The sequence below is a fragment of the Canis lupus genome, chromosome 5 (assembly GCF_003254725.2).
Source record: "Canis lupus dingo isolate Sandy chromosome 5, ASM325472v2, whole genome shotgun sequence".
Classification (NCBI taxonomy): Eukaryota; Metazoa; Chordata; class Mammalia; order Carnivora; family Canidae; genus Canis; species Canis lupus.
The window spans coordinates 5,107,829-5,179,917 of record NC_064247.1 but is presented as its reverse complement, the minus strand read 5'-3'; the positions used below and the strand labels follow the sequence as shown (position 1 = coordinate 5,179,917).

The window sequence follows — 72,089 nt, the reverse complement described above, 5'->3', positions numbered from 1 at the left end:
TTCGGTTGTAGGCCATTTGGAGGACTAGCGCTCCATGAAATACCTTGGGAAATCATAACCAAGGTCTAGAATGGGAGCAAAGGAATCTGGAAAAGACGTCCAAGGTGAGAAGTGATGAGCAGGACATTTGAGGAAGGAGTAAAACTAAAGGACCAGAAGAAAGGAGACATGGATGATAGTGTGCATTGGAGCCACCTGGACCCCACCTTGAGGTCTGAGTGTCCAGTATAATCCCAGCTTCTGGGGAGTGTTTATTCTCATGAACTCATTTTGGTTTTTGTTGTTGTTGTTGTTTTGTTTTGTTTTTTTGTTTTTAAGATTTTATTTATTTATTCATGAGAGACCCAGAGAGAGAGGCAGAGACACAGGCAGAGGGAGAAGCAGGCTCCATGCAGGGAGCCTGACATGGTACTTGATCCCGGGTCTCCAGGATCACACCCTGGGCCAAAGGCAGCACTAAACTGCTGAGCCACCCGGGCTGCCCTCATGAACTCATTCTGAATCTCAACACAAACCTTTGAGAGAGCTAGGCCCAGTTCTCTCCATTTTACAGATGACCACAGTCAGGCACCGACAGGTTAAGCTACTGGCCCAGGACCACATAACTAGCAGGTGGTACATCTGGGATGTAAGCCCAGTTGCCCTACTGTCAAGTTCTGGACTTTTCTGCATAAGACAAAGGAAGGTTGGTTTAGATTCTAGCATGCACATCATTCAAACTCCAGCTAGCCTGAGGTGCTTCAATTATTAAGATCAATTCTGGTTTATTTTTTACTTGAGATGTCACCTAATTGTTTTTATTCATTGCCTCTCTCCAACATTTCAAACACTATAAAAATTTGCTTTCTTGAGAAACACTAGTTGGAATCTTCCCCCCAAAATTTTAAATGCCTTCTAGAATTTGTTGAAACAAATCCCCTCTTCCTGCCTCTCTTTTCTCTCTAGCCCCAGCCCTATGTTTAAAGCCCAGTGGCCTTGTGCGCAGTCTCCCAGACTCAGGTAACCTCACCACAGAGATTGCTGAAGCGCCTATGACCTCACCACAGAGATTGCTGAAGTCAGCCTGTTCCCTTCAGTCCTTTGGGATAAGGAAAAATCCCAGGGGCCTGTAAATAGTGCAAGAAACGCACCCCACCCAGTGCTCTATTTAGCTTGGACGAAAAATGTACGCGGTGACAATGCAAAGTGCCCTGGGCAGCAACAGGACCCAGCGATGGGTCCTCATCACTCGTTGATTAACGCCGAGGCTATATATAGAGTTGCGTCAGTTGTGGAGTCAAAGGTGGTGCTGTGTGTGCAAGGAGGTGGCTGTTCTCTTTCTCCTGCTGTGCTTGCTGAGCTAGAGAACCCTCCCTGCCAAGGGATAAGAGGGATGAGCAGTAAACATTCCCGCCAGGTGGTAGTGATCAATTAGGGACAGAGTGGGAGTTTGTCTGTCACACCCAAGCTTCTCAAGCCAGCTCTAGGCACCTGGGAAAGCATGTGGAGAAAGGCCTTTCTCTCCTCTCTGTTTTGATGACTGGCTTTTGTTGTTTGTTGTTTGTTTTTTGTTTTTTTTGTTTTTTTTTTTTTACTGTGAAACTAAATTCAAACAAAACCAAAAGGCTAGCTCTTAAGTACAAGACCCTGAGAACAGGGACTCTTTCTCTCACTCAGGCATTCAAAAAATCAGCGATTAAGGTTGTACCATGTGTGAAATCTCTGGAAGAAACTGAGGTACTATGGCTGCCCACCAGGAGCTCACAGGCCAGTTGAAGTGACAAGATCTTCAGACCAAGTCGAGGGAAAAAGTCAAGATAGGATAATATGCTAGGAGGCTGTAGCGGACATTTGTCATTTTTGCCAGCTTTTGGGGGAGCCATCCTTCCATCATGCCCGCGGTCCCTGTGGCCCAGCTTCTACTAGAAGAGTAAATGAGTGAGCTAAGTCCCTTTTCTACTGAGGATGTGTGTTTTGAGTGGGGACACAGAAGGACACAGAAAATGTCTGATGTCCCCAAGGTTGCTGTGTGGTAGAGCAGAGGCTCTGAGCCCACATTCTTTTCCACAATGTCGCTATCTCCTCCAGGAAATGAAGGAGACAAGAAATAAAGAAGTGGAACCCAGAGCTTACCATGGCAAACTTTCTCTGTGGAACCACCAATGCCAAAGAGGAACTGGAAATATGTGGTCATGAAACTTAGAAGGCAGAGAAATCCTTTGAAAAGAAGGACCCACCGCCCTGGGCTCCTGCTAACAGGCAGTAGACTGAGGTTAGAAACTGTGCCATATTCCTCTTTTCTCTCAGTGCCTAGCATGTGTTTATTAAACAGCCTCAGGCCGTGCTACCATTTCCCTGCAACAGCAAGGGACAATCCTAATTAAAAGCACAGGCTTTCCCAGGTGGATAGATCTGGATTTAAGTCCTCCCTTCCCTGGAAAAAGGTAGTTTTTTTTTAACTTGGAAATAATTCAAAATAGATCGCTGTCTCACACCATTGTAAATCAATACCAAATGGATTAAGAATACAAAGCAAAATTGGAAAACTTTCAGAAGACGTACATAGGTGAATGTCTTTATGACCTTGGGAGAGGTACCGATTTCTTAATCTGAACATCAACATTGCTAACTATAAAAGAGAAGACACATAAATATGACTACAGTAAAACTAAGAATTCCTGTTTGTCAGCAAAGTCTCCAAACAAACTTGAAGGCAGTATTGGAAATACATATAACCAACAAAAGATTAGTTTCAAAAATATGTAAATTACTCCTACAAATAAGAAAAAACAACTCAATTAAAAAATGGGCAATAACCATAAAGAAGGATTTAACAAAACAAGAAACACACAAAACAAGGAACCAATCAGTGCAGATTGTGTCTATGGAGGACTTAATGAGATGAAAATAAAGGAACTGCTTTGGATTTGCTTCAAGTTTGTTTTTTTTTTTTTTTTAAGATTTTATTTATTTATTCATGAGAGACACAGAGAGAGGCAGAGACACAGGCAGAGGGAGAAGCAGGCTCCATGCAGGGAGCCTGATGTGGGACTCGATCCGGCGACCCTGGGGTCATGCCCCGGGCAGAAGACAGACGCTCAACCGCTGAGCCATCCGGGCATCCCATGATTTGCTTCAAGTTTTAAGTAAAAATTGAGTTTCATATTGTTTTTTGAGAAATACACAAAACTATAAAGAGATGCTCACCTCACCTGTCATCAGGAAGAGACAGATCACACTTCATCACCATGAAACGCCAGCTTCCACCCATCTAATTGACAAAGCTAAGAAGTCTAACAATACCAAATGTTGGATATCAACAGGGTTTCATACATGTTATTGGTGGGAAATTGGAAAACCATTTAGCATTATCTTGTAAAGTTGAATGTTCTCACACTCGACACATTTATTATGTATTATGCACAGATCCAAATTCCATAAGTACATACCCAAGAGAAAATTCAGCACATGTATACCAAGAGACCCATACACAAAAAAACTATCACGGTTGAACTCATCAAAACAGCAGAAATACTGGAAATAACTAAATACTCATTGAAAGAAGAGTGCATAAATAAATTGTTATTTATTTACATGCTCATAAATAATTTCCATCCTTATAAAATGGAATGTTCTGTAGCATGAAAATAAAAGAGCTGCAGGGGTACTCTTTCACGTGGACGAATCTAAATAGCATCATGCTAAATACATTTAAAAAATGTAAGTCCCAGAAGACCACGTACAACATGACAGACTTGTTATAAAGTTTGGAAACTATTCAAAATTAAGAGAAAACTAAGCCAAGCTAAATAATACCCCATTTAGGTACCCATTTTGCTGTGAAAAAAAAAAAAAAAACTTTTAAAAAGAGGTAAGGAAACACTAAACCCAATATTCGGGGTAGTGCTTATCTCTTGGAAGGAGACAGGGAGTAGGATAAAAGGAACATAACAGGAACTATTGGTAATATTCTAGCCTTGGTTTGGGCAGTGGGTCCAGAATTATTTATGATATTACTTAGTGTGTATAAATACCTAAAATAAGGTAAAATAAAAGATAGCCTTCGAGGGACAAATGGGGATAATGAACAAATGATTATGATTAATTCAATTCTGTGAACCTAAGATCCCATCAGTCAATCAATAAAGAGGAAATCCTGGACCGATCACATGCTAATTATATAGGCCAGATGTTGCTTACCGTATCTTAATCTCATTTTTCTTGACTCTGGGGAACTAAAAACCATGGGCTATTATAAGGATTAACCTAACAACAGGGGGAGCTAATATATTTTTATAGCAGCTTTATTGAGATATAATTCACATCCCATACAATTCACCCACTTAAAGTCTACAATTCAGCAGTTTTTAGTATATTTAGGGTTGAACAACCATCACCACAATCAGTTTTAGAACATTTTTATCACTCTAGAAAGAAACTCTGTTTCCATTAGCAGTCACTCCCCAGAGCCCCCCATAACGCACTATCCAGCCCTAGGCAACCACTAATCTCCTCTCTGTCTCTACGGATTTGTCTGTTCTGGATCGTTCATATAAGTGGAATCATACAACACATGGTCTTTTGTGATGGGAGCTAGTATTTTTATCTTTGCCTACAGCGGAAATTCTTCAGGTATAGCTGTGTGGATCCTATTGGCCTGTAAATCTAGCTTGGCTGCCCATGTAAGTGTTCGCTGTCATCATGACCATCAGAATAACTTTCTTCTAAATGACTGAGCACTATGTGTCATGTAGCCACTGCACGATGTTGTCTTATTCAACACAAGTCTAACAATGTCCTGTGTAGAAGGAGGGGTGGAGAAGCCAAGTCTCTCAGTCAAGGTCCCATGAGTAGTTACTGATTCAAAGCAAGAAGCCGTATCCCAGCCTGGCTCCAGGACCTTCACTACCCAGGAATGTCTGTGTATATGACAGCGTGTTGTGGGGAGGATGGTGTAATTAGATTAATTTTTATACAACGACGTTTTTGTTCTACTGAAGCTAATCTGCAGCTCCCGTTAGAATAAGTTGGGTCAACGGCTTGAGGTACTCTTGACTAAAATTATCCAATATTGGACTTCTTTTTTTCTTTTTTTCTAGAAAAACTCACTTGTGGGAAGAGCAGTGATTATCACCCGAGAGAAAATGTACCAATGTATGAGTCATAGACTGTGACTTAAGGGTTGGTAAAACATAAAGAGCCCGCTAAGTCCTTAATTATCGGGGCTCAGTTAAGGATGCATTTCCTGTTCTGCTGTTCCTGTGAACATCAAGTCAGAGAAACAGAAGCTGCCCTGCTATGGGCATTGGGACAGATTTTCTCTGAGTGTCTAGCAGCAACCAGTGCATATTGGAAATAAATAACAGATAACAAAGAAAGGAGATGGGGGAAACCAGTTAAACCCAATTTGATTTAATACATATATTTAGGGGTGCCCGGGTGGCTCAGTGGTTGAGCATCTGCCTTCGGCTCAGGACATGATCCCAGGGTCCTGGGATCAAGTCCCGCATTGGGCTTCCAGCCAGAAACCTGCTTCTCCCTCTGCCTGTGTCTCTGTCTGTCTCTGTGTGCCTCATGAATAAATAAATAAAATCTTAAAAAAAAAAAACCACATATATTTAAACTACTGTGTATATTGTTACTCTGCTAGGCCACAGAGATCCTCAAATATCTGTGAAGAAGGGATCGGTATTTTTGTTGGAAGGGGATACTCAGGAGGGTATTTTTGCACTCATTTTATAAAGCAGAGAACCTTTTTATCTCTGGTTACACATTTCTTTGGAGGAAGGGCTGTTGCTTTTGGAAATTGTACGTTCTCACAGAAAGACACAAAATTCACCGCCCCTTCTTCTTTATTTTGCCTCAAGGGAGCTTAGCAGAGCCTGATTAAGCAAGGAAAGTCATCAAACTTTCTTCGACAGCTCAGAAATCCCTGGGGTTGAGTTGAGTTCTAGGTGAAGGGTTCATAGTGGTGTCAAACGCGTTCCCGCCATCTCATCACTGTCCACCCTTGACAGGACAACCGTTACCCTACATTCACACGACAGCCAGAAGACAAGTGTTCATGCTTGAGATTTGAAGAAAGAAACACCTGGCTCTGATTACCTGCAACTACAGTTTTTTTTTTTAAATACAGTTAATTTTTTTTTAAGATTTATTTATTTGAGTGAAAGAGAGAGCATGCACATGTGAGCAGGGACAGAAGGAGAGGGAGAAAGAGAGAGAGTATCTCCAGTAGACTCCCTCCTGAGCTCAGAGCCCCACCTGGGGCTCCATCCCATGACCCTGGCTTGGATCATGACCTGAGCCGAAATCAAGAGTCAGACATTCAACTGACTGAGTCACCCAGGCCCCTGAATACGGTTGATATTTTAATTAAATTATTTCATGATCTATTTCCAGGAGAGTGGGGACTCCAGAAGTTTTTTTTTTTTCTTTTCCCCAAAGTCACTAATGCATAAGCCCCATGAGGACAGAGATCATGTCGCTTGGAACTTAGCGCTTAATAAAAAAATTATTGAATGAATGCATGAACCCAATATGGACCAATGATAAGTGTTGTCAAAAAAACCTGTTCCCATCTACCAACAGAATTTAAAGCAAGGAGAGAAGGCTAGAGGTCAGTTCCTCCCACTTCAAACCTTTAGGAAGACTATCGCATCTGTCGCTACCACTTCCTCCACTACCGTACTAGCACTGCTAACTATACTAATTGCTATTATTGTCTATTCCATGCCAGATATCATACCAGGTAGTTTAATTTAGATTGAGCTTCACTTACCCATGAGGTAGGTTATTATATTCCCATTTTACAGTCAAGGAAGATAAAACATTTTACAGAAGTAACTCGTTCACAGTCTGTTCACAATTCACAATTAGCAAAATAGGGATTATAATGTCATCTGACTGACCTCGAAGCTCACTATATTTTTCTAAATTACCAAGACATCAAGGGGAGAACAGTGTGTATTTCTGTATTGTTACTAAGTGGTTCTAAAAGGAAACCATGTGCCTTGCTATGAGAAAAAAAATCAGCCCCAATCAACTCCAACATGAGTCAACCATCTCCATTCTAACATTATTTATGGTATTGATGTTGTGGGTTTCTATTGCATTCTTCTTGAATTCATCTCAAGTATGTTAAACACGACCAGACATTTGCATGTGTTCTCACTAATGTATATGTCGGGTTAGCCACTGTGTATATATCACAGAAAGATCAAGAATCTGGCACTCATCTCTAGAGACCTGAAGAATATTTAAATAGTTCCTTGATGCAACGTCCTTATTGACAGATCACCGTAAGAGATTATGACCCATACCGTGCCTATCCTGTAGGTGGTAAGTCATTTCACCAGATAAAGTCTTGGAGTTGACCTAACTGCTCTTCCTTCTTGGCTTAGGAGCCCCCAGTGGAGGAGCAGAGGTTGAGGTGTGGGGCGGAGCGGGGAGGAAGGGTAGAGAGAAGGGAGGAGCCCTCACATAAATCCAGTAGGTTCGTTACACCGGAAAGGTGGGTCTGGGAAAGCCATGTTTGGCAGGTAACGGGCCTTGCCTGTGTGACTCAGCAGCCTCCAGCATGGCAGCCAAGCTGAGTCGGTCCAAGGAAGCACAGCAACTCAAGGCTTGATGAGTGAGGTTATAAAGAGCTCACTGAAATGCATTTCCAAGCCATCCACTCTCCCAGCAAGATGCTTCAGAACCGGGCTCAGAACTAATCCAAAAAGAGGGTGTCTCGATCCAAATTCACAATGCATGTGAACCGGTCACCCAGGATCTGCCAGAAGGCCTCGGTTCCATGCAAACTGGGAAATTAAAGTTCAGTAGAGTGTGCCACCCATTAGTAAAGGGCCACTGGCTCCCAAAGGCTCTGGGATTTAGATACTCAGCCTCCACAATGAGGCTGCTTCATGCTCCTCTGGCTTCTTCCACTGAAGCATCCCAAAGTGCTTTCCCAGGGTGGATTATTTATCCCATGGGGGTGGATAAGGCTCAGAGAAGCCAAATCTTGCCCGAAGCCAACCAGCAAGTCAGTTCCTGAGGTAGGAATTGAGATCCAGAGCTCCCAGCCTTATTGGGGCCATTGGAAGGCACCCTCTGAGGGACTCCAGAGGACAGCAGAGGCCACAGGGGAGGCCCTCTTGCATGGAAACTGTGGCAGACTAAAGGAACAGGCCGGTACGCAGGGGGAGCCCCGCAGATCCAACAGCACAGCAGGAAATGACACAGAACACGCGGCCTCTACCTGAGGTGTATCAGTGGCATTTTCTTTGTAAATAAGGACCTCGGTGTTGAGATTAGTGGGTGTATAATCATAAAATATTGGAGTTGAAAGAAGCACTGAGAGAGCATCAATCCAATTTCTTCTATTTCCTGGTGAGAAGATGGAGATCCAGAAAGCCCAGCTCGCTGCTCAAGGGCACAGAGTTGGCCCAGGCCAGAGCGAGGCCTGGAGCCCATGTATCTTGAGCCTTGACCCTGTGTTCTTTCTAAATGCCCGAAGTTCTTACAATAATCACCTGCTCTTTGACAGCACCCGACAAACCAAGTAAATCACCGCCACAAACAGGAGCTAGTCTCCCCCTGCGCTTTCCTGCTCTCTGAACTGAAATGGCACAGAGAAACCAGAGGCGAAGGGGGGCTGTGCACTGCCCAGACCCACAATCTAAGACATAGAACCTTCCTGAATGAATCTTCTACTCATTTAGTCTTGGAGAAAATGAACTGAGCCCTGGCAAGAAATGGTGGTACGTTCAGAGAGGCTCTCGGAGCTGGTGAAGCTTCTCGCTGGTGAGGTCAGGCCCACTCTGAGGCATGTATCAGAAAAGCACCCAAAAAACAAACAACAACAAAACACCACGTGTCTGGAACAGCGTTCTCAGGCTCCTTGCCTTGGCCTCGCGGGCCACTGAGTGACCCTCGGAGCTCGGCAGAGGTGGCCACGCCGCGGAGGCTCTCCCATCGCTCACCCACCACGTATGCTTCCCAGTGACCACATCCACTTGGCAGGGAGGGCCCCATCCAGGGCGCTGGGAGGGCAAAGAGGTGCAGCTCCCTCCCCTTTACGGCCCAGGTGTCAACAGATGGGATATGGATCTGCCCTTCCCTTAACAAACAAATAGGATTTTTATAAGCTGAGTAATCCCACAGGGGTTAAGCCAGACCATCACTTATCCCAGGTTTTCCAGCCAGGGTCTACCCTCCCCCCCACCCCCCATCCCCCTACCCCAGTGCTGGGTCCCAGAGCCCCTCACGATTTCTGCAAGGAGCGATGTTTCTAGAATGCTGGCCATGCCCTGGGCAGCAGCAGTGAGGCTGCCCCCTTGAGCTCTGGGGAGCCGAGTCTTCCCGGGAGCTTCCACTCATCCTTTAAATCCACCCCCCTCCCCGTTTGGCAAACGTCCGGCTCCAGCTTCGTCTTCACGCTCATGTTCTGTGCAGGTGCAGTGGATCCCTCCCGTTCGGCCCTGAGAGACAGGCGTGGGATTGCTGAGGAGATGGACTTAAGGAAGGAAAACATTTCCTCGCGGAGAATGGCATCAGCCTCAACCTCGTCGTGCTCCTCACCACTGCCCGACTTCAGCCAGAGACCAGGAGACGGGCTCCTGGGCCATTCTCCTCTTTCTTTTAAAATTTTTATTTATTTATTCATGAGAGACACATAGAGAGAGGCAGAGACAAAGGCAGAGGGAGAAGCAGGCTCCCTGCGGGGAGCCCGATGTGGGACTCGATCCCAGGACCCCAGGATCACAACGAGAGGCAAAAGCAGAGGCTCAACCACTGAGCCCCCCAGATGTTCCCATTCTCTTCTTTCTTTTGATTGCCTTCCAAAGCCAGGCCTCTGAGCCAGAGGGACGGTCTGGCTGGGTCCTGACAAGTGAAAGGGGACACTGCCAGGGAGGCCAAGACCAGGTCAGAAGCCAAGTCCTTGAGTTCCACGGTGCCTGCCTTCCTGCCACCTACAAGGGCAAGAGCTCGTGGAGGGAACGTGGAAAGAGCCTTAGGAATCAGAAGTCCGGGGGTCGGATACCTGATAGGGGTCTGTGAATCTTCCTACACCTGGGAGCTCTTCACCTGCAAAATGGGGAAAGTAATAGCTCTCCTCCTCGCTTCACGTAATTGTGAAAATTAAGTGAGTTAGGATAAATGAAAGCTTCGGAATCGCTGACGGGTATTGTGAGTCCTCATTGTGCTCCCTTTGAGCAGTCGTGACGTCGCACCCTGGCTGGGCGAGCCACTCCCAGCTGTGGCTCAGTTCCCCAGGTGGCTTCCCACCCAAGGGAGGGTAAGGTTGGTGAACCCTGGGGTTCTCGTTTGCCTCCCTCCTTCCTAGAAATATTCTACGAGCCCTGTGCCCATACTGCTCAGAGAAACAAATGGACAAAACCCCTAATTCCAAGGAAGGGCAGGAGAACCCACCCTCTAGTCCTAGGCCATGGTCTGATCCAGGATCCAGGAGGGACTCAACTTTGATCGGGACAATCCAAGCTTACAAGCTGCCTCAGCCTTCAACAGGCACCTCATTGATGAGTGCCAATAATGCTAAGAGATCTTTCTGGACCTTTCAGGCCTGCACACCAGCTGAGAACCTGGGGACACCGGCCATCCAACCCACCATGAGCAGTCACCCACCTTCCATCCTCTGACCTGTCAGAGGCACTGGAGCCTTTGACTCACAGGGGCCTACTTTTGAACCTGGGGTCACCTTAGGGTCAGCTGTCAATCCCTAATGCTAGAAAAGCTCGCCTCCGACTTAGTCACGATCTCCAGGGTTTTTATCTGCAAGCAATGAATTGGCACTTTCCACCCAAGGAATGACGATTGGGCCCTTTAGAGCCTCATTAAGCCCCATGACTTAATGACTCTCCTGGTTAATGGAAGCAAAAGCCCTGTAAGTGGTCACAGCTGCCAGGAACTTTGGTGAACGAGCGAGACTTTCCGAGCAGGTCAGGGAGTAGCAGCCCTAATCCCCGAGCCGCCCCCCTCCCTAACCACCCCACCACCCCCCGCCCTTATCTCAGGCTTGTTTTGACAGCTCACAGAGCCGGGTCCCACGAGAAGAACACATCAATATTGCTCCTTTCTCTTTTGGCGGCCTTCGCTCCAACCCATCGTTTGCCGCAGGGGGAAGGAAGAAACAATCAAGCATTGTCTTGTTCTGGCCCCGTGTGTCAGGGCCTCATGGAATAAATATTATTTGCCTGGGAGGGGAACTGGCTGGCAGACAGCTCACAGTGTCAAGTGAGGGCTGGGTAGGACAGGGAGGGCGGTGATGTTTGGGTTTGGTTTTATTATGAGTTTAATCTTTTTCTCCCTTGGTTCTGTGGGTTTGGTTCCCCGGGACAGGCCATTAAGCATGAAGCCAGGGTTGTACGGGGCCTCTGCCAAGAAGAAACAAAGAGATTCTTGGCAGCCTGTGCCTCTGGTCACTCCCTCCCTGTCCAGCTCCGGGTGAGCCAGGGCTGTGCGTTCTGGGGACTCTCGTAGGCTACGAGGAACACGCCCCTCGGTGTCCCAGAGGTCTTACCCGAGGCCCTTTATGGCTCTTTTCTTGACCTCTTCAGGCAACCGTGGGCAGGGCAGCGGCCCCCAGTGTGCGTGTGGGGAGACAGGGGCCCCAGCCATCCCAGTCGGTCCGCACTGATTGAATTCCTACTGTGCGCAGTTCAGTAGATGCTCTGGGGTGCGTCTTTCCATTTTCCTTTGTGCCTCTTGCCTGAAGGAAGTTTCTATTCTCTCTGGAATAGAAACTGAGGCTCAATCATCCACTAAGAGACAGACATTTGAGGGACTGCTCCAGAAAGGCTCTCAGGAGGAGGAGGAGGTACGAGACACCAAGGGCCTTGCTGCCTCGGGACAGCCACGGAGCAGCGGGGGTAGTCAAGGGGTGTCTCCGGGCTGTGCCACCAAACGTCCCCCACCCCTCCTCACCACAATCCTTTCCTTCATCCCTAAGATCCATTTTTGAGCACAAGCCACCTACCCAACCGCCGTAATAATAGCTACTAATGATCGAGAACTTACTGTATGCTGGACGTCGTGCTAGTGCTTTTGCACATACCATCTCACTTAACAGAATGGTATCCCCACCTGTCCAATCCCATAGACGAGAAACTGAACCTTGGAGAGGCTAAGGAGCCTGTCCAGGGTTGCACAGCTCGGAAGGCGGCTTCACATCCACCTCGACCTGCCTCTGCAGTCTTAGCCTCCCAGAAGCACTTCTCACGAGGGGGATGCATCCGTGAAGACCCTCCTGCCTCCGAGCCAGCCAGGGCACACGTTTGCGAAGGGGACAGGTGCCATCGGTCACTGAGCTGAGAGGCTCCCTGGCCTCAAGGAATGGGGCTTTGGGGCCATTGTGCCATCTTCACATGCCAGAGATCCTTGCTTCCCAGAGGGCAGACAGCCTGGGTACTCTACTTAATCATCTCTGTACTTGAAATTATTCAGGGCCTTCCTCGGTGCCATGTACAATTAAGGATTTAATACATGTTTTCTGAGGATGATAAAGATCTCACCTTCCAGCCAGCGAAATCAACACTGCCCCCCTTCTCTGGAGGAGAAACAAAGAGCCACAGAAGGCGAAGGGATCCTGGGCTCTGAGCGCCCTGTGTGGACGGCCTGGGCATGTGAGCTCCGCGGACCTCGCCCTGGGTCCTGGCTCAGCCACGCTAGCAGGTGCCTGGGGCGGGCCAGCGGACCCCGGCGAGGCCGACTTTCCCCAGACGCCCACCTTGCAGGTGGTTGTCAGAGTAGGTGAGAAAATGCCCACAGAGCTCCCTGCCTGGCGGGGCAGGGGCTCGGGGTGGGTCCCCTCACTCGATGCATCTCTTCCTTGCTGTGGGGCTCTCCTGGCTGAAGAATCGACATGCCCCCCACACGCACGACGCCCAGACTCGGGCCGCCGCTGCCCCCCGTGGCAGGCCTGGCCAGGCTGGAGCTTTGTGTCACAACGTGACTCAAGCGGGCAACAGCCAGGAGCGCGTAGAGCCAGAAGAGTGTGCGAGCGAGCCGCGGGGTCACTCGTGCTCCTTGGGGCGCACTATGGGGAGGGCTCTCTGTGCAGCCCCAGCGGGCTCTGGGGGCCCCGTCGGCCTGAGTAGGGCCCTCAGGGTCCAGGCTGAAGAGATGGAGGTTGAGGTGCGAGCTCTCTCCCACCCCAGACCTACTTTTGCAGTTCCCGCTTCCGAGTCTGAAGACAGGCCTCTCCCCCATGATAACCAGGTCTCGGCCTCCTCACACTCCGGAGGAAACCATAGCAACCCAGCATCCGTCCAGGAGGAGGGACAGCAGGGGAAGTTTGTCACAAGTGCTTTATCCTCACTCTATCCCCACTCGATCCTCACATCAACCCTGCCAAGGATTTTTGTTCTATTTTTTTTTGTTTTTGTTTTGTTTTTGTCTTGTTTAAAGATTTATTTATTGGGGCATCTGTGGTTGAGCGCCTGCCTTAGGCTCAGGGTGTGATCCTGGAGACCCGGGATCGAGTCCCGCATCTGGCTCCCTGCATGGAGCCTGCTTCTCCCTCTGCCTGGGTCTCTGCCTCTCTCTCTCTCTGTGTGCGTGTCTCATGAATAAATAAATAAAATTTAAAAAAAGAAGAAGAAGAAGGAAGAGGTTTGTTATCTGGGCCTCAATGGGTGTGTAGGAGTCGCGCTGGAGGAAGGCATTCCACGTCCGGGGACCGCGAGCAAAATCTAAGAGGCTGAGAAGACCAAGGACTTAAATACTTTCAGACCAATTAGACTTATTTAATATGAATACTTGTTTTGATTAAAAGGATTCCAATAAAATACTAAAAAAAAATAAAAAGACCAGGAGTGTTTATGGGGCAGGGCAAAGGTGCCCTTGCTCTCATCCTCTGGAAATGGGATGAGGAGAGCTGCTGGGCCGAGGGGGACTTCACGGGGAGGGTGTGTGGAGGCCCCGGGTGCCATGTGGCAGCAGCCAGGTGAGGACGACCCTCCCCTAGCACTCGGGGCTTGGTTGCTCGGAGCACAGTTTCGCTGGAGGAGAAAAGCCCTGCAGGCCGTCCCAGGAGCCAGAGCCCATCTCTCCGTGCAGAGCTGCGAGTTGTTGGTCTTCACCCAAGTTAGGGGCAGAGGATAAAGACCGAGTTCTCTGCTCTTGGAACTCACTCCTGCCTGCAGGGGAGGGCGAGCCAGGTTTGCGGGAGCGTCTGCTGTTGACACTGATGCACACGGGGTGCAGGAGGATCCTGCCTGGGGCCGCCTACCTGCAAAGCAGCCTGCACCCCAGGATCCTAGCAGATGCCCTTTGACTTGGGGGGCGCCTTGGAGCTAGGCCTCTCCGAAGGCAGCAAGCTGTCTGCAGGGGAGTGGGGGGGGGCTTCTGGTTTGGGGAAAGAGGGAACCCTCTTTCTCTTCCTCGAGAAGCCGGGAAGGTAGAAGTGGCCTTAGGAGAACTTCTCAGAAATGCTCATGCAGAAGCCAGGGGCCTGGCGCGCAGCTGCCCCAGAGGGCGCCCCGGGGACGCGGAGGCAGGGAAGGGCTGAACCGCCTTGGGGACGGAGCATCCGCACCTCCCGACCTGGGCCGCGGGGCCCAAGCTCCTGCCGCAGACCAGGGCCGAGGCTGGGCCCCAAGAGCCCGGTGGTGGTGTCCTACCTGTGCCGTCCCCAGGCCGCCCCCCACCCCACCCCCCAGGGCGCCTTCGCCCCATCGGGCAGCCGCTGTCACTGTGGAGGAGGTGGGGGGAGGATCGGGGGGGCCGCAGGGACCCCCCTGGGGCGGGGGGGATCCCCATGGCCCTGCAGGCACCCGGCCCGCTGCCCGGGCATCAGCTCAGGGGCTCTGCATGCGGGGGCTCCGTGCCCTCCTCCATCCTCCTCTCCCTCCCCTGCCCTCCCCTGCCCTCCCCTGCCCTGCCCTGCCCTCCCCTCCCTTCCCCTGCCCTGCCCTCCCTTGCCCTGCCCTTCCCTGCCCTGCCCTTCCCTCCCCTACTCTGCCCTGTCCTGCCCTCCCTTCCGCTCTCCTCCCTTTCCCTGCCCTTTCCTGCCCTCCCCTCTCTTCTCCTGCTCTACCCTGCCCTGTCCTGCCCTCCCCTCCACTCCTTTCCCCTGACCCTGTCCTGCCCTCCCCTCCCCTGCCCTCCTCTCCTTTCCCGTCCTGCCCTCCCCTCCCTTCCCCTGCCCTGTCCTGCCCTCCCCTCCCCTGCCCTCCTCTCCCCTCCCCTGCCCTCCTCTCTCCTCCTTTCCCCTGCCCTGCCCTGTCCTGCCCTCTCCTCCCTTCCCTTGCCCTGCCCTGTCCTGCCCTCTCCTCCCCTGCCCTGCCCTCCCCTCCCCTCCTTTCCCCTGCCCTTTCCTGCCCTCCCCTCCCTTGCCCTGTCCTGCCCTGCCCTGCCCTCCCCTCCCCTCCCCTGCCCAGGGTGCCGTGAGACCGTCCTCTGGATCCCTGCCATCCGGGGCAGCACCCGCACCTCTGCACGGACACCTGGCAAGAGGGGGCGCAGGGCAGGGGGGGAACAGGACATGCGTGTGCTGGCGGGAGCTGGGAGGGGGCGGCTGCAGGGCACGGGCCTCGGGAAGGCGTGTGCATGCACGGGAACCCGTCGTGCCGGTGAGTGGCGCCCGCCCATGTGCGCGTGAACAGAAATCCCAAGGGCACACCCCCGCGGAGAATTCCAAGCAGCCTGAAGACGGCCCAAGCCGCTGGATGGAAACCTCTAGAATGTAAGCTTGGTCAGGGAGGATTGGAGTTTGATTGTTCGCTGCTATATCCCCAGTGCCTCTTAGGGTACTTGGTACACAGGAGGTGCTTAATAAATAGTTGTTGAGTTAGTGAGTGGCTCCCAGAAGCCAAGGGAGGCCGCTCTGGGACAGGAGAGGGTGCAGAGCAAAGCCGCATTTCACCCTTCTGGGTGTTCTTGGTACCGGTGTCTCTTTGTCCAGGGTCAGCCCCACCCTTGCGCCGGGGCAGGTGGTACCCCGTTTGCTTCCCTGCTCCCAGCGGTTCACCGTCTCCCCTGGGCCCCAGCCTCCCCGTCCCCCACCTGTTAGCCCAAGGAGCAGGGCTCTGCCTATGGAGAGCTACCCAGGCGGCCTCCTCCTTCTGGAAGCATCTGGTAAGATCAGGGCAGTGGGAACCGGCCGTCTTCTTTGCTTCTTCATTGGGGGAGCTTCGACTTGGAGCTGCAGCTTCTCCACTTTCAGATGGTGGCTGTTCCAGTTGCCCCACAGAGCTGTTGCAAAGTCAAGGAGACACTAAAAGGAAAAGTTCTGGAACACCCGGCAGGTCTCACAGAACTGGTGCTTCCTTTTCCTGAGTAGTAGGCAGCAATCTGGGAGCGGCCACGTGTGGCTGGGGATGGGTTAGGGTTTGCTAACCACCCCCAGAACACCCCTCCTTTCTCCAAGAGCTGCCTTGAGGACAATTCAATGGTTGTCAAACACCGAGGCAGCCTTCATTTCTAAAACCTTCCTAGGTTCTCTGCTCCGAGTGTGTGTCCTGGGGCCTCCTCACACTCAGGAGGGAGGCTTTCCGGGTCATTAAACCTTCACGGTGCGACCCACCTGCAGCGCCCTGGGCTCCGGCCTCCCCCCGCACCCTGGCCCCCTTCTGCCCTGGGGGCGCTGCCTCCACAGCCAGCATGGGGGGGGGGATGACCAAATCCTTCCTTCGGCTGTGGAGGGAGATGCGGTGGGAAAATCTAATCCTGCAATAACATTTTTCATCGCTAAAGGAAGGATCAGCTTCCACCCTTCTCCACCTGATTTAAGGACCCACCAGAAATGACAACCTCCATGGGGTAATTAGGAAATGATCCTCGTACAAATTGGTAGAGGCCTCCTTTCTTTTCCTTGGGACACGGGGGTGGGTTTCTTCTCCCCTGTGAAGCTGCTGCGATTAAGCAGGCCCCCCGGGAACTGTTCGCTTGGGGGAAAGCCGATAGCCTGGCTTTCAGGGCACGCCTGCCAGCACACTCCGGAATAACACGCCACATCCTCTGGGCAGCCCTTCCTGATGAAAGGAAAACTTGCCATCATATTTAATTTAGGGAGGTCTTTACACCTGGCCTGTCAATGCCCCGGAGGTGGAGAATTACACCAAGGTTAGGGAAAGGTTTTGTAGAACTGGCTAGACGTGAATTTGTTTGAAGGGATCGGGTGCATCCAGTCTGAGCCTAATCGATACCGACTGTTCCTGGGCTTGTTGAGAAACTATAACTATCCCGAAGGAGAGCCCAGGAAGTCCCTACAGGCCCCAGGAAGAAGTCTCGTTTGATAGCAAGGAGAAATCCCCAACTGTGAAATTTCTAAGTCCTAAACTCTTGCAACTTAGAGATCTATGATGTTACTGGAAAAAAGACCAGAAGTCCAAGGGTTAAAATGGAATTAATATCAGCCTCCTCCTTCCACTTTGACATATTCTCACTCCCCACCTCTCCACCTTCTCATCTTCTCTCTCTCTCTCACACACACATGCACACTCATGCACACGCATGCATGCCCGCACACAGAGCAACAACCAACAGGCTTGACAAGTCTCTTGGATCCATTAAGAATCTTCTGGAGTTTTCAGTATGCTAAAAGAAGTACTAAAAGGCATGTCTGTGTGTGTGTGTGTGTGTATGTGTGCACGCGTGCACATATCTTTTAGCACTTCTGTTGAGCCCTTGACATACTCCAGGAGTTCTCACACATTCTCTCACTTAATGCAATCATTAAAAAAAAAAAACCCCGGCAAAACAAACAAAATGATGCTCCATGGCAGGTGTTGTTACTACCCGCATTTCACCAAGGAGGAACCTGAGACTAAGACAGGGAGGTGAGGTGACTTGGGTGGTGCCATGCCATCAGGGTGTGTGACACGGCCAGCACCGGCGCGGATGTACCCTCCTGGGGCATCAGCATTGATCATCAGCTCATCCGATGCAGGTGTAGAAAGGATCTTATAGTTAAACCAAACTGTACGCTAACTGGCTGCGAGCAATCTCACGTGTGGCCCTTCCAGAACTATTTGCGTTGAGGTAGGAAGCAATTCATGATCCAAATGAAGAGAGCTCTCATGGTAAAAATTTCAGGGGCCAGGCTAGGAAAAGAAATAAACATAGGGGCTCGGGATGAACTGGAGTCTCTTGACTTGGGAACGTAGACAGACGTTTTATTCCCGGGAGCTCTACAAGCCTCCTGGATGCCTCTCTGCTCTCGGCTCCAACCTGCTGTGTGTGGTACCAGCTGCGGAGGGCGGACTCCCTCGTACAGTGCTCCTCCTAAGTGTGTGCCCAGGACTGTGTTTTTCAGGCCTGAAAGTTTGTTAGGGATGCACATCCCCAGGCCCTGCCTCAGACCCACTCGAGCAGAAGCCCTGGGGGAGGGACGCAGCAGGGGTGCTCTGACAAGCCGCCTGCTAATGCTGCTGCCTGCTCAGGCTTGAGACGCTGCCTTAGAGCCCCTGAGAGACGCAGACACCTCGCCCAGAGTTAACTGACCCCAGTAGGTTCCTTATGGTTGCACTACGCTCCCCAGGCACTCTGGCTCCCTCAACATTTCTGTTTCATGCTATCTCTGACGCCTGTGCCTGTGATTTTGAGTGGGCTTGCTTTCTTCTCGGCCTGGGAAACCCCTGCTAATCACTTGAAGCCCAATTTGAAGATCCCCCCGCCCCCGCAAGACTTCACCTGTTTTCTCTCAGCAAAGTTTCACACATTCTCCTGTCCCCCTGTAGCACCTGTACATCCCTCCCTGTCCCCCTAGAGCATCTGTGCATCCCTCTCTATCCCCCTGCAACACCTGTTCATACCTCCCCTCCCCCACCCACAATACCTGTTCATACCTCCACTGCCCCCTACAGCACCTGTGCTTACCTCCCTGTTCCCCTAGAGTACCTGTGCATACCTCCTCCTCCCCCCGCCCCGAGCACCTGTGCACCCTGTCTCCCTACGGCACCTGTGCATCCCTCCCTGTCCCCTTAGAGCATCTGTGCATCCCTCTCTATCCCCCACAACACCTGTTCATACCTCCCCTCCCCCCTACAACACCTGTGTCCCCCCTGCCCCCAACACCTATATATACTCCTCTTCTCCCCTAGAGCACCTGTGCATACCTCCACTGCCCCCTAGAGCACGTGTTCACACCTCCCTGTCCCCCTGCAGTACCTGTACATACCTCCCTGTTCCCCCAGAGCACCTGTGCATCTCCCGTCTCCCTACAGCACCTGTGCATCCCTCCCTGTCCCGCTAAAGCACCATACATACCCCAAAGTCCTTGTCATATTGTGTTCCTTTGGTTTCTCTGCATACCTTTAGAGTGGACTGCGATAATGTCTGGGATTTCATCTTATTCCTCTCGGTATCCCCAGCACCCAGCACTGTGCCAGGAATGGAGTAGGTGCTTAATAAGTATGTATTGAATAAATGAATGAGTGCACAATCCCCAGCATTATAACAAGTGTATTGAGTAACAGAGACAGGTAACTGGCCTGTGGGCACACAGCCGGTTGCTTCAGAGCCCGATCTGACCCCAGGCATCCTGACTCCCAGCCCAGGATGGCAAGTGTGTCGTTTGTCTGACCTAGACTCGGCATCTTTAGGTAATGTAATTGTTAGACAAGAGAATCGTTTTTGGTTACTTTGTCACAAATAAGTATGCCAAACACACAGAACTGGTAAAATTCTTCCCTTTAGGCTATGGAGCTGTGACTGCATGAGGTCACAGGCTGTCAGTATTTCTGCATCTGTCTGTTTGTCTTTATATATGGCACCGACCTATCGCAATGGTATCTAGACCAACTATTAAACCATTTATAATGCCCAGGAACCAATTTGTGGCAGCCGGCAATTAGCTCTATGCCTGTTTTTAATTTTTCTCCCTTTGAAGTTTAATGGATGGTTATTATGGTGTAGTCTTCACTGCCTCCAAGTCTGCAGGCTGCTCGCAGCCCAGGTCTCCAGCTAAGGATTACCTTCTAGAGAGAAACTGCACCTGACCTAAAGTGACTCTTAGAATTCTGTTTCCAAGCCAGCTTTGCTTGGGTCTTCTTTCCTCACGAAGAGAATCGGGATGAAAAAGGATAAAGAATATACCCATTGGTTCATTCATTCATGGCCACACACCTCGAGTGAGCCTACAGTTTGTTCCTTGCATCAAGGAGAATCCATTCCTTCAAGTCCCTTAAGGAGGTTGTGGGAGACAGAGATGTGAATAAAAGGTTTCCAATTCATCACGATTGTCAACATTTCTCTTCCAGATGGCCCCTCTCCCCACAGCTTAAAAAACATGCTCAAAAGTCTCTTTTGTCCTGAAAAGAAACATTGACCTCACTCAGTGTAAGCCCTCCCCTCCCCTGTGACAGTTGCAAGCTCTTCACCTCTTCTCTTCCTATGTTAACCAGCTTCACCTCCTCCCTTCATTCACTTTTCCTTACCCAGCTGCCAGGCTTGCATCTCTGTACCCCACAGAACCCCTGCAGGAGCTTATCCGTGGCCCTCAGTGGCCATATTCCAACATATTCGTTTATTTGTTCAACACGATTTAATTACGCATCTCCTCTGAACTAGGCACTGTTGCAAACCCTAGGCTATGATGCCGTAAAGCCTCTGTTGGAGTTTACACATCAGTGGACTCCTTTCCGTTCTTAGGTCCCTGGAGCATTTGCCTTTGTTGCCTTCTGGAAGCCCTGGCTTGCTTTCTGTGACACTAATCTCTGATCGTTCTCCTATCTTTCCTATCATTCCTCCTCAGTCTCCTCTGTGGATTCCTTTTTCTCTCCCTACTCATTAAAACCTGACATAAGGTAGGTTGTGTTCTAGCCTCTAGACTTATCCTCCAAGAATAGATCCTTTTTTCTGATTTCAGCTCACAAACATGTATCTCAGTAATCGTATTATCAGCTCCCTCCAGACATCTCCCCATGGATGGCACCTCAGTGTCGACATAACTCCAACTGAACACCGTGTGCCGTGCCCCCAGGCATTTCCCAGATGTTAGTGGATCCTGCCATGCAATCATGGAAGCTCAAAGGTATCCTGGACTCATGAGTTTTCTTATCCTTGTGCTCTCTACGCCTACAGCTTCTCTTCTTGTCCAGGGCCCACATCATCTCTCCTGGAACATGACCATAGTCTCCCCGCCTCCAGATGGATCCTATCTAGCCCATGTTCCATGATACTATCAGAGCAGTCTTTCTAAATTGCAAATCTGACCATGTCCCTCATGGGGACAACGGTTCTCAAAGTACAAGACCCCACGACAGTTTCAAGAGGTGCACATGGTCTGAACTATTTTCGTCACAATAAGACATTATTCACTTTCTTCCTTGTGGTGTCATTTACACTAATGGAGCAAACGCAATGGTGGGAAAACAGTAGGTGCCTTAGCACAAATTAAGACCATAGAATCAAGTGGCACTATGCCCTAGCAGTTCTCTTCTTATGCACGCAAAGAAAGTATAAAAGCAGTTCACTTAATGTCCCTGATGAAACAGTAAAAATTACTAATTTTATTAAGTCTCAGTCCTAAATAAGCATCTTTTAAAAATATTCTGTGTATTGGGGCACTTGGGTGACTCAGTGGTTGAGTATCTGCCTTTGACCCAGGGCGTGATCCTGGAGTCCTAGGATCAAGTCCCACATCGGGCTCCCTGCAGGGAGCCTGCTTCTCCCTCTGCCTGTGTCTCTGCCTCTCTCTGTGTGTCTCTCATGAATAAGTAAATAAAATCTTTTTTTAAAAAAATTCTGTATGTTAACATGCAAAATACACATAAAGCAATCTTCTGCTGTGTGTCAAAATATGATGGTTGTCTCGGGGAAAAGCATTTGTGTGATCATTCGAGTTGCAAGCTAAACTAGCCATCCCCCCCCCTCCCCCCCGCCCCACCATAACACCATTTTTACTTGAAAGCATGACTGATAGCTAAACTGGTTACATAGGCCTGGGTATTTGGAAGGCATGTTCTTAAAAATTAAGTGATAGCCTGTCACTTTAAGGAAAACATTGAATGGTGTTTGTTGCCAATGTAAGATTTGATCTTTCAAGCTAAAGACAAGATTTTAAAACGCATGCATCTGCCACTATAAGCATGTAAGCTTCCCAATACTTAATGACTTTTGTTATGAGATCGGTGGTGATATTAAGTATGTGGGGTTTGTTTTGGATCTTCCCTAATGAGATATGCCAACATTTGGAAGATTTGAATAACTCAGTGAGTCAGTATTTTCCAATGGTCAATAGTTAATGTTACAAAATCATGCATAAGTAAGAAAAACAAAAAAAACAAAAAAAAGATCTGTTTGGGTGCAAGATGGACCAATGGGTTTTGATGGAACAGTCTAAAGTGTTCATTAACACAGCTTCAGGTTCTACACTGCAACTAACCTTTGAGAAACTACCACTTACTAGGGTGCCTGGATGGCTCAGTCCCTTAAGTGCCTGACTCTTGATTTTGGCTCAGGTCATGATCTCAGGGCCCTGGGATCGAGCTCCATGTGGGGCTATGTGCTCAGTATGAAGCCTGCTTGGGATTCTCTCTGTCTCTCTCTTTCCCCTCTCTCACCAAAAATGAAAGAATCTACCACTTATAGAATTTTAGTGTAAAATTAAAGAATATCCATAATTATATAAAAAGGCTGTTAAAATATTTCTCCCTCCCTAACTGCATATCTATGTGAAGCAAGATTTTCTTCATATACTTCAGCTAAGACAACATATTGTGAAAAATTGGATGTAGGTATGAAAATCCAACTATCTTCTATTAAACTGAACATTTCTTACAATATTTTCATCTTGGACAATACAAATATGTCATTTGCATTAACATGTAATGAGTTTATTATTATTTTTAAATGATTAACAAAATATTACATAGTCTTAGTTTCAATTTTGAATATAATAAATATCTATCTATATATATATATATTCCACATAAATACAAAATCCTTTGAATCATCACTAACTTTTTTTTGAATCCTCAGTAATTTTTAAAGGTATAAAAGAGGGGTACCTGAGTGGCTCAGTCAGGTAAGTAGCCGACTCTTGATTTCAGCTCAGGTCATGATCTCAGGGTCCTGGGATTGAGCTCTACATGGGGCTCTGTGCTTGGGATGGGGGGCGGTCTGCTGGAGATTCTCTCTCTCCCCTCCCTTTGCCCCCCCGCATGTTTTTGCATTCTCTCTCTCTCCCTCTCTCTCTCTGTCTCTCAAATAAGTAAATAAATCTTAAAGAAAAAAATTAAAAAAATAAAACTGTAAAGGGGTCTTAAAGCCAAAAAGTTGACCAACAGGATTAAGGATCCAATTTAAACAAAAATCTTCTGGGCATTTTTATTATTAAGATTTATGTTAATTTTACAGATTAATTTGACACTTAATGTTCAGGAATAAAATACAGATAGCAGATAAGTGACAGTAGCTTGGGAAGTGAGTACAACAGAACTGAAATCTCTGAAATTGAGAAATGTTCATACTTAAATGATGATTTACTTTAATGACAAAAAAAAGGTCTTGATAGTCCCGTTAACCTATTTTTTTTTCTTTTGTTGCCTATGCTTTGCTGTTGCATCCATGAAAACATTGCTAAATTGGTGTCACAAAACCTTTGTTTTTATAAATGGGTTTTGATGGAAAAAAACCATTTTTGGGGTACATCGGTACAAAACCCATGGTTTTGATGGTTTTTATAAAACCAAGAGTTTTATAACGTCAACTCTTACATTTAAGTCTTTGATCCACGTTTAGCTCATATTTATGGTATATGAAGGCCCCAAATTCTTTGCATAACATATTGGATCATTTGTCATTTGGCCTCCACCAACCTCTCTGGCCTGTGCTGTCGCCAGCATGCCGTTGTCACCCCTCCCACTCTTGCCGTGGCCGCACTTACCCCCTCCGCATGGGTTGGGGGTGGTTATCGAGAGGATGTGACCTCTGGTTGACTTACAGGCTGGACCTCAGCAATCAGAGGCTCTCTACCCCCCTCCCTGTCCTTGGACTGTGCATCCGGCTTGTGTTCTCTATTCGCAGAAGCCGGCCAAGAACCTAACCTTGAGGTAGTGATGTGGTCCTGAGGCCACCTGGACTGTAGGTGTGGCCGAGCTCGGTTAAGGCCTCCCAATAAACTTCAGGATTTGGCAGGTCATGCATGCAGGGAGCTACTCAACTTGCAGGCACCCTAGACAAGCCTCATGTGTGAGTTCCTTTGCTTACTAAACCTGCCACCTACCAACCCGGGGTGACCTGTCTCTTTTTTTCCGCTGTCTTCCTGCCCCAGTTTCAGATTTCATCCAGAAGCTCCAAGGAGCTTGTGAATCTCCACCATGTGCCGGGCTGGCTCCAGCCAGGGTATGCCTTCACTTACCCTCAGCCTGGTCCACCCTCTTGTTTTGTCTTCTTTTTTCTCGACTTTCAGACTCCTATGCACACTTGAGAATGCACTGTTTTCACCTTTAATGAGACACCTTGGACTCCCTCAGGAACACTAGATCACTCCCTGTTTTGTGTCCCCGAGGTACTGCTATCCGAGCACCCATAACGCCTCAGTGCTGGTTCTCCACTTTAACCTCTAGGCCTCACGCTCCGTAGAATGGTGCACAGATCCCCAATGTTAGGCAATGGATTGTTTCTCATTTCTTCTGTTCCTAACGAAGCTGCCCTGGACATGCTTGCACACGTCTCCTTGGGCACTTGTGCAAGCAGCTCTCAAGAGGAGATTCCTGGAAGGGGGATTATGGTGTCACAGGGTTTGTACCTCTTCACCTTTACAGAGAATTGCTAAGTTGTTCTCCAAAGCCATCATCCTGGTACGTACTACCACCAGCAACACATAAAACCTGCTGATTTACCCACATTTTTTGTCAACACTCCAAGTAATCAGACTAATTTTTTTTAACTAATGAAATATCTTAATGTTTTTTTCCTAATTACTAATGAGATAAAAGAAAATCTTTCTGTCATCCACCCAGGATTCCTCTTTTGTGAATTGCCTGTTCAGAAATATCCTTTGTCTGTTTTTCTGCTATTTTTGTCTTTTCCTTACTGATGTGTAATTCTTTTTTTTTTTTTTTTTTTGAAGATTTTATTTATTTGACACAGAGAGAGAGCACAAGCAGGGTGAGCGGTAGAGGGAGAGGGAGAAGCTGACTCCCTACTGAGTGGAGAGCTCATGTCGGGCTCGATCCCACAATCCTGGGATCGTGACCTGAGCAAAGGCAGATGCTTAACCCACTGAGCCACCCAGGTGTCCCCGACTTGTAATTCTTTACATCTTCTGGATACTAACCATTTTTCTGCTATATGCATTGAGACTCTCTCTTCCTTGTGTGCGGCTGATCTTTTAAGTTGGTGTATGAAGTTTTTTTATTGTACAGAAATTTCCATGTGTAATACAATCAAATTTACCCATCTTTTCCTGTACAAATGAAACATTTTATTATTATTTAACAAGGCTTCCTCATCATAAGTTCAGAAGATTTTGCATATATTTTTGCCTAAAACTTTGAGACTTTTACTTTTCGTATTTAGGTCGTTAATCTTCCTACAATATTTTTTTTGGCAATGTGTAACTAAGAGGTCTACTTTTATTTTTTCCCATCTTGCATAATCAATTGGTCCAAATCCACTAACTGAATATTTTATCCTTTCCCAATTGTATTGAAATGCCATTTGCCATTAGTCTTTTATTCTGTTGGCCTATTTCAAGGGTCAGCATAATTTTTCTGTAAAGAGCCAGATAATAAATGTTTTATGGTTTGTGAGCCCCAGAGACTGTCACATTACTCACCTCCGCTGTCGTGGTGCAGAAGCAGCTAGCAGGCGGGGGTTGTGCTCCAATAAAACTTTATTTACAAAATAGGTAATAGGCTGGATTTGGCAGGCAGGCCTTAGTCCGACTCTGGTCTACTTATCTACTGTTGCACCATCAGGACACTGTTTCAATGATGTGGAAAGCTTTGATCTTTTATCTTTCTGTTTGGTAGAGTCCATTTCCCCTCCTTATTCTACTCTAAAATTGTCAAAGCTTTCCTTGGCCCTTTATCTTTCCACATAGATAGGATAACCTTCAGAATTCCATCAAAATCTCTGATTTGAAGGGAAGAGGAGTTTCTTCTATTTTACTTTCCTAACTTCTCAACCTGAACAGTTAACTCTTGATTTTTTTGGTCTTTCTTCTTGTTACACATTGTCCTTTAGCTGTTGTCTATCTGTATCTCACAGGTTTGGCTTGCTTGCTGTATTTTCACTGTTGTTGTTACAAATATTTTCTAACACCAATTATGATTTGCTTGAACTATGGATTATTTAGAAGTGTGCTTAACTTGTCCAGATATAAGGGAGTAGTGAGGTTTGTGTGCTCATTAGTTATTAACTTCATATTTGATTACATTGAACTTGGAGAATCTGGTTTAATGAAATAAACAGGATTTTTTTTATCTATCGCAACTTGCTTTGTGACTTAGTACATGACAAAATTTTATAAATATTCTAGAATGCTTAAAAGACTATGTTCTCTGATTATTGGTAGCCAACTCCAGTATTCTTCATTTAGATCAAACTTACTATCTGTACTATTCTAAGCTTTCCAACATGACTATGGATTTCTCAATTTTTCCTCATAGTTTCACATTTTTGCTCTTTCTATATATATTTAAGGCTATGTGGTTGGGTGCTACTGGGGTTTTTGAGGAGGTCTCCAATAAATAACACACTCTTCCCTGCCTGAGTCTGATTATATTGAGAAATAAAATGAAAAGTAAAGATGTAGGACAAACTATCACTGTCATGGCTGATAAGGCTTAGACATATGTTGGTTGAGAACCAAATGGGCCTGCATACCTACCAAAAAGGGCAGGCATCCATACCCCCAGGTGCAGGCAGCTCTAGGTCAGGGCAACCCCACCTGAGAGGAGCAGCCCCTGAGGACAGCTTCCTTCCAAGAGGGCGAAGGCAATGGCAACGTGACCTACACATGCCATTTTTGGTGCCCACGTACCCATTGGATAAGTTACTCCCAAGGGCTTAGAGAGTCAGGTGACAGAGAGAAGTAGAACTTGTTTCAGGAAGCTCTCTGCTCGTGGAAGCCAGGAGCAAACAGTGTTTCCTTTAGCATACGCCTACACGTTATAATGGTTTCATCTTCCTGGTGAATTGCTTTTTCTACCACTGTGTATTGACTTTATGACTAATATGACCTTTTCATTTAAAAATACCTATTTTGTGTGACATTAAAGAAGTTACATGGCAAATTTAAAAAATTAGTTTATGCCTCATTTATCTTTTCTTCAACCCTTTGAACCTTTCTGTGTCATGACATTTAAATTGTGTCATTTTCATAACTTTTAAAAAAAGATTTTATTTATTTATTTATTTGAGAGCGAGTGAAAGCACAAGCAGGGGGCAGGGCAGAGGGAGAGGGACAAGCAGACTCCTCGCTAAGCAGGGAGCCCAATGTGGGGCTCGACCCCAGGACCCTGAGATCGTGACCTGAGCTGAAGGCAGATACTTAACCAACTGAGCCACCCAGGTGCTCTCAAGTTGTGTCATCTTCAAATAACACCAGCTGCTGGTGGTGATTGGAATTATTGAATAAATTTATTTTGTTTTTCTCTTGAAAATGTTTAAACCTATGTATGGAACACCACTATACCCCTCAAATAAGGAGTTAAAAGTCTTGCAAAGCTCATGTTCTCTCACATGTGTGTGCGTACACATGTGTACCTACACCACACTCTTTACAACACTTCACTCCTAAGTATTTCAACACGTGTTTCCAAAGAGCAAAAACATTTTTTATACAACTCCATCGCCATTACGACAGCTAGGAAAATCAACATTAATTCAGTAATATCTTGTGATATTCATATTTTCCAAGCTGGTTTTTCATCTTTGATTGAGGGTCCATTCAAAATCCATGTATTGCATCTGGCCATATGTCTAATTTCCATCAACCTAGTTAATCCTTACCATTTCCTTCTGTTCTCCATTATATTGAACTCTGTAGAGAGTCCAGGCCTGTGGTACTATAATAAGTTCCACATTTTAGATTTGTTTGTTTCCCCATCATGACATTCATCTTAAACATTCTGGATAAGGACACCACATAGGAGATGGTGTATATCTTGGGTAATGCTAAGCTTGACTCTTTGATTAAGTTAGTAGCTGCCAATTTGTTCCTTTGGAAAGGCACATTTTCTCCTTTCTATCTAAAAAGCAGTCTGTGTAGTGATACCTTAGAGCCAGTAAATATATTTCACTCAGTTTTTTTGACCATTGATTGATCATCCTTGCCTGCATGAATGGTTACATTGAGGAGTTACAAAATAGTGATTTTGTGATTCCATCTTTCCTTCTGTATTTGTCAGCAGGCATTCTTCCACAAAGGAAGAAATTTCCATCATGCTCATTCTTTCTTTCTCTTCTTCTCTTTCTCCCACTTTTGCTCTCTTCCTCTCCTTCCAACTTTATTGAGGCATAGCTTTCCATACCATAAATTGCACATATTTGAAGGATATACTTTGGTGACTTTTGACATGTGCATACCCTGATGAAACCATCACCACACTAAGATTTTCACCATCCCCAAAAGTTTTCTCATTTTCCAGCTCCAGGTAACCACTGCTCTGCTTCCTGTCTTCTGTCCCTACGGATTAGTTTGCATTTTCCAAAGTTATACACAAATGGAATCATGCTCTAGACACTGATTATTCTTTTGCCTGGCTTCTTTTATTTAGCATAATGATTTTGAGATTCATCATTATTCCTTTTTATTGCTGGGTAGTATTCTCTTGTGTGAATGTGCCACAGTTCATCTGTTCATCTGTGGATGAGCATTTGGGTTATTTCCAGTTTGGAGCTATTGCAGATAAAGCTGTTGAGGGTATTTTTAAAAAATATTTTATTTATCTATTCATGAGAGACACACACACAGAGGCAGAGACTCAGACAGAGGGAGAAGCAAGCTCCCTGCAGGGAACCCGATGCAGGATTCCATCCCTGGATCCAGGATCACACCCAGAGCCGAAGGCAGATACCCAACCTGAGCCACCCAGGTGTTCCTGTTGAGAGTATTTTATACAAGCCTTTGTCTCAGCGTAAGTTGCTATTTCTCTTGGGAAAATACCTTGGAATGGAATGACTAGGTCATACGGTAGGTGTATGTTTACACTATTAAAAATCTGCAAACTCTGGCTGGCTCAGTTGGTTGAGTGTCCAGCTCTTGGTTTCAGCTCATGATCTCGCAATCATGGAATCGAGTCCCATGTCAGGGTCTGTGCTCAGTGAGGAGTCTGCTTCAGATTCTCCATCTCCCTCTGCCCCTCTCCCCCCTCCTCTCTAAAATAAATAAATAAAAACTTTCCGATATGGATGTACCTTCTTACATCACCAGTAGTGGTGTATACAAGATCCAACTGCCCCACACTGCGTAACACGTGGTATGGTCAGTCCTCTTCATTATGGATGGGTGTGTGCTGGTATCTAATGGAGATTTTAACTTGAGTTTCCCTGCTGAGGCTTGGTGTTGAGTATCTTCCCATGTGATTATTGCCCATACGTATGCCTTCTTTTGTGAAGTCGCCATTCAAATCTTTCACCTTTTTTCCCCACACTGCTTCTCTTCTATCAGATTTTAAAGTTTTCATTTTTATATTCTGGATATAGGTCCTTTGTGTCATACCTAGATACTGTAAATATTTTCTCCCAGTCCGGCCTTATTTTGTTTGCTCTTTCAAAAAGCAAAAGTTTTTTTTTTTTTAATTTTTATAAAGCCCAGTTTATCAGTTTTTTTTTTCTTTTACAGGTTATGTCTCTATGTCCTTTAGTATATAAGAAATATTTGTCTGACCTAAGGTTACGAAGATTTTTCTCATATATTTTCTCTCAAGAGGTTTTTTTGTTTTGTTTTGTTTTGTTTTAGGTTATGTATTTAGATATATGGTTCATTTAAAATTTATTTTCATGTATGGTGAGAAGTAACGGGTTAGTATTCATTTTTCTCATAGGGACATTCAGTTATTACAGTATCATTTCTTTAAAAGACTTCCTTTTTCCTGTTGAATTTCCTTTACATTTGTGTTGGAAATCAACTGAATTTATATTTGTGTCTCTATTCCTGGGCTCTATCTGTCCTATTGATCTATATGCTTACCATTTTGCCAATACCAAACTATCTTGGTTATTGAAGGTTTATTGTAACTCTTGAAATTAGGTGCTATAAGTCTTCCAACTTTGTTCATTTTATTTTTTTTATTTTTTTATTTATTTTTTATTGGTGTTCAATTTACTAACATACAGAATAACCCCCAGTTATTAAAATGAACTTTGTTCATTTTAAACATTTCTTTTATTACCCTAGGCCCTTTGTATTTTCATATACAATTTAAAATCAGATTACCAATTTCTGCAAAATAGCCTGCTGGGATTTTTTTTTAAGATTTTATTTATTTATTCATGATAGACACAGAGAGAGAGAGAGAGAGAGAGAGAGGCAGAGACACAGGCAGAGGGAGAAGCAGCCTCCATGCAGGGAGCCTGATGTGGGACTCGATCCCTGGTCTCCAGGATCGTGCCCTGGGCCAAAGGCAGGCACTAAACCGCTGCACTACCTAGGGATCCCCATTCTGCTGGGATTTTAATTGAGATTCTGTGGACTCTGGAGATCTATTTGGGTAGAATTGCAATATTAACAATATTGAGCCTTATGGTACATGAACATGGTAACCCTTCCTATTTGCATGTTAGTCTTTTTAAATTTCTTCCAGCTTTTTCATATTATTCCTATATATTTCAGGTTCTTTGGTGCTGCTGTAAATGAAACTATTTAAAATTTTTATCTTCCACTGGTTTGCTACAATCGACTTTTGCATATTAACCTTATGACTTGAGACTTTGTTAAATTCACTTATTAGTTCTAGGAGTTGTTTTGTAGATTTCATGGAGTTTTCTTTGCAAACAGTCATATTATGTGCAAACAGGGACAGTTTTACCTCCTCCTTTCCTATCTTGATGCCTTTTTAAAGTGTTTATTATCTTATTGCAATGGCTAAGACATTCAGTACAAGGTTGAATAGAAGTAAGGAAACTGAGGTCTTTGTCTTGCCCAAACTTAAGGTCAATTTAGTCTTTAATTCATCATTAAGTTGGATGTTAGCTGTATGTTTTTTGTAGCTGCCCTTTATGAAATGGAGAAAGTTCCATAGTTTCCTGAGTTTTAAACACTTTCTCAGAATTTACCAGCCAGTATTCTTTTACAAAGAAAAATATTCCCTTTCCCTATACTTCTTCCTCAACCGCTCCTTTTCCAAAAAGAAAAAAAAAAAAAAAAAAGACTATTAAATTGTAAATTATTTTGTTCCATTTGTTGTAATCCATCCTCATCTCTCTGATGCTCAAATTATCCCAATTTTGGCTGCTGGGAATCTTTTCATGTCACTTCCTATGTCCTTTTAATAGATCCTACTACTGGGATCCCTGGGTGGCGCAGCGGTTTGGCACCTGCCTTTGGCCCAGGGCGTGATCCTGGAGACCCGGGATCGAATCCCACGTCGGGCTCCCGGTGCATGGAGCCTGCTTCTCCCTCTGCCTGTGTCTCTGCCTCTCTCTCTCTCTCTCTCTCTGTGACTATCATAAATTAAAAAAAAAATTTTTTAAAAAATAGATCCTACTACTCTTTAAGCCCTTCCTTGCTAAATGGTATAATAAATGTGTCAGGTTCACCTTGTGCTTTCCTTGCGCCAGACACTTTCTTGAGCAACTGTAACTTCTTTTAGTGAGAATGATACTTAGAAACCAAGAGGTGGGTGGCTAAGCATATTCATTGTTACCTTAGATGCCATTGCTTCTAGATACTTTCAGAAGACAGAGCTAATACACACACACACACACACAAACACACACACGCACACAGTTTATATTAATAACTCCAAATAAAATCCAACAGTACATGGTTCTTTACCTTCCCTTATCCCATGTTTGATTCTCCCTCCTACCACAAAACATGTTTTCCCCAAACATAGTATCTTTACTCTATCCTAAATATTATATTTTTACTGGGTTATTGCATCCCACATGACAAATATGTTTGTGCATGGAAATAGTGAAAAGCACCCTAGTGAATACTTAGGTTCCAGACATAGTCTTCCTTGTCCCCATTATATAGAAGGGAAAAAAGCCATATTTTCCTTTGCTAATTCAAACCATTTATCCAGCAGTAGAGTGACTCTCTCTCCTTTGAGACCTGAAAGGCCCCAGATGGCCAATGGAAAGTCTCAGCTTCTAACTTAACCATTTTTCATGGTGAAAGTATTACTACCTTGGGCATTATGATCTCAATTCCATTGAGCCTAATGATGCATGGATAGAAAGTGAAAAGTCTTAAGTAGGTTATTTATAGCACTCTACAGTGCTTTCTGCTCGTGCTCTTGGACAACATCCTAGCCTTGCAAAATGCTGTCCCCATTTGGTTTCGTAAATGACCCTTTAGCGGGCTATTTCGTCATTCTCCTAAGCTTGTAGGTAATGAGCCATGAGGTAAGGCCTTTGAAATCTGAGACCATGCGCCCACCGACACTCTCTTCACTGAAAAATATTTTTTTCTGATTGGAGAGTATATTGAGTGTAATGCCACGACAACAAATAGGATTTTCTTTATGTCCATGGATGATGATGCTGGCACCAACTTTACGGGCAAAGAAGATAAATCTGTGTCTATTCTTATGAAAATAAACCACTGCCCTTCAGTGATGTAACATATCTAACACAGTGAACCTGCCATCAGGGAGGAGGCTGCAATCCCCAGGGAATCCTGCCATTTGGGGATTGCATGTTGCTTTTTCCTGTTGACAGGTGTCTTTCGGCAATAGAGGTAGCCAGAGCATCTTTGGTGAGGAAGAGGTATGTTGTCACACCCACGAATGATGTCCATCTTGCCACAGAGGTAACGATTTTTCATGGGTTCATTGAGCAAGCACCAAGGTAGCTGAAGAAATAAGCCGAATGATCACAAGATGGGTCTTCTAATCCACTTGATTGTTGAGTACCTCCTTTCCAGTGGATGCCCTCTAGTGGGCAGCTCTCTTCATGCTTGAGTACAGAAGAGCCATCCACATTCCCCTTTCCCAAAACTCTTAGTTATCAATCTTCCAATCTTATCTTTCCAAGTCCCTGATCAGTCAGCCAACCTATTAGTAACTACCCATAAATTAGTGTAGAGTCATACCTCAAGCCATCTTTCTTTCCATACAGAGAGCAATCAGATATATTTCCAGTTATCCTGCCCACTGAGGGGATTTTCCTTCACCATGGTTTTTGAGGGCATTCTTGAGTGATTGCATTGCCAGTCCGTTTCTAGCCAGCGCCAGTATACTGTATACTGTATACTGTGCAGACTTGTTCTAAAGTTGGGCCTGTTAACTGTTAAATTCTGTTAACTGATCATTAAAGAAATAAAATAAAAAAACCACTCCACGAGGTTGTAGCCATGGGTCAAGGGTATGGTGGCAAAGGAGAAGGACTAGATACCATGGGAGCTGAGGCCACCTGTTCATGTAATTTATTTGTGCATTCCGGACCCACCACTTCCATTTAACATGCCACACACGTCCAATTTTATGATTCAATGAAGCAGACAATACCCAGCTAATGGTGGATGTTTCAGATCACATAGTGACTTGGTGTCTCTGGCTCAGGCACTCAGTTTCTACCAGAGCGTGCTAGCAAGCCAATAACTGCTTTTGTCATTATTAGCAAAAAACAACCTTACTCCAAATTCTTAGGAGTCAATACCATGATTCTCTCATTGAGTCTTACTCGAGTTTCCATAAGCATCTCCAGCTACCAGACACTAATTACCACTGGAGCTGCTAGGGCATAAGATCCAAGCAGTGGGGAAACTTGCACTGTGGTCTGGATCTGTTTTAGAGTTTCTCGCTCTGGGACTTACTCAGAACTGATAGCTTTATAAATTATTTGGGAATAGATCTATTGATACATTTAGTTGCCCTGCATTTTTTTTTAAAGATTTTATTTTTTTAAAGTAATCTCTACACCCAGAGTGGGGCTCAAACTTACAACCCTTAAGCCAAGGCTTGCACACTCTATTGACTGGGCCAGCCAGGCTCCCCAAACCCAGTGCTACACTTAAATATGTCTGCTTCCAACACCTAAAGAGGTCCATCACATAGTATGCCTCTTTCTGCATAGTAGGCAGTGTGAGATACAGCAATTTGACTCACTTTATAAGAGGATATCCTGACATTTTCTAGGTCAATGACCTTTTTTATTTTTTAACTGGTTTTGTGTGTCCTGGAGTTTCGTGGGGTTTATCTCTGATCTTCAGGCATGTATATGCTTTATTAAGACATTTAAGGTATGCAATATTTCCTGTTTACCAGATCTAATTAGCATAATATCACCATTGTGGTGGCCAAAGTAATGCTCTGTGGAATATCAAAATGCTCAAGATCCCTTCATACTAGATGAGGACAGAGAGCAAAACTCTGAGAAAAAACAGTGAAAGTGCACTGCTGATCCTACCACAAGAATGCAAACTGCTTCTGATCATCCTTATTGATGGGAATAGAACAGAAAACCTCTGCTAGGTCCACGCTGCATACCAGATATCAGGAGATCCATCTCCTTTCTCTAGTAAATACATCAGGGCAGCAACTTAGAGTTACCAGATCATTAAGTTTCATTCTCAAAGACCCACTTAACTTTTTCACCAGCCAAACATGAACATTAAAGGCAGATGGGAGACCCCTTGGTGGCTCAGTGGTTGAGCATCTGCTTTCAGCTCAAGGTGTGATCCCAGAGTTCTGGGATGGAGTCCTGCATCAGGTTCCCTGAGGAGCCTGCTTCTCCTTCTGCCTAAGTCTCTGCCTCTGCCTCTCTCTCTCTCTCTCTGTAACTCTCATGAATTAATAAATAAAATCTTAAAAAAAAAAAAGCAGCCGGTCTAGGAATCACACCCCCTGCATTTAAAAGTCCTCAGTGGGAGAAATGTATCTCAAATTCCCTTATGGAAGGGCAGTTCTGAGCACTTCTTTTTGGCCTATTGCACCCTAATAGCTTTCAATCCATAGATTACATAACCAATGTGGAGATTTTATTATTTACTAAGCATGTCTAAGTTCCACCACACATTCAGGGGTTTGAGAAATCACTACCAATTGGGTTCTTTATTTCACTGGACCCACCATGAGCAAGCCTGAGTCAAAATCCCTTCTATCACCTCACATCCATAAGTCTCCAATCTTAACAGTGAGCTCTGGAGGCATTTTCAAATCCAGGAATTAGAATCAGCTCAAAGCCAGTATCGAAGAACACCTAGAAATTCTGCATATTTACCTTTCACCATGCACGGTCACCCTGGTAAATGGGTACCAGCTTCTCAGGAAAAGATTTGCAGAAATAGTCATGGAATGTATGTTGTAACAACATCGAAGTCCCTTTGCCACAGGGACTCAACTTGCTCCTCAATCAAGAGACTCCAAGACTTTTTGAACTAAGCTATGTCTGAGAATTAGGAAAGAGGCTATGTAACCCCACTAAGGTATCTTGAATCATGTTGCCCAGATCTAGAATAGTTCCATGTATATATTCCAGTTAGCACCATTGCAGATTGACTCTCCATTCTGTTTCTTCGTAAGCCTGATGAATTTCCAATCATAGAGATCCATGTGAGTAAAAATATAATTTGCCCTCTACCCCAGTTTGTCCAGCATGTCTCTGATGGCTGAGCACTACCACCAGATCTCTCCTATGCCGGAATCTGTCATTTCTACCGTCATTTCTTTCCAGTTCCACTACATCATCTACTACTATGATCTCTGGCCCATGTCAGATTACCACACTTTTTCAATAATTCTTGTGCTTTCCTGAGCAATGCAGTTATTATATTTTGATGAAGGGGATATCCCCTAGGACCTCCAGGGGGATAGTTAAGCAGTGGCTGAGCTAATGGTGAGTCCATTCCAACCTTCTCATCTTCTGAGCCTTTAGACCCTTTTCTCCACATTATTGGTTACAGGTTTTTGCTATTTGAATATGATCAATGAATCAGAACTTGTTCTAAATGCATAATCTCAGGCCTAGCCTGAACCTACAGAATCAGAGTCTACATTTTCACAAAATTGCCCAGTGGTTTTCTGCATATTGAACTTTGAAAAACCCTGCAATGCACTATTACTGAGTCCTGGCTTCAATTATGTGACTCTTCTAGGTGTTTGAGTCAACATATTAAATCTAGAATACCGGGGGTGCCTGGGTAGCTCAGCGGCGGTTGAGCATCTACCTTTGGTTTGGGGCTCGATCCCAGGGTCCCGGGATTGAGTCCCACGTCGGGCCCCCTGCAGGGACTCTGCTTCTCCCTCTGCCTGTGTCTCTGCCTCTCTCTCCCTGTGTCTCTCATGAATACAATCTTTAAAAAAATAATAATAAATACATAAATAAATCTAGAATACCAGGTGAGTGCTCCAGTATCAATAAATGCTGCCTAATTTTCTATTCTATATTCCTGTATCTCACACCTTCAGAACCCATTCCCATACATTCTGCCTATAAAGGAACACTTTAAAATATGCCCTGGCAGAGAAAGAGAACCTGAGACAGAGCCGCCCCTGTGGTATGCTGGGCCCTGGGCAGAGACAGTAGGGCTCTTTTCTATATAAATGATTTAATTGTAAAAATGTTCTGCAAAGTTCAAGGACACATGTGAGCCAAAGTGATTTACGATATATGCACAACTCTTTCGAACTTGTACTTTTTGACACAAATATGTCTCTTTGAGTCTGCCATTTTCTAGAACCATTTATCTCATGCTCCTGACATCATTACTCATGATGTTGCATCATCCATCGTGCTGCTCATGCACACTGGCTTCCAGGGACTCTCTCAAAAGTGGTTATTGTGTTTTACTCACAATGACTGTTGGTCAAATTGATCCAGAGTATGCAGAATGAGAATGATAATTTGATTTCTGGTCATGTTAAACATTCCATTCAAGGCTGACCTGGGAAAGCAAATTGATACCACATCAGTCAGGAGCAACAGAGGGTGTGGATTAAGACATGGGTAGCAGTCTTGAAAGCCTTCAGAGGATATAAGCATGGCCACTCCCAGAGAATTGCCTGGCACATGGCACAGAGCCTGTGAAGAGGGTGGTGGCCACCCAGTGGGCCAGCAGTGAAGCGTACACAGGATAAAGGACACCCGCTGTTGTCCCCACTGCCTTTGGGTACTAGTGATTAGAGTCAGTACCACTGGCAAAACACATTTAGGCAAGAGTAGTATAATGAGTCTACATAAAAGGCATAAGCCCAAAGGTCAACAGTCCAGTAGCCTGGAGTTCTGAACTCATCTCCCTGATATGAGTCACCCCAAATCAGCATATCAGCACCATTCTGTTCTTTTGGCCCAATTCTAAGTGGGTTACAGGGTCAAAATATGCCTCAAAGGTGATAAATAGGGCCTGGGGCCCACGCAGGTCCCAGCCCAAGCTCAGAGCTCCTGCTCAGATTGCACCCTTGATTCCAGCTGGTCCCAGGCACTGGAAGAGGACTTGGAAAATTTTGAGTAAGACACTTACCTTTAAGGGCCCTTGTAGGACCCAATATGGCCTGGAGCACCTTGCCTGGACAGCACTACCAACCACGGAAGGAAGAGTTCCAGCCAGTTCCAGCCCCTGAAGGAAGAGTTAGAAAATTATGATTCAATTAACCCAAAATCATGCAGAACCATGTGCAGGCTATGGTGTCCCAACTGTTCAGTACTGCTGGTCCTACCTGTCCCACGTACCAGACAGGGGTCGAGATAATTTTAAGGAAGGCATTCCAGAACATGTCTCTACTCCATCCCCCAGCCCCCACACACCTTATAGTGCAGGGCCCAGAACAGGGGTCCTACTTGTCTGGATCTCAGGGCAGTACTGGTTTGGGGAATAAATACTCTGTCCTCTCTTTTGAGCTATCTTACCACCCTCTACCCTTACAGTGACTGAACCCAACCTGAAGCCAAAAAGCAAGTGACTTAAGTAATAAACGTCAGCCTCCTGGGACAAGAAGCAATGAGCAGAAAGGTGGAAGTAGTCCAGAGAGGCAAACTGAAAATATCTAGCACATGGATGGACAATTATTTTTTATTCATCCCTTTAGTCCATTGTCTTTTCATTTCTATTACTGCTAATAAATTGATTTCAGTTGAATTGTTCCTTTGTAGATATGCTGGATCATTTTCTCAGCTCTATATTCTGGCTCACTAATTCTCTGACTATTTAATCTGTTGCTTAAATAGTCCATTTGAGTTTTTCATTTCAGTAACTTATTTTCATTTACAGAAATTCTATTTTTTACCTTTCTTTTAAAAATAGTGTTTTTTTGTAGTTTCTATTCTTCCTTTTAATTCTAAATATTTGATTTTTTAAAAATAGAAAGCAGTTCTTAGGTGACGTTTGTTTTTTTTGTTTTTTTAATTTGTTTCCTGGCTCTTATTCATGACGAATGACTTTCTTGCATGTTTCACCATTTTTAATTGTGAGTTCATTTTTAGTGGGGTTGTACTTTCTATGCAAAGTCTGTATGACCTGAGTTATGGAGGTATTCCCTCCAGAGTGGTCCTGCATTTGCTTTGCCAAATGGGTTAGAGCTATTATTGGCCAAGCTCCAAATTTTATGTTAATTTCTCAGGCTTGGAATTCCTGAACCACATGATTCAATAACACTTAGATGCCAGTCCTGAGCAGGGTGGAGGCTTGGCCTTTAATTTCTCATAAAAGGCATGTTCCTTCCGCTCAGCATTCTTGAGAGTTATAAGTTCTTGTCACCTTCATAGATGGCCTTCTTTCATTGTATGATTATAAAAACCTAAGCTTTATTCCTGGTCTGAAACTATACTAATCTTTTGGATTCCCTTACCATTCTCTACCTAGCCCTCATCCTCTACCCAATCCCAACCCCTGCTATTGCGATGTCAGCTTCTAGCTCATATGACTGACTTTCATGTCCCATTGGATTTTCTGTTTGCCGGTCTCTTTTTGTTTGTGGCACCTAAAATGTTTCTTGTTTTTCCTCTGGAGCTCAGCTCTATTTTAGAGTTTTTAGTTATATGTTATCTACCATTTCTAGAAATCTGTAGTGGGGAGGTGTCTTGTTGTCTCAGCCCACAGGTTTCCAGAATCAGAAGTCCTCACTGTCTTTCTATTTCAAATAAATTTAATTTGACTCATCTAAGTTCATCAAGAATTGATTGAGAATCTAAAACATGTTAATTCACTGCTAGACATTAGAGATAAAGAACTAAATAAGACTTAGTCGCTGCTTTTAGGAAATTTGCCATCAAGTGGGAACTACAAGCATCTTTAAAAATTATAATACAATGTGGTAAGTACATTCCATTTTACAGAATAAGTGGTGGAGAGGATAGATTGAAGGATACATGGCATGAGGCCAGAGACCAAATGAGTGATTCTTTGACTACGAGATTATGGGAATCTGTACTACTGTTTTCATGTAGGAATTCCTTCCTGACATTTCTTGAAGAATTTTATGTTTATCCAAATCCTAACAATAATAATAATCAGAAAAATGAGAGAAAGTATAATTTGCCTGTGAGAATTAGAGCTTAACTATTAACATTAGAGGCATTAATGGCTCAAAGAAACCCATTCAACATCAAGTCAAAAACAAGAGCAGGAACCATGGAGCCACAGAGTCAAATATTGAAGCTGACATTCCAGAAACTGGAGCAGAAGCATGTAAGAGGGAAGCAGTCACAATATAATCAGTTGGTCTTGCTTATGGTTGTTGACATGCTATAGGTGTGTTTCTGTGGCTCTGTCTTCTGATAATGATGTCATTCTTGCAAATAAAATAAATATTAATAAGTTTAGACACATAGTATACTTCATACAAATTCTCAGTGGTGTGCTAAGAAATTAACAAGTTTTTGGAAGCAAAATAAGTCCCGAATGGGCAATTTGGGCATGCAATCCCATGGGGCACTGTTGAGCTTGTTAGAAGAGCTAAATGCTGTGTTGTTTGAATATTACCAAGCTCTTATTAGCATTTCTCATGTGTAAATATTCATCAGAAGCTATAGGTCTTTGCAAGTATTTTGACAAAAGAAATAAACAGAGAAAAACAGACTAATGTTATAGAATGCTCTAAAATAGGAGACCAGAAGCTAATCTAAAATTTGAATTTAGAAAAGCAATATCTATAAATGGCAAAACAAAAACCAAGCCAAGCAGACAAAATATTTTCATTGGTAAAAAGAGAAAATGAGCTTATTCGAAGCAACATGTTCACTAACACCCAATCCAAAGATGTTTTTAACACGTCTTCAACCAACCAATTCAACTAACCTCAACACAAGATAAAAGACATTTTTTGACACCTGGAATCTTTGTCCTAAAACAAAGTTAGATTACTGATCAAGGAGATTCATGCTTGTGTGATTTATAATTTTATTTTAAGAATAATTTTAATATATTAAATATTTGCAATTCTATCTTTCCATTTTTAAAATGATTCTAAAATCAATGATTTAAAATTATTACTCATAGCTAAAATTAACAACATAGGAAACAACAGTTGTGGAGAAAGGGGAACCATCTTACATTGTTGGTGGGAATGCAAACTGGTGCAGCCACTCTGGAAGTCAGTATGGAGGTTCCACAAAAACTTAAAATAGAACTACCCTATGACGCAGCAATTGCACTACTGGGTATTTACCCAAAGCATAAAAGCATACTGATTCGAAGGGATAGATGCACCCCAATGTTTATAGCAGTGTTATCAACAATAGCCAAACTATAGAAAGAGCCCAAATGTCCATCGATTGATGAATGGATCTTCATAAAAGAGGTGATGTATCTACATACAATGGAATATTACTTGGCCAACAAAAAGAATGGAATCTTGCCATTTGCAATGACATGGATGGAGCTAAAGAGTATTATGCTAAGTGAAATAAATCAGAGAGAGACAAATACCATATGCTTTCATTCCTATGTGGAATTTAAGAAACAAAACAGGTGAACATAGGTGAAAAAAAAGAGAGAGAGGCAAACCATAAAACTGATTTTTAACTGTAGAAAACAAACTGATGGTCACCAGAGGGGAGGTGGGAGATGGTGGGAGGATGGGCAAAGTAGATGATGGGGAGTGAAGACGGCACTTGTGATGAGCACTGGGTGTTGTATGGAAGTGATGAATCATTATATTGTACACCTGCAACTAGTTTACACTGTGTGTTAACTAGCTGGAATTTAAATAACTTTAAAAAACATAAAATCATTACTCAGCATTTCTTTGGGGTTAATATTCCCTTCTAATTTTATCTTCTCATTATTTTATCTTCTAGTCATCATCAAGTGTCTACATTAAGCAGAGGTTGTTTTTCATGTTATTGAATTATGTAATTTGATTGCAATATTTTGGCTCATAATAGTAATAACCAAGCATTTATTATTATATCTTGTTCTTCTTTACAGAAAACCTTTCAAATGCTTATTCTAACCCTATGACAGAAAAACTACACATTGTTTATCATGGTGGCCAATCTTTATTATTTAAAAATACTTAAGGGGGTATGAAAACTATAGACTAACATGATTTCAGAAATTCAGATTTCTTGTGTCTGCACCACAAAAATCATCATGCCAGACATTTGGAAACGCTGGCCTGTGCTAAGGCAGCCGTCGTGAAAGTGGAGAGGAAAGATACCGAAGAGTTGGAATCATCAGGCTTTAGTGGCTGAGCCGATGTGAGGAATTGGGGAGAAAGGAATCTAGAATATCTTCCCAGTGTCTGGTTTTGTCGACTTGGTTGATGCGGATTTGAGAAAGAAAAGCACAATGGGGAATCGAAATTGTTGGAGTGTAGAAAGTCTAAGGAACCTGAGTCATTAGTCTGGGGATGTCCTCTGGTGTCTGGAACTCAGCAGAGAGGTTTGTTCTGGAGATGGAGACTTGAGACAGCCGTGAACAGAAGGGAGAATCGTGGGCAAGTCAGTATTTGTTTCCGACTGTTCGGACTCGTTTAGAACACCTAAAATATAATAGAAGAGGTGGGTGTTTGGGAGCAATATGCGATAATTATTTTACAGCTTTCCCAACCTTATGCATCATCTTAGTCATTTTGGCAAACAAAATACGACAGCTGGTCATGGCTTTTAGCCCCTAGAACTTTCAGAGTTGCAGATTTATATACTTCCAAAAGTAAAACAGAAGTGCCTTTCGGTTTTACTTTAAAAGGAAACTAAAATTGTAGGGAGGGGGAAGAAATCCTATTTAACCCTTCCTTTTCCTTTAACTACAACAACGTTTACACAAATGTGGAGGAAAAAACATGAAAATACATTAAAGCACCTAGGAAATAATACAGTATCAAAGAAGAGATGAAGAGAGCCCAGAGGAACCACTGGCATATGAATATGGAACAGTAATTGTGTGTGCAACAAGTACCTCGTGCTAATTTTTTTTTTTCAGTTGAACGTCTGTGACTGTGTTCTGATTTGTATGCTATGGAGCCTAGAGCTAAAAGCCAAAGCTCCAGAGCTAGACACATTGAAGCTTGGATCTTGACTCCTCTGCTTCCAAGCTGTGTGACCTTAGGTAAGCTGCGTGACCTCTCTGAGCTTCAGTCTCCCTATGTGTGAAATGAGTCATCCTCAACTTCTTCCATCCCCTAAGCCCTCCGCCGGTCATGTACTAAACATTTCTTGCATCTGTGACCTTCTCTCCAGCTCCACTGCCCATGGCCAGGTCCAGGCTAGGGAAAGTTGCATTGGCCTCCTAGTTTGGTGTCTCTGCCTTCAGTCTTGGTCTCTTGAAATCCATTCTGGATCCTGTAGCCAGAGTGATTGCTTGGAATACTAAGCCTGATCCTGGGGATGCCTGGGTGGCTCAGCGGTTTAGAGCCTCCCTTCAGCCCAGGGTGTGATCCTGGGGTCCTGGGATTGAGTCCCACGTCGGGCTCCCTGCATGGAGCCTGCTTCCCCCACTGCCTGTGTCTCTGCCTCTCTCTCTGTCTGTCTCTGTCTCTCACAGATAAATAAATAAATAAATAAATAAATAAATAAATAAATAAATAAATCTTTAAAAAAAATAAAAAACATAAACCTGATAATGTCACTTGATGATTTGAAAGTCTGCATTATCTCCCCATTGCTCGTAGGGCTTCCCACCCGCCTCCCTCCTGCCCCCACAATGGGGCACTTATCAAAACCCTCCCTGAACTCCCTCTGGCCTCTGGGTCTTTGCACAGGTTGAACATGACCCCCGTCTCCTCCACTCCATGCACTTTGACCACCTCCCTTTTATCCATCCAGCCTCAGCTTGGAGACCGCTCAGGGAGTCTCTCTTCTCCCGCCCTCCAATTTTGAGATGTAGTTCCCTTCACAGGCATTCCCATAACACAGTATACTTCTCTCCATCCTGTTTTCTCATCGTGTATTAAATTACTTAATAATTACTTAACTATAGCGGTCTGCAGTTTATCAGGAAAATGGAAGCTACTCTGTGTATTATGAGTATTAAGAGTTTTAAGATAAAAAAAAAATTTCCACAACCATCAGGGAAGCAAAGATCAGGGAGCTATTGGTAATGTCACCTGGGAAACTCCAAAAAATCTATTAGGGGCTCCCACCAACTATTTAAGCCGGTAGCACAGTATAGACCATTCTCAAAAAAGTCCATCTGAAAGCTGTTTACATTTCTCTGTGCATCTGTTCACGTCTGCCTCTGAGGAATAAAGATCTCAGTCTTCCCCCTTCCTCACCTAAGAGCCTCTCCCTGGAAGATCTCTCTTGGAACCATGTAGAGAAGATTCTGGGAAATGGAGCTACCAGCTTCTCTTCTCCAAGGCAGGAAGACATCAGAATGGGATGACAGTGATGTTCAAGGTCACAACACATGGTTCAGCACACTCGTCCTCTGGAAACAGTTCACTACAGTCACGTTAACGACATCGATGATATTGAACTTAATGGATATTTTGTTTGTTCACGGGGCACCCTTGCCCCAGTTCCTGTAAAATCACAAAAACTCAGTGGGAGTGCACATTCACTATGGTCCATACAATGAGTATTATGGCTGAGGCTGAGTTGTTTGTGTACTTTTCTATGACTGTTAAGTGGATAGATGAGTCACATCCTTGTGTCCTGCACATAACCCATTAAAACCAACAGGCCTCTACAGACCTGGGAAAAAAACAGGGCTGTCTTGCACTCCTAGAATTCATTCCTGGCAAAGGTGCTACAAGTCAAAATGATGTAAGCTGAATCAGATTTTCCAGTAGAAACTAAGCCACATGCATTGCCAACCACCAAATGACCAACTTCTTATAGCAAATAATCACAAGTGCAACAACAAACTAAATACAAATTATGTATCTGTACACGAGTCAGTACAACACTTCATGAAATGCATAGACACCAACCAGGGCAACACAGAAGCCAATCGCTGTAGCATAGTAACGTTAAACCTTTAATATCTTTTTAATGATTTCTGTTATATTTGCCACAATGACTAGAAAGTGAAATTGCATTTTTCTAGGGAATCTTACACTGTCGTAAGAATCTTTAAATAGAGGGGCGCCCGGGTGGCTCAGCAGTTGAGTGTCATCTGCCTTTGGCTCGGGTCGTGATCCCGGGGTCCTGGGATCGAGTCCCACTTCGGGCTCCCCACATGCAGCCTGCTTCTCCCTCTGCCTGTGTCTCTCCCTCTCTCTCTCTCTCTCTCTCTCTGTGTGTGTGTGTGTGTGTGTCTCATGGATAAATAAATACAATCTTTTTTAAAAAAAATCTTTAAATAGAACTTTGAGTTGCTAGTGCACAAATAAAATTGACCATTTCAAATTTGAATTCTGTGTTTTGTTTTCTGAGCTGCCGCCCTGTAAGCACTAGCTTCTCCCTCACACCCAATCTTATGCTAGGCATGCTTTCTTTAAAAACTTTGCTTTTAGGACACACAACCTAACCTTGCACTGAAATTTCCACCACTTTCTCTCCTATCCTATCATTTCACAGCTTCAAGAACTTTCCTTACCTGGCCTGGAATTATAGCTAGACTCATTAATAGGCATCATTAGGCTGGTCCTGAGTCCAGAACTCATTCTTTTGCAGCTACAGTTGAATAGAAGCCTCTAGGGGAGAAATGTACTTTCCATTAAGAGAAGGGGGGGAGCTCTAAGAGACTAAGTAGTTAGAATATGTTTGAGTTAAAGAGCTTCTTCCTTCCTACCTAAGCATGCTGCAACACAGAGATCCAAATTCATGGTAGTCTCCCAAGGTGGCTGCCTTGGTTGAAGCACTTCTGAATCGTGAATTGTCTGTAGAAGTGGTGTAATCAAGGTGATCACTCCCACTCTGTGTGCACAGGGCGATTTTCATTGGTCTGTAGCCTTTCTTTTCTTCTTCTTTCTCTCTCCCTCCCCGCCAGCCCCCACTTTCTCTGCTGGAGTCCAGTCTTTCCTCCTACTCTGCTGCCTTCATGCTGGAGCCAAAAAGGAAGGGTCTGGGCGCCCTCAGGGTGGGGGGTGGTGGTGCCAGGGACAGGGATGGTGGAGGCCGAGACGGAGCACAGCAGGAAGGCAGGTCCCAAACCCAAGCCACAGAATGACAGCACTGCACTTTGCGTTCCCAAAGTCACTGACGAGGCGAGTTTTATAGAGTCTCCAGTAACTTCCAGGTTCTCGTCTGTGAAATGAGTGGGCTACAGTAGTGAGCCCTTCTTCCCACTCTGACATGCTTCGGCTATGTGATGTGTATTGTCTGCCTGCTGAGAGAACACAGTGGCATGATTTACTACGCCATGAAAATATGTGCCACAGGCCAGTGTGAACATAGATAGAGAGAGCAAACATCCATTTGAGTTCTAACACCATAGGTAGAAGGTGAAGATACTGGGTCGGGTTGGGCACATCTTGGGAAGGGGTCGGGCAGGAGGTAGGATTTCCAGAGACAACTGAATAATGAGAGAAAACAAGTCAACTTAAAAGCTTCTAATTCAGGGGATCATGTACTTTAAAGCTCTAGAAAATGTTGGTCCTCCTTAGATGAGCTGGCTCACTCTGCCTTCAACATCTTCCTTGCACCATCTCTTGTCCTCCCAGGGTCATGTCACATCGACCCCATTGACTTCCTGGAATTCTCTCCAGTGTGGAAACCTCCTAACTGGAAAGTCCTGACTGCCAGGACATAGTGGTTTTTCCTGCAGAAAGCACTTCCCCGTATCTAAAACTCAAAGCCCTTACCCCATCCTGAGTACATCAGCCCCGACCTGGGACCAGGATGTCATTGGTGTCAGTATTGGACTCATTGCTCCTGAAGGCTTTGTTTCCCCCATTGTGAGTCTGTGCTGCTTAATTTAGACCATAAACTCTTAGAAGGAAGAGTTTATTTCATCCGATTTGGCTCTGAATTTGTGCACATTACAGGTTCTCTTTGGATTAACTGTTGAATGAAAAAGATGTTCTCAGGCTTAATAAAGGTTGAATCGCAGCTCATATCATCCTTCAGAATTGTGGCTGTGAGATGATCACTGCAGGCCTCCCTGCTCTAACCCTCTGTAAATGTGAGAGTGACCAAGTCCCATGGACAGGGATTGGAGCCCTGGTGCCAGTGTTGTGGTCCAGGCTGTCTTAGGTGGTCCCATATTTGAGCTATTCTCCTCTCCTTTGTATTCCTCGTTCCAAGAGAGGAAGTATCTGGCTGTGTTTGTGTGGGTCTTTCTCCCTAGATTTGGTTGACCTCTGGAGTTTCTTCGGGAAGGGATGAGCCAAATCACCTTTCTTGTCAGACAGGCTGAGATTCCTTGAGATGCTTATGAGTAGCAGAGAGGCCAATACGAGTCCCTATTTTGCAACTGGGAAACGTGAGATCAGGGAAGCATGAAAGAACTCATTCTGGGATTATAGTAAATAGATGGGAGAGATGAAAATAGGCCCCGTAACCCAATCTGCTGAGGATGGATGGTGGATAGCTAGATAGAACCAGCAACAAGAGACCTGAGTCATCTGGGCCAACCTCTTCCTTTTATAGGATCTTGAAACTCAGAGAGGAGTAGTGACTTGCTCTCTTTGCTAGTGAAAGTCTCCATGTTTGGATTCCATCTGATCTTTGTGTTTTACTACAGGTATATAGTCAGTCTAATTCCAAAGCAACAGCACTCCTTCTAGGGTCCCAAGGAGCCAAGGAATGTGGGCAGGGCCAGTATTACCTACCCCACACCCATCTGCATCAACCCTGTCCAAAGTCCCAACAAGTTAGGTCAGCAAATAAATAAATAAATAAATAAATAAATAAATAAATAAATTTCAGCTAAATAAATAATCATAAGGTATGTATTTTAAATTACCAGGCCAGAAAGGTCACGGAATAATCTAGAAGAAAGAAACTAAGCAGAAACAAATGCTATACAACTGGAATAATTGGCTAAATATAAGAAAGAAAAAATAAATTCCAGATTTTATGTTCGCATAAACCAAAGAGTATCTCACTGGTGTAAACAAAGTATATATTTTTTTCTCTAATTGTGCTTTTATGTTTGTTTCCTTTCTGGTGATCACTTCCAGCCAGCTGATCACGTGGTTCATGAAAGCCCAGGTTTAGGACAGATTCCCCAGCCTCCGCTTCCAAAGTTGGTGCCCCTATGACCCTCTTCTATAGAAAGTCTGGAGTTGCCACCGAGAGGAAAACATGTGGCCCACCGTGGTGTTCCAGGGAAGTGGGCGAGGGCTGTGCTCGTTTAGCCAGACTGTCTGAGAAACAGTCATAAAAACTCCAGATGTTTGTGCCATCAGGGCCAGGCTATCAAAATCAGAGGGACTCTCCATGCTCGTGTCATCAAACGATATAACCCCACTAGTGATGGGAGCCCCCCGAAGCTGGTTGACGGCGAGCAGGAGCTATTATGAAATTCCCCCAGTGACCTCAAGATTCCTGCCTTGAAGAACACAGCACCCGACTTGGCTCTGCATCCAACTTTCCTAATGGCATCTGTACAGAAGAAGCTTTTTCTCGGTCCTGCCTCTTAATAGGGCACGTTGCCCATTGGAAATTTCCTCCAGGGTCCTAGGTGGTGAGAGGCTCAGGGTCAGCTCACAGTGTGTGGAAGCGCTTTAGAACCTCCACGTACAGTGTTCGCTGTCCTTGGGACGGAGGAGTGCTCTGTGAATCAAGGCCTTCTCAGTTGTCAGCCCTGTGTCAGTGTTTGCTGAGGCCTGAAGTCAAAGGCAAGTCGGAACAGTGTGGAGACTTTGGCAAAGGGCTTGTTCCCCCATCTCTAGCTCCCCATTCGAATGAAACAATTCTAGGGTGAGGTTGGCCCTAGGAATTATTTCTCTGACTCATATTCCCTTTGCGCTTTTCACACACTCAGAATGTAACAACTCTGAGTACCTCATAGCCCTGGGCAGAGAGAGGCCTGGGTTGGGGCAAAGCCCTACTGGGGCCCACTCCCAAGGCTGAGAAGACAAATAGGGAGGTGTCTCTCCACGCCGATTTCTTTCATCACCCCAAGCTATTTGGGGACACCATTGCCACACACTTAGTGAAGAAGCCACAAACTGGTTCTAGCTCTCAAAGGTGGGGACAGGCCTACCGAAGACTTTTCTTTTGGACACTTACACATCTTTAATGGACATGTTAAAATAATTTTATATTTCCTCTCATTGCTAAAACTCTGAAGGAACATCCTCCCTTCTGTAGTCAAAGTAATAATTTGTCATCATGCAAGGAAATGTTTTTGTTATCACATTCATAAGTAGAAGCCAAAGCTGATAGAGAATTGGGCCAGGCAAGGAGGGACACGGGTTGCCTTGGTGTCTGCCCTTGTTGCCGGAAAGAGGGGCAAGGGGACCCTTCATCCTCAGAGATTTGGGCCAACACGAGAGATACAGATCCTGGCCCAGAAAAGCAGCTGGACTCTGGGGGCATCTTGTCTCATGTTTCCTCTTAGATCATCTGATTCAGGACACATTACCTCTCTTGGCACAGAGGGTAAAAGACGATGTCGACAAAATTCCCATTTTCAGGCAGCCCACATTCAGTGGGGGAGGCGGGCACAGAACAGCTTCCGTATGCGGGGTAAGCGCGGAGGCAGGCTTACTCAGGGGCTGCTGGCTTCCTTTCCCAAGGACAAGGGCTGTAGCCCATCAGGCACACGGGCATATGTGCACGCAAGTGGACACCACACAGCACTCCCTTGCAACATCAACTCTGTGCTGCTAAATGTCCCCATTGTGACTGGAAAGGCAAGAATAATGCAGGTGGAGCAAGTTAAGTTCTGGCAGGACTGAGAAAGAGAGTTTGCACAAAAGCCACCTGTGTTCTGCCACTTTCTTGGAGATGTTCCCACTCCCCAAATTTCACAAGCCCTGGCTCAGTCCGAAACAAAAAAGTGAGTGTACAAATCCTGTAAAATGCACAGCTCACGCCTCCAGGTGGCAGCCGTCTTGTTCTCTCACACTCCCTGGAGCACAGAGACAACAGGTTGTCAGCTCTCTAGGGCTCAGGATTCCCAGATTCTCGGCCCCGCTCCTTGACTGCTCTTCTGTGACCTTCACAAGCTTCTGCCTTATTAGACCTTAAAGCTCCTTTGAATAAAATGTAGAAATGGGAGTTTATTGGAAAGTGAACGTGGAGTGCATGAAGGTGATGATGCCAGGTGGCATTCATTCATTACCTTGCTCGTTATGTCTGCATTTCACAATTATATTTGGGTGTGTATTCTGTGGTAACATGTTGGTGCAAAAGTCATGGGCGTGCAGAAGACAAAGATGAATAAAATGTGCCTGCCCTTCGAGGCGTTTGCCCTCAGCGTGAGAGACCTAAAGTTAATCAATTAGCAACAGTTCAAGGACGAATGATATGAGTACTTGAATAAAATATACCAGTAGAATTTCTAGCAACAGGCTTGCCTACCCTGACTTGGGCACTCCCTCTTATTTCCTCTATGCATGGAAATGCTAGCTAAACAAACGAAGAGAAAGAACTCAAACCCAGAGAGAGGGGAAAGTAGGAGCTGCTGTCATAATGGCCCAAGAGGTTCTTCAGGCCTGCATTTAGGCTCGAGGGACTGTGGACCAGTTTTTCATGTTTACACTCGTATTGATTAACTGGTCTTGAGCATGCATACATTTGGAAACTACAATTGAATCCCCCCCCCCCACACACACACACACCATAAAGGCCTCAGTGACCCAAAGGGCTTCCCAGTCCCTGGAAAGGGAACTAGGGAAATTTCATCCATCAACCTTGGAAGTAGCAAGGAACTTTGTCATCCCGTGGAGGCTTCCTGGAGTTCAAACAAACAAACAGTCATCCATGAAAAGGCAAAACTCCAGGCTTGTGCCGTGACAGGTGTGAGATCTAGATGTGTGCTATATATACATACAGATGGAAACCCCAAACCTAGATATTAGCATAACATAAAACATACTTTCAGGGCACCAGGGTGTCTCAGTCATTTAGGCATCCAACTCTTGATGTCAGTTCAGGTCATGATCTCAGGGTCCTGGGATCAAGCCCAACATCCGGCTCTGTGCTGGGCGTGGAGCCTGCTTGGTATGCTCTCCTTCCCTCCCCCTCTGCACCCCACCCTCACCCATGCGCATGCTCATGCTCTCTGTCTCTAAACAAACAAAAACTACATTCTACACCATTGAAATCCCTGTGGCTCCAGTAGAAGTAATTAAAAAGCCACTTTGTAGAAGCACTGAAGCCAGATTAGACAGGATTCCCCCAGGGGGAAAAAAAAGCTATGCTAATGATAAGTTCATAATCAAAATTTATAAAGCACATGAAGAAACAAACAACCATGGGGTGAGGGAGTGTATATGGGTGTTGACTCAAGAACTGGAATAATTACACAGCTTGAAAAAGATGACGATATATGGTTATTTAAACTGATGAGATAGATCAATGAAGAAATGGAGGCTATAATCACAGCAGAAAACAGTTTGGAAACATAAAGATAAATTCAATAAAGAACTACATGATACTTTTACAAGTGAAAAATACGGTCCCTGAAAACTAAAAAAAAAAAAACTCAATGGACAGGTTAAAAAGTAGATTTGTTTGGTACAATCACATAGGAAAGACTGTGCCATTATCTTGAAAGCTGAGCATTCCCATATTTTATGTCTCAGTAATTCCATTTCTTGGAACATAAGCAGGAGAAATGCAAGAGATGTGAACGGTGATGTTTACCATAGTGCTGTTTGTAATAGCAAAAACCTGGAAACAGCCCAAATGCTTGTTGACCAAAGAGTGGATAAATAAACTATGACATAATCACCTGATGACACAATGGGACATTATGGTGCAGTCAAAACAAATGAAGCTACATGCAGCAGTACGCATGAATCTCAACAACACAATTGTGACAAAGTAAGTCCCAGAAGACAATTTTAGCATAGAACCATTTTTATAAAGTTACACCCTTTTTTAAAAAAAAGGAATAATGTGCTTTCTAGGAATCCATATATTCTTAAAATATGATTTTAAAAACTTGTAGGTAGAGAACTAATAAGCACAAGGTTCAGGGTGGTGATTTCCTTGGAGGAGAGGAAAAGCACTGGGACAAAAGTAGATGGAAGTAGATTTAAGTTATTGCTGACATTTTAATGCCTTTGGGGTTATTTTGTATGTTATTAATGAAAAGATACATACCTCAACAAGCCAAGGAGGGCCGTGTATTAACAAATGAAGACAGTATGTAATGAGCCAAGGATTAACATCAATCTAATTCTGTGTGCCTGAGATTTTTAAAATCCATAGTCAATGAGACACAGCTAAAGATGCCTGGAGAACAGAAGGGTAATTGAAATTACAGAGACAGAGATAAGAGATGGAATAGGGATCAGCAGGGAGATACAACAGTGCACCTGGTTGCTCAGTCAGTTAAGTGTCTGCCTTCAGCTCAGGTCATGATCCCGGGGTCCTGGGATCCAGCCCCACATCATCAGGGCTCCCTGCTCAGCAGGAAGTCTGCTTCTCCCTCTCCCTCTGCCCCTCCCCGCCCCAGTCATGCCCTCTCTCTCTCTCTCAATCTCAAATAAATCTTTTTATTTTTTTTTAAGAGTGAAATACAAAAGGACAGTTGGGATTTGGAGACTAGGATGAACAGGTGAAATACACATCTATTAGGCATTCCAGAAAGCAAAACGGAGAGATGCAAGAGCATGATTTAGAGAACAAAGGGAGGGAGGGAATGTTCAAGGCCATAATGGCTGAGGATTTCCCAGTATTGAAGATAAACATAAGACCTTGGATTAAAGAAATATACCAAGTTCCAAACAGGGTAAGTAAAAGGAGATACTAAAACATTTAGTAGTGATTTTAAAGGGCATCAAAGATGAAAAAAATCTCACCAAAGATGAAGAGAAAACTTAAAAATGAAGAGAAAACTGACTAAGCCAACCAGGTGCCTCTCAAAGCACTAAAATCTTGACTGCAATAAATGATTTGGGGTCTATGTGACCAAGACTCAGAATATCCGATGGGGGCCTTTTACTCAAGGCTTTATAAATACAGCACAAAGGGTTAGATGAAAATGACTAGCTCCATACAACTAGAGAATTATATATAATATACTATCCTTTAAAAATTAAGATTATCTCGGGACACTTGGGTGGCTGAGTGGGTTAAGCATCTGCCTTCAGCTCAGGTCATGATCTCTGGGTCCTGGGATTAAGCTCATGAAGGAGCTGGTGAAACTCAGCCTGGTGTTTTCCAGCTTTGTCAAGATCCTCTCCTTTCTTTCTCCTGGCACTGCCTTGCCTGGTAACCCTATTCGGGGCCCTACGATGACCGTCCACGGTACTCTGCACTGGACTTGGCATTTCCTTATATTAGATGGTCGACCAGTTGCAAGAAAATGACCCTTTTCCTGTCTGCAATTCCGTAAGTCCTCAATTTAAACACAAACATAACAATTATATTTTTATAGCTCCAGTTTGTGATCCTATTTTGGAATTTCACACTTAGGTGCAGTGTTGGAACATAGGAAACTTAACTTCTGGTGTGTTCTTTGTATGACCCCACAAATGGCTTCTTTCTCCCCTGATTTTCAAAGTGTTGGTGGAATAAGTTCTATGGGGGGTGCCCTTGACTTCTGTCGGGATATAATTGGCTCTCAAGTTGAGTACCACCCAGGTTGAGCCCCACTGTAGAGCAGTCACTGGCTGTTCCAACTAATATATGTACTGTCTCAGCACCAGGAGAACTCTAGAAGGGGTGCAGAATTACTTATGTAGTGTGGCACAAGGACCCAGCCCCAACACATCCCTCCCATCCAATATCCTTTACTCTGCTTCTTCTGACCAAAAATCCCTGCTACTTGAGTCAATGGGGGACAGGACCACCTTGTAACTTTACAAGTATACCTCAGAGATACTGCTGGTTCTGTTCCAGACCGTGGCAATAAATAGAATATTGCCATAAAGTGAGTCAAATAATTTTTTTGTTTCCCAGTGCATATAAAAGTTGTGTTTACGTTGTACTGCAGTCTCTTAAGGGCGCAAGACCATTATGTCTAAAAACCAATGTAAATACCTTAATTAAAAAATACTTTATTGCTAAAAAATGCAACCATCATCTGAGCTCACTGTGAGTTGTAATCTCTTTGCTGGTGGAGGGTCTTGCCTCAATGCTGGTAGCTGCTGACACTGCAGGGCGGTGGTTGCTGGAGGTTTGGGGAGGGAGGAGCATGGCAAATTCTTAAAATAAGACAACAATGAAGTCTGACCTGTTGACTGACTTTTCCTTTCATGAACCATTTCTCTATAGCTTGCACTATGGGGCACAAGAGGCCTAGCTTTCAGCCTGTCTTGGCTTTTAAGATGTTTTCCCCACTACACTGAATCATTTCTAGGTACCAATTTAAGGTGAGAGACACATAACTTTTTTTTTTCACTCAAACACTTAGAGGCCATGAGAGGGTTACTAATTGGCTGAATTTCAATATCGTTGTCTCAGGAAATAAGGAAGGCCAAGGAGAGGGACAGAGATGCAAGAATAGCCATTCGGTGGGCCGGTCTGAACGTAACATTTGTTGATTAAGTTCACTGTCTGACATGGGCGTGATTTATGGTGCCCCCCAAACCATTACAGTAGCAACAGCGAAGATCCCTGGTCACCATAACAAATATAGTGATGATGAAAAAGTTGGGAATATTGCAAGAATTATCAAAATGTGACACAGAGACATGAAGAGAGCAAATGCTATTGGGAAAATGGCACTGATAGACCCTCTCGATGCAGAGTTGCCGCAGACCTACAATTTGTCAAAACAAAACAACATAAAAACCCCACAGTATCTGCAAAGTGCAATAAAATGAAGCACAGTCAAATGAGATATGTTTGTGTATTAAATCCTTCTTAGATGCCATTTAAACTTGCCTTTTACCCCAAGGCTGATAGAAGCTGAAGTTTTAGCAACTCTAAGCCCCTTTAAAGATTGATTGATTGATTTGATTTGATTTGATTTTAAACAGAGAGAGAGAGCATGGGGGGGAGGGAGCCAGAATTTCAAGCAGACTCTACGTTGAGGACAGAAACAGAAGCAAGGCTTGATCTCACGACCCTTAGATCATAACCTGAGCCTAAACCAAGAGTCAGACACGTAACCCACTGTACCACCCAGGGGCCCCTAAACCCCTTTAGAAGAGATGATTCTAGGGAAAAAAAGGTTCTGTAATTCTGTACAGTGACAGGTGTAAACGAGATGTATTGTGGTGTTCATTTGCAAATATCCATGCATTACGTTGTATACCTGCAACAAATATAACGTTGTATGTCGTTTATACCTCAATAAAGAAATAAAGAAAAGAGATGAACACATCATAAAATCCAAGCTTAGAAAAGACTTCAGAAAGAATCTATTCTGGCTTAACCTTTTTGGTTTACAGGTAGAGGAACTGAGGTCTGGACAGGCAAATGATGTATTATTCCTTTCACATATTTTTGAATTTCATTTTCTAATATTTTGTTAAGGATTTTTGAGTTTATGTTCATGAGGAATACGGCTCCAGTTTTCTTGTACTGTCTTTGGTTTTGGTATCAGGGCGATTCTGAATTTATTAGACTAAAATGAGGCGAAAGGTGTTCCCTACCTTTTGTATTTCCTGTAAAATTTGTGTTGAATTCATAGTATTTTTCCTGTAACCGTTTGTTTGAATTCTTAGATGAAATTTTGTGGGCCTGGGGTCTTCATTACGGGAAGATTTTTAATGACACATTCAACTTATTTAAAAGTTACAGAGCCGGGATCCCTGTGTGGCGCAGCGGTTTAGCGCCTGCCTTTGGCCCAGGGCGCGATCCTGGAGACCCGGGATCGAATCCCACGTCGGGCTCCTGGTGCATGGAGCCTGCTTCTCCCTCTGCCTGTGTCTCTGCCTCTCCCTCTCTCTCTCTCTCTCTCTGTGTGACTATCATAAATAAATAAAAATTTTTTAAAAAAGTTACAGAGTCATTCAGATTTTCTGTTTCTTTTTGTGTCCATTTTGATGATTGGTGTTTTTTAAGGAACTTGTTAATGTCATTAGGTCATTAAATTTATCTCAATAAAAGTATTTGTAGTATATCTCACTATTCTTGTATCATCTCTAGTACTTTCGTGATATTCTCTCTTTCATTCCCAATATTGGTTATTTATGTCTTTTCTTTACCATTCTAGCCAGAAGTGTACCAATTTTATAATTTTACCAATTTATTAATCTTTTCAAACAAATCACTCCTTGTTTCACTTGATTTTTTTTTTTTTGTACTTCATTAACTTCTACTTTTTTTAATGGTTTTTTTTTTTCCCTACACCCAATTGGGGTTTGTACTCATGACCCCAAGATCAGGAGTTACATGCTCTTCTGACTGCCAGTCAGGCGCCCCATTTAACTTCCACTTTCTATTGTTTCCTTTCTTCTATTCCCTTTGAGTTTAATTTGCTCTTTGCTTGCTTTTAAAATGGAAGCATAGGTCCATTCACGTCTTCTTTTCTAATATAAGTATTTAAAGCTAAATTTCTTTGTAAGTGCTGCTTTAGTAACATCCCCACAGACTTTTATGTGATGTTTTCATTTTCATTTAATTAAAAAATTTTTTTCTAATTTCTTCTGTGATTTCTTCTTTGGGCCCATCGATTCTTTAGAAATATGCTGTTTAATTTTCAGGTATTTGGGGGATTTTTCAAATACCTCTGTACTATCAAATTGTAATTTCAATTCTGTGTTCAGATAGTGTAATTCCAGCCCTCTTAAATATATTAAGAAATGTTTTATAGCCCAGCATATAATTGATCTTGGTGAATATTCCATGTGTACTAAAAAAAGGATGTGTATCCTGCCACTGTTGGATGTATTGTTTTAAAAATGTCAATCCGAAAAAAATTAAAAATAAAAAAATAAAAATGTCAATCCAGTCAAGTTCGTGGCTAGCCCTCTCAGGGCTCCCACATGCTCAGTGATTTTCTGTTTACTTGTTCTGTCACTGAGAGAAGAGCCCCCAACCATAATTGTGGATTTACCATTTCTCTCTTCAGTCTGTCAGATTTTGCCAAATGGATCTTGAAACTCTGTCGTGAGGTGCATAGATATTTAGAATTATGCTTTTTAAAATCTAATTTGCACCATTATAATTGTGAAACATCTCTTTTTATCTCTGGTAATAGTCCTTTGTCCTGAAATCTACTTCGTCTGTTATTAATATAACCAGCCCAGCACTCCCATGAGGAATGTGTGCCTGGGATCTATTTCTCCAGGCTTTTAGTTTGAACGTCCTTTTTTATTTTTTTTTAAAGATTGATTTATTGATTTTAGAGAGAGAGTGTGTGCGTGAGTGAGCAGGAGGAGGGGTAGAAGGAGAGGGGGAGAGAGAATCAATCCTAAGCAGACTCCTCCCTGAGCCCAGAGCCCTAGCCGGGGCTTGATCTCATGACCCCGAGATCCTGACCTGAGCCAAAACCAAGAGTCAGACGCTCAACTGACTGAGCCACTCAGGTGTCTCCTTTTTAAAAATAACATTATATTGAGCTATGACTGGCATATAAAAAGCTGTATATATTTCATGTATATGACTTGATGCTTCTGGACAGAAGTTTATACCTATGAAACTTGGTCTGTGCCATAAACCTATCACTTCCAGGTTTCCTCCTGCCCTCTACATTATTATTATTATCATTATCATTATTGTTATTCTGTGTTACAGTATTCTTACAAACACTTAGCCTAAGATCTACTCTCTAAGCAAATTCTAAGTATACAGTATTACCTGTAGGCTCTGTGCTGTATAGTAGGTCTCTAGGTGCTGTTCACCTTATATAAGTGAGACTTTATGCCCTTTGACTACTACCGGCCTGCTTCCTCCTCCCTCCACCTCCCCCCCTCCACCCACAGGCTCTGGCAACCACCATTGTAGTCTCTGCTCCTATGAGTCTGATTATTTTAGATTCCTTATGTGCACGATATCGTGCCCTTCGGTGTGTGGCTTGTTTCACTTAGCATAACGTCCTCCAGTTTCATCCCTGTGGTCACAGATGACAGGATTTCCTTCTTTTCTAAGGCTGAATGCTATTGTAGGCATACTGTATATTGTAGGTGTGTACTACATTTTCTTTATCCATTCTTCCTTCCACGGACATTAGTTTGCTTTCATGTCTTGGCTACTGTGAATAATGCTGCAGGGAGCATAAGGGTGCAGATATCTCTTTGGGATCTTGATTTCAGTAACATTTTTTTCTTTATATTTGAGTACATTTTGTTTGTATTTGAGTACATTTCTTATAGGCAGGATATCCTTGGGTCCTGCTATTCTAACAAGCCTGACAACTTGTCTTTTATCTGAACCATTCAGACTTTTGGTCATTAGTGCGGGACACTAGGAGGGGAGCACGTTAGTACCTCTGTCTCCTAGCACTTGCCCATCTTTCCTGGTCTATATATCAATGTTCCCAACACTTGATTTTTATCCTGAGAGTTTCTCAACACATAGGACATCCAGGTGCTTTAATCCAACCTGCACTAATTACAATACTTGTCTTTTCCTGGATGTACTGGGCCCTCAAAGGCCTAAAGAACATAGCGATGGATTGCTCCAGCTGAGCACATTCTTGCATCTGTCCAGTGCATGGGAATAGATCCTAGCCTGAGTTTCTCAAGGTAAAGAGAGGCTATGCTTCTAGCCAGTTATGTCCCCTCTGGCAAGTCCTTGACATTCTGGATCTTGCTGCCCTTGACTATAAAGTGAGGAGATTACACCAAAGGACCTCTAAAACCTCTCTTAGCTCTCATCTTTTATGAGGCTCTTAATTCTTCTTGAGGATCATTATAGGCCAATAGCAGGAAACACAAACTAGAAAGTTCTGGAATTAGCTAAGAAAAGTGCTACAGAGCCACTAGTGGGACTATGAGTTGGGCCTCATCTGCCCCACTGCCCCTAGGTTTCCATTTTCTAGACTTTGACTTAGTGGCATCTGTGACAGCAGGCTCTTGCCAAGGTAGTTTGAGGTTGACACCAGGACATCCCTAGAGATTGGATGAGTTGAGCTCAGTATCTCCTTCCTCTACTTCTCACCCTATCCCTGCCCTTTGTCCCACCAGAACCATGCATTCAGTTGTTGAAAAAAGTCATAGGAAAGCAAGTATACATGTTCCTTAGGCTTTGAGTTAGAACCCTTTGGAGAAGCCAATTACCCAATTATCTTTAGAGCTGCATTTTCTAATATGATAGCCTCTGGTCACATGTGTCTACTGAGCCCTTGAACTATGGTTAGTTCTAATTGAGATGTCCTGTAAACATGAACTACACACCAGATATATTAGACTATTAGTATGAAAAAGTATCTAAGATATGTCATTAGTAGTTCTTATATTAATAGCATGCTGAAATGATAATACTTTTTATATATCAGGTTAAAATATAGCATTAAAATTAATTTCTCCTGTTTCTTTTTACTTTTTAAATAAGACTACTAGAAAATTTTAAACTATTAGTATGGCTCACTTTAGATTCCTATTGGACAGTACTGCTCTCTAGAGTATCAAATTTAATAGCTTTTAATGATAATAATAAATCTATTTAGAAAGGGAAATATCCTGTAATTGGACACTCATTATTCATTATGTAACTTCAGCTAACTCTATTGATTTTTTTTCATTCCTTTCTCCCATAGAATTAAAAGAAAATTGATCAAGACAAAGTGAATAGGGGCACCTGGGTGGCTCAGTTGATTAAGCGTCTGTCTTGGGCTCAGGTCATTGATCCCAGGGTCCTGCGAGTGAGCCTGTCCCTGCTCTATGGGGAGCCTGCTTCTTCCTTTCCCTCTACCTGCTGCTCCCCCTGCTTGTTTCTCTCTCTCTCTCTCAAATAAATAAAAAAAATCTTTTTTTTTTTTTTAAAAAAAGACAACGTGAACAAATCATTTCATTTTTTTTTTTCTTTTTCAAATCCCTGGATATTGGCCGGGGGAGGGCGGGGGGAGTGATAGCAGGATGCTGGATAAGATAGCAGAGACTGAGCCTTTGGAGAAGTTTAGATTTGTTTGTTATCTAGGACAGGGAAATGTGGCCAGGAGCCAGTTGTTCATCTAGAAAATGAATTGCAAATGAGCCTGTATACATCTATAGCTTCCCCATCTGCACTTATGCTGAAGTTAAAGACACACATGACACATTTAATTGACTGTTGTATGTCAGTATTAGGCAGTTTTCCTCTTGGTTGTGTTTTCTCTATTATTATTATCATTGGTATTGTCTCTTCTTCCCTTTTTGTCTCTTGCAAACTTTGTGAATCAGATGCTTGTTTCCCTCACACTGCTGCTGCTTCAGAAATAACAAGGCTTGCAGGAAAGGAATCTGTAAAGGAGATTTACGTTCTGAAGTGCTATGGAGGTTGAATGTGAGGGAGATGAGGTATGGGGTAGGGACCCAGGGTATGACTTCTGTGTCCAGAAAGAGCTCTTAGAATGGCAAGTATTGGCTGTCTTTCATTTTGTTCAGAAACAAGGTCTTGGGTGAACATAAACTCTTTGGGGAGCAGGGAATGTCAATAGTGCATAGTTAGCTGACACCATCTCCTCCTCTTCCTCTATGGCCCCATGAGTTGTTCACTCCTTCATTACAAACATGCAGATCAAGTTAGGCAGGGGCTCACTGGGTCCAGAAGGAGAGAGCAAGCTACTGGTCGCTACCTAAACCTTTGAGTATTCTATGGGGTCAGAGTTATGAGAGTTCTCAACAAATCAATGCCTACAGGCAGAAATGAACCACCCTTGGTGAGAAGCCAGTCTTTGCTCGGATTACTACCATATTCCCCAGGAACTATTGTGAGGGCTTGTGATGTAGTTGCTCTGCTTGCAATGTAGCCCACTCTGAACCACCCATTACAGTGTACTCAGAGGGATCTTCTGAGGGATCTTGTCATATCATACTTGAAACCCTTCAAACAACCTTATATAAGTTTTAGGGGAAAGTGTGAAGTTCATAACATGTCTGACAAGGCCTTCCACATCTGGTTCTTTCCTATTTCTCTCTCATTATCTCTGACCCTATACTTCCAGCCTCCATTAAGCTACTTTTCCCTCTTCCTCTGGCCTTTTCTGACATTATTTACCTGTATATGTTCAGTTCAATTTTATAGGCACTCATTCAGCATGTATTATGTCTCAGGGACTGTTCTGAAGCCACCAAGATGAAGAGGACAAGTGCCCTCAACAGGCTTGTAACACCCAAAATGTTCTTTCCTGTTCATCCAGCTGATGAACAGCCAGTCATCTTGAGGCTCAGTCTGTGTCACACCAGCTTTACTGGCTTTTCTGGCCTTGCCAAGACAGAACTGCCCCTGTGCTTATTTCTACAATATCTAGAACAGTACTGCACAAAGGATCAGTCCACTATGAGGTAAGGAGCTTGTGCCAGAATTTAAGACAACGTACAACTTCTTTTACTGAGGAAGCCTTAATTTTAAAATGTCAGCTGAACTAAACAATGTATTTAATGATGCTGGCCAGTAATAAACACTTCTGAAGACCCACAGTTGGTGGATGAGCCCCAGAAGGAAAGAATTAGGGACACCTGATGGCTCAGTGGTTGAGCATCTGCCTTCAGCTTAGTTCGTGGTCCCAGGGTCCTAGGATCAAGTCCTACATCAGGCTCCTTCCAGGGAGCCTGTTTCTCCCTCTGCCTGTGTCTCTGCCGCTCTCTGTGTCTCTCATGGATAAATAAATAAAATCTTTTAAAAAAGGAGAGAATTTTTTAAAAGGTAGAACCTTGAATATATAGTTGCTGATAATTTGGAAATTAAATAATACCAGAGAGTTGAAGCTGATAGTCAACAAAGAAAATAAGGTGTAATCCTGAAAAGTAGTTCATAAGAAGACAGAAAATAAGGGGGAAAAAAAAGAAAGAAGGAACAGATGGGTAAATAAAAAACAAATAGCAATATTATAGAGTTAAGCCCAGCCAAGTAAATAAATATATTAGGTGTAATTTGTCCAAACAATTCAGTTAGAAGATTGTCATATTGGATTAAAAAGGAAGACCCAACTATACACTGCCTGCAAGAAACCTACTTTAAAACCTACTTTATTAAACACAAATAAGTCAAAAGTAAATAAATTACAAAAGATACACCATACTAACACTAACGAAAGTAAAGTTGAAGTGAGTACATTAATATCAGACAAAATTGATTTCAGAGCAAAGAATGGTACCAGGATAATGAAAGTCATTTCACAATGGCAAAGATTTATAAAGATTACATCAAATCCTAAATGTTTATTCCCCTAATAACAAAGCTTTAAATGTGAAGAAAAAACTGATTGAATTTCAAGAGCAATAAAAAAGTTTACAATTGTACTTGAAGATTTCAGTGCCTCTCTCAAAAATTGATGGAAGAAGTAGCCAGGAGATGAGTAAGAATAGTTTTGACAACACTTTCAACTAAGCTGTCCTAAACATTTATAGAACACACCATCTGACAATTCTGAAGCATATGTTCTTGTTGACATTTACCCTGATGTATAATATAGTGGGCCATTGATATACTTAAAAGGACTCAAGTCACAATTTTCTGACTACAGTGGAATTAAATTCAAAGTCAATAACAAAGTTCTCTGGAAAATCCCCAAATGTGGAAACTAACTAATGGACTCCTAAATAATCTGTGGGGTAAAATAGATCAAAAAGGAAATTAGAAAACATTGGGTGAAAGTGAAAAAAACAATATGAGTAGAGGGCAGCTAAAGCAGTACTTGGCGGGAAATAATTAGTACTAAATGCCTACATTAGAAAACAAAGATCTCTAATTATCTCAGCTGCTATCTTAATAAACTAGAAAATGAAGAATAGCATTTTGGGAAGTAGAATTCACAGATAAATAAAATAGATAATGAAAAAAAATAGATAATGATCATGTGGAGTTTAAACCAGGAATGCAGAGTTAGGTTAACATTTGAAAATGAATCAATATAATTTACTGTATTGATAGATTTTTTAAAACCGTATGATCATTTCAATATATGCAAAAGAGCACATTTATTGTACATGTTATTCCTCAGTGAGGTGGCTAGGGTTAGATCATACAGGATCTTGTAAAGACTCCAGCTTTATCTTTGTTCCAGTGACATGAAATGCCATTGGAAGTATTTCAAGAGAAGACGAATATAGTTTCTATTTAGATGTCAATGAGATCACACTCACTGCTGTATTGGGGATAGACTTGCGGAAGGGGGTGAGAGTTGAGCAGTAGAGGCTCCATTTGGGAGGCATTTACAATGATGCATGTGATTGATGGCAGTGGTTGGGTAGTGGAGGTGATGAGAAGTGTTAGGATTCTGGATTCTATTTTGAAAGATTGAGTTGATTGTGAGGTACATTAAAAAAAGAGTCGAGTCAAGGATGATTCCCATGTTTTTGTCCTGAGCAAATGAAAGGATGGTGATACCATTGACAATGATGGTGAAGACTACAAGGGAGTGAGTTCGGGGAAGGGAAGGTACTGGAGATCAGGAAGTCGATTTTGCACATCTTAACTTTGAGATGTCTATTGGACGCTCAGTGGAAATGTTAAGTAAGTGTAAGAAATACAAGCCCAGAAGGTAGGCAAGAGGTCCAAGCTAAAGTCTGAAATTTGACAGTCATCAACTAGTAAATGATATTAACATGACAATGGAGGATAAGGTCATCAAGAGAGTGTAGGCAGAGAAGAAGCCTAAGGACCTCTTGCTTGCATGGGCACCCAACATTTGGAAGTCGGGGAGATGAAAGCCCCCCTCCCTTGGGATGTTAGTCCTTAGTGTATGCCGGGCACTGTGACAAGCACTTTGCACCTTCTAGATCATTTAATGCTCAACCTGTAAAGTACTATTATAATAATATTCCCATTTTATAGACTATTGAAATTGAGAGACAAAGTTTAAGTAACTTGCTAAAGATAAGAAATATTGTAAGAAAAGAAACAAACAGTATTGAAGAAAGACCAAAGAACTCAGACATGTAGAGATGAGCACCGAGAAAAATTGATTCACACTCTATCCAGGCAAATGGGATGTGCAGATAGGGCTGCTTATATTACATCTTTTTAAGAATAAAATTCATGAAAAAGAAAGAATAAAATTCATGGCAACTATGCCAAGAAGTTAAAGCAAAAATAGAAAGGAAGAAACATAATGTAAATGGGTAACAGAGGATCCATTCTAGAAGATAATATAGCCCCAAGAAACAGCAGGAAAATCTACACTGAATGTTTTGAACTTAGAAAAAAATAAGGAAAATAAATTATTTGAGACAAAGTAATCAGATGAGAAAATGAAATGAGATGAAAAAATGGTCATAACAGAACTTTAAAAAAAACCGAGGAGCAAAATAACAATTACGGAGTTAATAAACAACTTTGGAACAGCAAGAAACAAAATTAACATATCTAAATACTAAATCCATCACAATTTGGAAGAACTTGGGATAAGTCACAGAAAATGCACAGAAAAAAAACAAAATTGAAGTGGTTAGGAGGAAGATAAATTTGTAGAGGAGAACGTTCCAATATATGGTTATTCGTGTCCCCAGAGGAAGTACTACAACACATTAAACAGGAAAATTATTTACTAATATTTTTAGAAAGGAAGAAAGAACTGTGTCAGGAAATTAAAAGAGATACATTGGGTTCTGGGGAAAAGTGATAGAAAATGCTCAACTCTGAGACATGTCTTAATGCATCTGCTATACTTCAAATGAAGTAAGAGGAAAAGGTCTTGTGTACCTAAGAACAAAAAGTAATTTACTGATACTGGTGGGAGGCAAGGTGGGAGAGGGCAATGAGCATTGAGAATCTGGCAGCATTTAATGCAAGAAGACGGTAAAACAATGTCCATAAGGCTCTGAGGAAAAGAACATGGGACACAAGAACTTTTCACCAGACAGGTTACTGTGAATCAGAGCCAGGAGACAATGTGAAGCCTAAAAAGCTCAGGGAACATAATATCCATGAGCCCTTCTTGCAAACAAATGAAAATGAAACACATTCAACCAAGAGATGAATCAAATCAGTTCAGAAATGGAAAAGTACTGCCATCGGAATTCTTCTTAGAGAGGGAACTTCCCTTAGGAAAAAATACTTTGATAAGCTTCCAGGGGTAATAGAGTATTTCCCACCTTCACAGACTTTTCCATATCTCTATATTATCTCTACCGGTATTTACTTAATATGTTTCTTTAAAATCACTCACGACTCAATTTAGATTCATTTGCTTATAAAGGAAAGTTGCTGTTATAGGCCTAAAAGAAAAATTGGCATTGCTTACAATAAATAGAAGATAGCCAAGCATGAAAATAAATTCAGTGAAGCCCAATGTTATTAGTATCTCACCGGATCCTATTGCCCGCTCTCAGAGCTGAGCCTAAATCCTGCTTTTTCTTCGATAAAAGGGAGATTTACGTTACAGGTTATATGCTTATTCCCACCAAACTAAGACTTTCTTTTTGACTAATTCACCTTACTAATAAACAGAGTGTGACATTTCAGTATGTGATTCAATTTAAATGAACGCCATGTCCTTCTATCACCTTCAGGCTCTGCTTTTGCGGAGCACAGGTGGAGGATGAGACCCTGGAAACACAGCAAATAAAAAATCATTGTGCTTAGGACCATGAGAGGAAGCTGGTTTTGCTCTCCTACAGGGAGAGCTGAGACGCTATAAAGGGAAAATGAGCCCAATGCGTGTCTTAGTTTCCTAGGACAAATCACCACATAATGAATGACCACAAACCTGGCGGCTTACAATAACACATATTTGTTCTCACAGTTCTGAAGGCCAGAAGTCCAAGAATCAAGGCGTTGGCAAGGTTATGTTTCTTCCAAAGACTCCAGGGAGGTGGTTCCTTCCTCACCTTGTCCAGCTTCTGGAGACTCCAAGTTTTCCTTAGGCTTGTGACTCAATAACTCCAATCTATCTCTGCCTGTCTTTATGTGACCTTCTCTTTCTCCCTCTGTGTCTCTCTCCTGGGTGTTTTATATAAGGACATTTGTCATTGAATTGAGGCCCACGTGAAGTGCCAGGTGATCTCATCTCAAGATTCTTAGCTTAATTACATATACAAAGATCCTTTCTCCAAGTGGGGTCCAATTTATAGGTTTCAGAGGGTTGGAGCATACATATGTCCCCTGGGGGGGTCATTGTTGAATGAACTACTGTGGGAAAGCAGATAAAACATCAGTGAGATGCTTTAGGGACAACTGACTGGCTCAGTCAGTGGCACATACAGCTGTGCAACTCTTGGTCTCAGGATTATGAGTTTGACCCCACATTGGATAAGGAGATAACTTAAAGAATAAAATCTTTTAAAAAATTTAAGAGTCAGTGAGATGCTTTTAAGATGGGAATTTATTAGGTTGAAATTCCCTGATGGTTAATCAGCAAAATGGTATTTGAGCATGTGGATGTCAAATGCTCCATTTGAAATTATTTAAATTGCTAGGACATAAAATCCTCTTTTTTTCCCCTAAATTTTCTGTCTAGCTATTGCAACCACACACCCATACACTCTACATTTTATTTTATTTTATTTTATTTTTTTACACTCAACATTTAAACTCTCCTATAATATTTTTCTCAAGGTATGTAGGTATGTATTTTTCTCAAGTGCACATGTTTAAGTAGATCATACTCTTCCTTTTATGAAATGCTATCATTATTGGTTCTTTCAAGACCCCATTTTGTCTTATTCGGTTCCCTTTTTTGCTCAACATTATATTTTTGAGAAATATCCACATTATTACATATATGTCAAGTCTATTTTTTCCAAATTCTAGACAGTATTCCATTATATACATATAAAGCATTTTATCTCTACTAGTTTCCCCTAGATGAGCCCTTAAGACATCTCTAGTTCCTTGCTACCATAATCGGCACTGTGACAAACTTACTCTTGAGGTCTCCTTCTGCTCTGTACTCATGTGTGAGCTTTTCTACTATGGAATTGCTTGGTATATGCTTGATATAGGTATATGTACACTTAAATTCAAGAAAACTAGCTCTCCAAAATGTCTGCACCAATTTATACTTCTACCAGAAGGGCATTAGGGTTTCCATCCTACCAGCACTTATTATTACATGGCTTCATGTAATATATAGTTACAAAATTACATATGTATTATCATGTAACAATAGAGACCATGGTGCCATATACTACTATGCTTGTATAGTAAAGATAGTCTTTCAAGATGCTGGGCAACTCTCAGTCAGCCACAAGGGCCAACAATCAATACACTTAGAGCCATTCTGTTTTTCACTTTTAGTAGAATTTTCAATAAATTACATGAGATTCAATACTTTATTATAAAATAGGTTCTGTGTTAGATGATTTTGTCCAAGTGTAGGCTACTGTAAGTGTTCTGGCTATGTTTAAGTAGGCTGAGCCTGCCTATGATATTCAGTAGGTTAGGTGCATTAAATGCATCTTTGATTTATATTTTCAAGTTACAATGGGTTTATTGAAATGTAACTCCATCGTAAGTCAACTATCTGTACCTATTGGTGAGTCAAGTTTCCTTTTCTGTGTGTTACCTATGCATATGCTTTTCCTAGTTTTCTTTGGGTATCCATATTTTTCTGGTTGATATGCCAGATATTAATTTTTTGTTACTTTTAGTCATAGAAAATATCTTCTAGTTTATCAGCTTCCTATTCCTTTGTTGAACAGAAATCTTTCATTTCATTTTAATGTGTTCAAATAACTCTATTTCTCTCTTAATGTGTTGTGTTTTGGGAGTCCTTCCTCCATCCCAATGTCAAAAATGTATTTTAAATTTTCTCTCATTAGCTTTGTAGTTAGACCTTTTTTATTGGATATTTATTCCATGTAGAATCCTTACTTTCTTATATATATAAAGTAGGAACTCCAATTTACCTTTACTATATAAAGAGCAAACGTTCCCAGCACTATTAACCAACTAACCTATTCTAGTGTTTTTAATTTTTTGGCAAAGATTTGCCAGATGGGAAAATGGGTATTCATAATCTACTGGTGGGAGTCTAAATTGATAAAAAAAATATTTCGGGAAGGATATTTGGAAATACTAAATACCCTTGACTTGTGACTACAGTCTTTATTAATTTCTGTCAAAAGAATATAACCTCTGGAGGGGGCACCCAGCTGGCTCAGTAGGAAACTACTGTTTAAGACTCTTGTTTAAACTAACTATTGTTTAAACTCTTGTTTAAGAGTCACATATTCTCGGGGTTATGAGTTCAAGCCCACACTGGATGTAGAGGTTACTAAAAATAAATAAAAACTTAACATAAAGAATAACCTAGGGAAAAAACTGCAGCAATGCCCATGCAGCCAGAGGATGCCAGATAAAGGGATAGGCTACTCAACTTTGACATGTAAGGAAATTTCTATCATATCACAGACTGACCACAGAGATAATGGGATGGAAACTCCAGTGACCACATGCAATAAGAAATACAGTCATTGCAAATAGCATGGAAAAGTCACTGGACAAATGGAGGGCCAAGGCCTCAAAAGCAATCCTAAGAGGAGTAGAAACTGATTTTCAGAGTCACCACACTCAAAATATCAACTTCTCAACAAAAAATTATAAAGTATATAAATATAAAGTATATAAAGCTCATTCAATGAAAAAAAGAATTTGATAGAAACTATACCCGAAGAAGCCCAGATATCAAAATTACTAGTCAAAGACATTAAATCAACCCTTGTAACTATACTCAATGAGCTAAAGGAAGCCATGGATCAAAAACTAAAGATTAAGAGAGCAATGTGGGAACAAGTAGGGAAAGTCAACAAGGAGATGGATATTATAAAAAGGAACCAAGTGAGACTCAGGAGCTGAAAAGAGTAGTAACTGAAACAAGAATTCACTATAAGAATTTAACAGCAGGGGATCCCTGGGTGGCGCAGCAGTTTGGCCCCTGCCTTTGGCCCAGGGCGCGATCCTGGAGACCTGGGATCGAATCCCACGTCGGGCTCCCAGTGCATGGAGCCTGCTTCTCCCTCTGCCTGTGTCTCTGCCTCTCTCTCTCTCTGTGACTATCATAAATAAATAAAAATTTTAAAAAAAGAATTTAACAGCAGATTTGGTCAGTCATAATAAAGAACCAGTGAACTTGAAGATAAAGCAGTTGAAACTATCCCTTCTGAGGAGCTCAAAAAATAAATAAAAATGAGCAGAAGCTGTGGGACACCATCAAACATACCAATATCTGTATCATCAAAGCCTAGAAGGAGAAGGGGGGAAATTTGAAGAAATGATGGCTGAGAATTTCCCAAATTTGATGAAAGACATAAAAATCTACACATTCAAGAGGTTCAACAGGCCACAAGCAGGATGAGATCAAAAATCTTCACACCAAAAAATACTACAGTCAAATTGTCAAAAGACGAAGACAAAGAGAATCTCAAAATCAGCAAAGGGTAAGCAACTCATCACATCTAAGTGATCCTCAATAAGAGTAATAGTTGATTTCTCATCAAAAACCATGGAAGTCAGAAGACTTTGAGATTATATATATATATATATATATATATATATATAAGATTTATTTATTTATTTGAGAAAGAGCACAAGCAAGGGCAGGGGCTGAGGAGAAAGTTGAAACAGACTCCCCATTGATCAGTGGGGCTCAATCTTGGGACTCCAGGATCATGACCTGAGCCAAAGGGAGGCACTTAACCAACTGAGCCACCCAGGTGCCTTTATATATATTTATGTATATAATATGTATATTTATTTATATACTATATATTATTTATGATATATTTATTTTTAAATTTATTTGTATTTAAGAGGGCTGAAAGGGGCAGCCCGGGTGGCTTAGCCATTTAGCGCCACCTTCAGCCCAGGGTGTGATCCTGGAGACCCAGGATCGAGTCCCACATCAGGCTCCCTGCATGGAGCCTGCTTCTCCCTCAGCCTCTCTCTCTCTCTCTGTCTCATGAATAAATAAAATCTTTTTTTTAAAAAAGGCTGAGGGATCCCTGGGTGGCACAATGGTTTGGCGCCTGCCTTTGGCCCAGGGAGTGATCCTGGAGATCCGGGATCGAATCCCACACCAGGCTCCCGGTGCATGGGGCCTGCTTCTCCCTCTGCCTATGTCTCTGCCTCTCTCTCTCTCTCTCTCTCTGTGACTATCATAAAAAAAAAAAATTAAAAAAAAAGCTGAAAGAAAAATACTGTCAATCAGAAATTTCATACCTGGCAAAACCATCCTTCAAGAATGAAGGAAAATTAAGAAACCCACAAACAAAAACTAAGGAAGCTTTAGTTACCAGATCAGTTAAATAACTCTTGGCAGTAATTCAAAGCCATGTGAAGAAATAAAGAACACTTGTACTACACAGGTAAATATAAAAATCAGTGCTATTTTACATTTTTCCTGTAACTTCTCTTTTTTTCTATATTACTTAAAAGGCAAATGCCTTAAAAATTATAAATTTGTGTTAATGAGCAAACAATGCACAAAGACATAATAGGTGACAATAAGAATATAAAGGGGGGAGGGACAAAGATGCATAAGAGCAAGTGTTTGTAAATTATTGAAACTGAGTTGGTATTACTCAAAAGTTGTCAAGGTTTAAAATGTTAATTGTAATCCCCAAGGCAGCCATAAAGAAGATAAGCAAAAAATATACAGAAAAGGGGGAACAAGGAATCAGAATGGTGTACTAGAAAAAATTAAAAGCTAAATACCAAAAAAAGGCTGTAATGGAGGAATTGAGGGGGGAAAGCATATAAAACATACAGGAAACAACTAAATGGCAGAGGGCAAGTCCTCTTCTTGTCAGTGATTACTTTAAAGATAAATGTATTAAACTTCCCAACCAAAAGGGCCATAGACTCACTGTGCCCCCAAAATTCATACTTTGAAACCTAACCTCTAATGCGATGGTATTAGCAGATATGGCCTTTGGAAGATAATTAGGTCATGAAGATGTAGCCTTCATGAATGAATTTAGAGACCTTATAAAATAGACCCCAGAGAGCTCCCTCAACCCTTCCACCATGGGAGGACACAGTGAGAACATGCCAATTATGAACTACTAAGTGGACTCTCACCAGATGAAATAGATAAATTTCGGGGCACCTGGGTGGTTCCGTCAGTAAAGTGTCTGCCTTCAGATCAGGTCTTGATCCCAGGGCCCTGGGATCAAGCCTTTATCCAACTCCCTGCTTCTCCCTCTTCCTCTGCCCCTCCTCCTTCTTGTGCCCTCCCTCATTCTCTCCCAAATAAATAAATAAGATCTTAAAAAAAAAAGAAAGAAATTTCTAGAAGCCCTACCAGAAATGAATCATGAAGAAATAGAAAGCTTAAGTAAGCCTAAAACTAGTAAGGAGATGGAATCAGTAATTAAAAACATCCAAATAAAAAAAAGCAGATGGCTTCACTGGTGAATTCTATCATACATTTTAAAATGAATAAATACCAAAACTTCTCAAATTCATCCCCAAGAAATGAAAGCAAGGGACACTTGCTGACTGACTAATTCTATGAGGTCAGCATTACCAAGCTAGGTAGAGACATCACAAGGAAAAAAACTGCAGCCCAATATCCCCTATTAATATAGATGCTAAAATTCTTCACAAAATACTATCAAACCAAATTCAGGAGCATCTTAAAAATATTATTCACCATGGACATTATATTGAACTTCATCAAAGTAAAAACACTTTTGAATGTCAAAGGATTCTATTAAGAGCATGAAAAAACAACCCACAGAAAGGGAGAAAATATTTGCAAATGACATCTGGAAAAGGTTTAATATCCAGAATATATAAAGAACCCCTGCAACTCAATTCAGAAATGAGCAAAAGACTTGAACAAATGTTTCTCCAAAGAAGATACACAGATGGCCAATAGGCACATGAAAACATGCTTAACACTATTAGTCACTAGGATGCAATTAAAAGGAGAATGAGACACCACTTTGCATCTACTAGAATGGCCATATTTTTTTTTTAACAGAAACTAAAAAGGTTGGCAAGAATGTGGGGAAATTGGAACTCTCATGCTTTGCTGGGAGGAATATTAAATGGCGCAGCCACTGCAGACAAAATTTGGCAATTCCTCAAAAGTTACACATAGAATCATGATATAACCTGGCAGTTCCACTCCTATGTATGTACTTTAAAAAGCAATTAAAAAGAAGAATTCAAACAGATACTTGTATGACAATGTTCACAGCAGCATTATTCATAATAGCTGAAAGGTAGAAATGATCCAAATGTCCACCAACTGATGAACTGATCAACAAAATGCGATCTATATACACACACAATGGAATATTAGTTGGCCATAAAAAATGACATTCGGCTACCTGCTTCAACTTGAATGAGGACATTGTGCTGAGGGAAATAAGCTAGACACAATAGAATAAGTGTTGTGTATTCCACTTATATAAAATGTAGAATAGGGAAATTCATAGAAATGGAGTGTGGGTTTGAGATGATGAGGGCCATGAGGAGTGATCACCTAATGGGTACAGAGTTTCTGTTTGGGGTGAGGAAAAGTTTTAGAAATATTTTGGAATAGTGGTGAATGTTGCACAATATGTGAATATAATTATACCACTGAATGGTATCCTTAAAATGGTTAAAAGGGCTAATTTTATGTTATATATATATATATATATATATATATATATATATATATATATATA

General features: G+C 42.9%; 2 long non-coding RNA genes across 5 annotated transcripts; one reads left to right on the top strand and one right to left on the bottom strand.

Moving 5' to 3' along the window:
• Positions 1 to 36,719: 36,719 nt before the first annotated feature.
• On the bottom strand, positions 36,720 to 50,496 carry LOC112671480 (uncharacterized). 3 transcript variants are annotated; one of them, XR_007410589.1, is made up of 4 exons: positions 50,363 to 50,496; positions 41,819 to 41,969; positions 37,511 to 37,606; positions 36,720 to 36,934 (listed from the first exon to the last, which is right to left on the bottom strand). It is a non-coding gene; the product is annotated as an uncharacterized LOC112671480 (long non-coding RNA). The 3 variants fall into 3 exon arrangements; XR_003143660.3 differs by lacking the exon at positions 50,363 to 50,496 and adding an exon at positions 48,905 to 49,089; XR_003143659.3 differs by lacking the exon at positions 50,363 to 50,496 and adding an exon at positions 43,701 to 43,938.
• Positions 50,497 to 51,249: 753 nt separating this feature from the next.
• On the top strand, positions 51,250 to 55,352 carry LOC112671479 (uncharacterized). 2 transcript variants are annotated; one of them, XR_004815866.2, is made up of 5 exons: positions 51,250 to 51,312; positions 52,005 to 52,225; positions 52,780 to 52,827; positions 53,713 to 53,810; positions 55,180 to 55,352. It is a non-coding gene; the product is annotated as an uncharacterized LOC112671479 (long non-coding RNA). The 2 variants fall into 2 exon arrangements; XR_003143658.3 differs by lacking the exon at positions 55,180 to 55,352 and adding an exon at positions 53,902 to 55,164.
• The last annotated feature ends 16,737 nt before the right edge of the window (positions 55,353 to 72,089 follow it).